Consider the following 72,089-nt stretch of genomic DNA (forward strand, 5'->3'; position numbering starts at 1 on the left):
AGAACGTGAGAGTTATCAGGGTGAATCAAAGGGAGTTGGCGTTTATAGTGAGGGAAGAGTGTAGCGGTGGTCTACAGTCAAGCCAACCTTCGCATTGAATTACTAGTGATTCGCCCCAGCGTTTTATCGGTCAGTACTCTGCAGTCATCGTCACGCTCATATTCAATTTGCATTGACGGGCGAATAACACCGCCCCGTAATCTCCAGCAAGTGCAAGGAAGCGCGGGGGGGGGGGAGAGGGTGAGTGTGGGTGGGTTGGGGGGGAAGGGGTGGGCGATGGTTCCACAATCGCTGACGTTCCCCCTTCCCCACACCTCGGGCGCCAAGGGCACCAAATGCTCTCCGTCGACGCCGTCCCACACCCCCCCTCACCCCCCCCACCCACCAACCACCCCCGCCCTCGACGTCCGACACGAAACATTTCCCCAACCCCCGCCTCCTTCGCTGTTATTTTTATCGACTGTGCCGCCGAGATAATCGGACAAGGTCGAGCAGGTCCAATGCCCTCTCGGCGCGCAATTATTCATTTCTCTGTCCCATACCGTGAGTGTGCGTCTACGGAGATCTTATTCGATTCGAGGATACTTGTTGAGAAATAAAAACAAGCGAGCAACTGCTGCCGCTTGCATTGGCGATTTCGCCAGCCGATCGAGAGACATCAAAATGAATTCGGTTGGTTTTGCACACATCTCCGAAGACAACGAAGGGGAGTGCGCGCTTGCATGTTTGGGCGATGTGCTGAGTGGAATTTTCGCGTTGATTTCATTTCCTCATCCAAACTGGACGAACAAAGCCACCCACGGCGGTCTTATCAGCAAAATACGTGCGGCAACGTCCTTGGTAAACTAATATCTCTCTCCTCTCTGTTCGCTTTAACCTGATAGCGAGACTCCGATTAAGGCGGAAGATTTATATATACCACTACGATTATTCCGAGACTCCCCGCGATATGATTATGACACGAAATGTCATATTCACGACTGTCACGGGTCATTTCGAGTGTGTTTGTCAAAATTATGATATTAGACTACTCGACGATAGGAGGCATATCGTAAGGATGGAGGTGAAAATTCTCTTGTGTCGGTATCGCATGACTATTATTTACTTATTATAAAGAGTGGCCCATCGGTCAAGCTAGGTAACTAACCACATATGGATTCGCTGCCCAACACCAACACACTTCGAAGTTCCAACTAATGGGACACTAAAGAAATGCCCTAAGGCCTGCGCTAGAGCATACTATTCTCCAACTCGACATGTGTCCTGCCTCCCTTCAGTCCGTCCAACATTCCTATTCTTTTCTAGTATCTACCAAGTTTGCCAATCATTCTCACCTGTTTATTCAAAATTCCATTGCCACTCATCCGCATATCATGATCTGCATTTCTTGCTTCCATTGAATGTCTCCCAAGCAATTTAACCCAAAATGACAAGCAACTTCTTTCTTAGGGTAGAGCTTGTTTCCTTCTCTATCCATTTTACTTTTTCCATTCTTCTCCAATCCCACATATTAAGTGTCCAATCGACGTCTATCCTCATGCTTCAATGACCATGCTTCCCAGACATGCAAAACTGCGTTCCATATTTAAGCGCTTACCAGCCTTTTCCTCACGTCCTCACTTATCGTAACGACCATTAATCCTCTCCGGGTGAAAGCAAATTTAATTAACGCGATTCTTATTTTAGTGTCCTTACTTCTTTGACCACAGCCATTCAAAACGCTTCCTAAATAGTCGTGAACGGTCGAACCTTTTCTTGTTTACTTCCACCTAATTAATTTTTAATCTTAGCCTTTTGATTTCTTGAGAACTTCCTTACTTTTGGTTTTTTTTATCTAATTGGTTCTCGTCTAAAAACCCATCACCGCTCTAATTACTATGTATCTGGCATGGCATAGCGGCGAAAGCAATTGTAGTAGCGAACGTGGAAACGTCCAAAATTTTGCATGTCTCGAGCCGCCACCTTGACGGGCAGGCAATGACAGTTGACGGCGCAGTAGAAAGGAGCGGGAGGGAAGGTGAATGACCGACGAAGATCGGTTGCGGGGGAGGATTGGGACGGACGGCCGTGGCGACACTGGAGGTTTGAAGAATTATGTGTGGTTTTGTGAGGAATTATCTTCTTTAAAGAGATGTTCTTAAATGAAACGCTTGTACAAACCACCGCACCCCTCCCTCCTAGCGAAAAAGTGATAAAGCCTTAATTTCCGTTAGAAGGATGAAAATATTTGGTTCCAGAGGATGAATGCAACATTTTACTCGAGACGCGACGAAGAGAATGGATGAAAAATTATGTGGTTTAGCACGGTTAAAAACCAGCGCATTTTTTTAACAACCTCACTAACAACAACCCAGTATTTTATGGCGAGAAAAATGGCCATGTTTCCGTACGTATTACATCCTGTTTTTGTTGTTCTCACATTGATAATTACCTCCAAGTTTTCTCTCGCTACGGGGCGACATTTCTTTTATTCTCCGAGAGAGCGAGCCTTTCTCATTTATCATCACCCTAACATTTTCAAAACTGAGGATGTCTTCGTCAATACGAACGCCTTCTTGGTTTTAAAACGGCAACCGCAAGAAAAAATTAAAGGCAAGCCCTGATCTCACTGACGCCTTAAACATGCCTTCATGCGAACCGGAAAAATTCATTAATATTCAAAGATAATTATCTTTCGAAGTCCTTCTTAAAATCGGAATTAGTCGGTCAATTCATTCATCCCTACGTCTTTCTTATGGCGCATATCTCTTCATTTGTCATTCTTTTGAATCCATTAACCAATCCATTCGGACTCTCAATACGTGTGTCCAAACATTCCGGTGTTTTCGTATGACCTCTTTCATTGTTCCATACATTTTGTCGTTTCGTATTCTTTTCCAGATTCAAGCATCGAAGGATGTCCTCTTCGGGGTCTGCTTTTTCGACGAAATCTTCCTTCTAATGCGTTTCCTTGACCGAGACGGCATTTTCTTCGGACACAATAGATTAGCTGTGATCATGGCGCCTCCTTGCCTCGACATCAACCTTCTCTTTGCTTGGTGCCGGTGAAGCACCTTTTCCATCGTGTCTTATCCTGTCTCAAGAGGGAGAGATATTCCTACTCGTCCTAATTTAACCTACTCACTGCGCAGCAACCGCTTTCAACTTTTCTTCCTCTTTTCTCTTACGCAAACTAGGATAGGAGTTCTTTTTTTCTCCCCCCCCCTCGGTGATCTTCGTAGTATCTCATTCGTGAAGAGATTAGGAGGAACACTTGAAAATCCTGCGAGCACAACGAGCTCACAAAGTGGGCATTGTTTCTCTTTGCGGATGTTTGGCTTAAGGGACTTTACGAACATTAAATCGCCCCTTCCAACGAACACTTCATTCCGACGCCCGAGATACCCACTGGAGGGCTGGAGGGAAGGTGCCCTCCTCTGATAACAAAGCAACCCCGAGGGGGGCGCGTGTGTGGTGCGAGGACACACACACACACACGATGATTCCCTCCCCCCCATCACTCTCTCCCCCCACGAATCTTCAAAGCCTTGCCATAAAAAGTTTGGAAATGGCCCCCTGGACCCCTCTCTTGATCCCACAAACCCTCCCAATCCGCCTTCATCGCCCGCCACTCGCGGCTGAAGCGCAAACAGGCAACGAACGACAGACCCGTCTTCCCTCGTGAAATGCTCCTTCATCGCCCCCCCTCTCCCCACCCACTCGCCCTTAAATCCTCCCGAAACACCACCCCCCAACCCCTTTGGAACGCCCTTTATATCTCTTTTCCGCACCATTAAATCACTTATCCACCCCCCCCCCTCATTCTCCCCCCTCCCAAACCCTCCTTTCCCTCACAAACCCAAACGAAAGCGATATGAGAGGTCGTTGAACTTCCGTGTGTAATCGCGTGTGGGGGGAGGGAAGGGAGGGAGGCAAATTCTCCTCCGCCGCTGCTGCTGAATGTCACCCCGCCCATCCTCCTCCCCCTCTCCTCGGCAGGTTGACTGGCTGGCATCCCCTAGGACGGGGAGGTCTGCCCCCCTCCCCCTTTCCCCCCTCTCTGGCTTGCGTGCATGCGTGTTGGTGTGTTCTATGAGCCAACGGCACGCTATCAACCCACTCCAAACCCTCCCCCCCCCCGGTCACCCTTACCATCTCCCCCACGTCGCAATCACCCCGCGTCTTTAAATACGTCGTATGCCTAAAATCTTTGAGAATGAAACGAGCATTTCACCAAGACGATCCACCGATAGAATTGCAATAGGGGAAGAGATACATATGGATGGACAAGGATGAATTCAAAGAGGGGAAGGGGGGGAGAGAGATAATTCGCCGACCGTTTAACGAGTCACTTGATAACCAAAATAAAAAGCGAAAGAAGGAAAAAGTGATGGGGACGAGGGGGAGAGTGAGGAGGGCGGATGCAGCGCTAAGCAACGGGAGCGAGTGCAGGCGGGGAGAGGGGGGGGCGGGAGGTGAGGTGAGGTGAGCTTTCGTCGGTATCCTTTCGCAAGGGTCCGCCGCACCCTCTTGACACAGCGGCAACAAGTGGGAGATTGTCGGAGGGCCAATGCACCCGACTCGGGTGACGTCAAAGAGTCGTCGGCACTTGGGAGGGGAACGGTGGGAACGAGAGAGGATGGCCAAACGTGAGATTTCTAATGCAGGCGACGGATAGGTATTAAATTCCTTTGTCGAACGAGCACGCACGTCCAGCGCGAACCAATGTTGCGAGTCCGTGAAAAAGATTCATGATATCTCGGAGGGAGCTGGGAATAAAAGCTGAAGTTTCCTATCAATTCATTCCGCGAATAAATAGCATGCTGGATATATCAATTTCGTGAATGGGCGCTGTCTGTCTATCTTCGAAAACAATAGAATTATATTTAATGTGCACGAAAGAGAGAGGCAGAATGAAGAAGCTTCATAGAAAGTAGGGAAAAAACCCCTTCTTAATGATAAAGGAAGGGGGATAAAAGAAAAATATACAACATGCATAAGCTCCTTCCTGTTTCTTTAGATGTTCATTGGCATGCTAGAATTTTAATTGAATATAAAAGCAGATCGATACTAGGAATAATTTAGATAAATATTCCGTTATAAGACACAGAATGCAGGATAATAGAATAGCTCATTTCATGCGGAAAAATTAACAGAAAACGCCGGCAACATAACTTTCTTTTCTAAATGTGTTTTACGTTTGAAAAAGGGAAGTTATGTTGCCGCACCCTGTATATGATATATATTTATATGTGTATATATATGTGTATATGTATATATGTATATATATATATATATATATATATATATATATATCGTGTATGCATATATCCAAACGGAGAACCGAGAATGTGCGAGCGAACAAGAACATAGAGAAACACATAAAAATTAAACTAACACGGTTTCCAATTTTCGGTGGCCAAAACCACCTTATCTGGGGAAAGAAGGGAGTTCCAGCAGGAAATAACACAATTCCTTCTTTCTCCATAGGAAGGTGGTTTTGGCCACCGAAAATTCGGTTTGAGTGAGTTTCATTTGTATGTTTTCCTCTGTGTTTTTGTTCGCTAGCGCTCTCTCTCTTCTCTGTTCCCATTATGTTTGTATATATATATACATATATATATATATATATATATATATATATATATATATATATATATATATATATATATATATATATGCATAGATATGCACGCGAGGAAACATCCCCATAGCATTCATAAGCCCATCTTTTCGCCTTTTTCTATCATTACGACAAGAAGCAGAAAAATAACAGTTTCGGGTTTAACTTTGTGGAATTCCTTCATTATGAGGGTAAAAAGAAACTTAACATTTCCACAGTGAAGGTTTAATATTTCATGATAATGGTTTCGATGCTTCGCATTAGTCATCAGGTGGAAATAAATTAAATCCTTTTGGTGTAAATATTAGGTTTCTCTTTACCCTCATAAAAAATAAGAAAATTGAAAGAGCAGGAGGATGCATTCATATCATAGTTTCAGTCACGTGTATTCGCAAAAATTGAGCCGATAATATCCGACATGCATATAAATCGGGCGCAAATGATACAAATTCGCATCCTCCAATTCTGTCGCAAAAACTCCTCACCTCACCGTCGACAGCAATCAATCCTATCCGAATGGAAATGCCGAGTGAATCTAGCTGGTCAACATAAAAGTTGGCTGGCCATAAAAAAAACATAAGCTTGGGCGCGTACATCACCGATCGTCAACAAAGCGGTAGTCAACGAGGAAGGTCAAACGCATCGCCGTTGGCAACAGCGCATCCCGCGGGAGGTCCCATCACGCCCCCCGGGTTCAACGACTGCTCTTGCCGATGTCATAGCTCGTGCGAGCGAGAGAGATGAAGGGAGGGCGGCGGTGGGTCGCCCGCTTCCTTGACTCGACTACGGCGAAGCGTTCAAAGCCTCGACATCATGTATCAATCGCTCCGACGAAATATTCGGAAGGCTTTCGGGGGTTGGGTGGAGGGAGGTGGGACGGAGAAGGGTACGTGCGGACACTGCTTGGTGCGAGAGAAGTGACACCGTGAGGTGGAGGGAAACGCTGTTGCCTGGAAAATATCAGACGAGGCAAACGATTTACAAATTCCTCGTCACTTCATACTCGATCAGATCTTATAGCCCGTCATTTTGTTACACATGCTAAACGAATTACGTAGACCGTTCAAAAAATTTACAAAGAAGATAATTTGTTAACTTAGATGTTAAAAACCGAATAACCGACCCTTAAAATATTTTCTTTTTTTCTTCTTCGTCCGGCTTTGTTTTAAAAGTGATTCTTCCGTGTTAGTTTGAGATGCGGGCGGGTAGAAGAATGGACAGGAAGCCAGAGGAAGGATTTCTAAGCCATGAGAGAGAAGTTACATAAATGTTTTTTTAGAAAAATCCTAAGACATCCAATGGCTGTCGATGAAACGCGCAAAACCGTGGCACGGAGGGTAGAATTTTGGGCATGCGATTCAATGGGAGGAAAATATTGTGCATATTGGTCGTAGCCAGGAACGGAATAAAACAAATATGCTGAGTTGAAGAGTTTTATTTTTTTCCAAAACACTTTTTACGTATTTTAAGACTTAGTTTTTTAGACTTAGACTTTTTATTATTTTTGTTTGCTGAAGACTTTTATTTTTTTATCGCAGTTAAAGGTATAACGTCGTTAGCATTGTGTTCATAATTATGAAAACAAAACGTCTTTAACTGGTGCGCAATTTTCCCTTCTTCCACCTAACCCCTTGCCATCTGCATGCGTGCGTAAATACGTCCACAATTAATACAACAAAGGGTGTAGAAATGTTAACAGTTATAATAGGAAAATTAAAGTTAATCAAAGTCCTATAATAATTATTTAACCATACATTTAATCATTAACTATAGCCAAACAAATTGGTTATTAATAAAAATAAATTAATGTTATTATTCGTGATTAATTAATGCATTATAGTGTAACGAGGGTCTTCGAGGCGATTTTGTATGTCTTATTCAAAATGAATCTGATTCGGTACACTAACATCAACAATAAATTTACAAATAATTGTAATTACTATTATTACTACATCCTCAAACATATATTACGTTGTTGTATCAGTCGCGCCCCGATAGTACTTAGGTCCGTTTTACATCTCTATGTATTTTATCTCTTGTGCTTGCGCCTTGATCTACCTAGTTGGGTCTATTCTCACTCTCAAATATTTCGCCGGAAAATCAGACGCGTCTGAAGTCAGTCCATCTGGTTCTTATCCTACGCTCGGCGACACGTAAGGCCCTCTCAGCAATCATTATTCTACCCCTCTGTGTGGCCGGCCTCCTCCCTCCCTATTTTATCTGCTCGTTTTATCTTCAGTAAACATTCCAGCTCCAGGTGTCGAAGACTTCCATTTTTCTCTTGTCCTCTTTTTCGTTTGTTCATGTCTCAAAGCCTCAGACTGACACATTCGTATTCACAGCGGTTTCATGCACTGCTACCCTGAATGTATTCGCACTATATGTATATTCTTTGAGTGTCGGAAATTTCATCACTGACGCCATCTAGCTTCGTACTCTTCTGTTTCCCCACATACACACACACGTACACACATACACATACATGCACATATATATATATATATATATATATATATATATATATATATATATATATATATATATATATATATATATATTATACATATATATACTATTATATATACTATACATACTATACTATACATATATATACTAGTATATATATATATATATATATAGAGAGAGAGAGAGAGGAGTATGAAGCAAGATGGCGTGTTGTGATGAAATTCAACAGTTACACTCAAAGTAGATAACAATACAATCAGGGGAAGCAGTACGTGAAAACGAATACGTCAGTCTAAGGCTGTGAGACATGAATTATATCCATATATATAATATATATATATATATATATATATATATATATATATATATATATATATATATATATATATATATATATATATATGCTTTCATAGACGTAACACGGAAGTGCCGAATAGTACAATACACAGTAACACATAATATAGAAACACAAAAAAAGAGAACACTCACACGTATTTTCTTGATATTTCGACGGAAACAATCCGTCTTCCTCTGAAGATATGCTATATATATATATATATATATATATATATATATATATATATATATATATATATATATATAGTACAATGTACAGTAACACACAATATAGAAACACAAAAAAAGAAGAACACTCACAAGTTGTTTCTTGAAATTTCGACGGAAACACTCCGTCTTCATCTGAAGATATATTTTCAGATGAAGACGGATATACAGGGTTCGTCCGGAAAATAAGTGTACTGAGCTCAGGGAAAAAAATTTATTACACTTTTACATATCTTAAGCTAATATTCCTCAAAATAGGACCCTTGTGAGTCGATACACTTGTTCCAGCGGCGTTCCCATTCCTGGAACGCTCCCGCGAAGGCATCATCGGGAATCTCTCGAAGACAGAGGCCGTGACCCTCTTTGACGGCGTCCAAAGTCCCGTATGGCGTTCCTTTCAAACTCCTCTTTATCTTCGGGAACAGAAAGAAGTCCGGTGGTGCCAAGTCCGGGCTGTAGGACGGGTGCGGCAGCGTTGCCACGCCGTGCTTGGCCAAGAAGTCCGACACGACAAGCGCGGTGTGAGACGGCGCATTGTCGTGATGCAGCCGCCAGATGTTTTTGATCGCTGGCCGGACGCGGGCGACTCATTTTCGAAGCCTGTCGAGCACTTGGATGTAAAATGCAGCATTTACAGTTTGTCGTTCAGGTACAAATTCGTAGTGGACGACTCCCCTTTTGTCAAAAAAGGCAATGAGCATCGCCTTGATCCGAGATTTGCTCTGGCGAGCTTTCTTTTGACGGAGTGATGATGGGGTGTGCCACTCCGCACTTTGTCTCTTCGACTCGGGGTCGTACTCAAAGATCCACGTCTCGTCACCCGAAACAACGTTCTCTAAAAAATGTGGATCATTTTTGCAGTGATCCGCAAGTTGTGTCGCGATTTCCAAACGATTGAGTCTTTGATCATCACTGAGCACTTTCGGCACCAACTTTGCACAAATTTTTCGCATCTGTAATTGGTGCCTTATAATCTCGTGCACTATTGTTTTTCGCACATTACACTGCTCTGCTAACATCCGAACACTAAGACGACGATCAGAGTTACAGTACATCGCGAACTTTTCGCACATTTTCGTCGGTGAGTGTCGTTGATGGGCGTCCAGGCCGTGGTTCGTCGTCGACCTCTTCTCAGCCCTCCACGAACATCTTGTGCCACCGAAAGATCATGTTTCTGGACATGGCTGACTCCCCGTAAGCCTGGTTAATCATACCGACAGTTTCGGTAGACGATTTCCCAAGCTTTACCGCAAATTTGATGGAATAACGCTGCTCCAAAAACTTCGGCATCCCGTTCCGTGACGTGGGTCGAGCGTGGAGGTTCGCGTTAACAGAGTTCCTCACTACACCACAGCTCAGAGCCGACTTCCTTTTTCAGCGTCGCTTGCCAACATACCCTTCTCCAATCGCAGCCCGTCAGAGCGGTGCTGGGCGCGCCTGGAGCGGCGGGAAAAAATCAGTACACTTATTTTCCGGACGAACCCTGTATATTCATCTCGAGAGAATCTTCTTTTTTTGTGTTTCTATACTGTGTGTTACTGTTTTTTGTACTATTCGGTACTTCCGTGTTACGTCTACGAGAGCATATATATATATATATATATATATATATATATATATATATATATATATATATATATATATCGATCATATAGAAACACTCACACGAGCAGTATAATATTTGGACGGCACAATTGAATACAAATAAAATAGTAACACTTAAAAGGACACTCACATTGTAAATTGTTTAAGCTTTCGGTTTTCTTTGAAGCCTTCTTCAAGTAAGACTCTTATTTGAAGAAGGTCTCGGAGAAGGCCGAAAGCTTAAACAATTTACAATGTCAGTCTCCTGTTAAGTGTTACTATTTTATTTGTGTCCTATTGTGCCGTACAAATATTAAATATATATACTATATATATATATATATATATATATATATATATATATATATATATATATATATATATATATATATATATATATATATATATATATATATATATACCTGTATGTATATATACCTGTGTGTATATATACGAGGGTCATCCGGAAAGTAGTACCCGTTCGTGCCGCATGAAGTGCTGACGACGCAAGTAGCCGCTGGACGAGGTCAGATAGCTTCAGTGGCTTGTCTGCCTTCTCTGAGCCAAGTTGCGTGACGCTAGCATTGCCTGTGTTGTTTCTGTGATTGTTTACAATGTTTAAAAAAATTGAGAACGCCGCCAGTTGTGAAGTGAGGGCAGTGATTAAATTCCTCAATGCAAGAAACGTTCGCCCATGTGATATTCATCGCCAATTAAAGGAGGTGTATGGAGACAATGTAATGGACGAGTCGTCTGTTCGGCGGTGGTGTCGCAACTTCAACATGGGGAGGGGGAACACACACGACGATGAGCGTTCGGGGAGACCGTCTGTCATTACAGACCAACTGGTGAGCTCAGTTGACGAATTCGTGAGGAACGATCGGCGCGTCACAATTGATGACATCTGTGAGCATTTTCCCAATGTTTCTCGAACAATTGTTCATGAAATTGTTAAACACCATCTGCATTATGCAAAAATTTGTGCAAGATGGGTCCCTCGCGTATCTCAATGAGCTGGCGGCGAAGGACTCTGCAGCAGGAATACAGAAACTTGTCACACGTTATGACAAATGCCTTAATTTGCTTGGAGATTATGTTGAGAAGTAGTTTAAAGTATCCTCTTTCAAATAAAATTTTTTATGTTTGTTAATATTTACTTTTGTGTCTTTATTTCACGAACGGGTACTACTTTCCGGATGACCCTCGTATGTATATATATATATATATATATATATATATATATATATATATATATATGTGTGTGTGTGTGTGCAATGGAAAGTTTCTCCTGCTGAAATGTTTATGAATGACTAAAACTAAGACTTTCCGAGTCATTCAGCCGAGTGGATAGCAAAGGAAGAGGCGTTCACCCGCAGCGGGATTGTGGTCAATACGAGTACGAGGAGGGAACGATGTAGAGAATGGAAGATAGACCGAAAGATGGAGAGGGAGGCAGAAGGGGCAATATATATATATATATATATATATATATATATATATATATATATATATATATATATATATATATATATATATATATATATAGGAGGATAGAAATGGAGAAGGAATGAGAGATATGTTTGGGGAAAGAGGTAGAGAGAGGGAGGGAGAGAGATTGGTGCCAGGAAGGGTCGTCTCGGTTAAATTTGAGGAAATTCTCCGCAGCGTATTTTTAGCAACGGAGAAAAATTTGCAAGCATTCAAGCTGCAGATTCGGAGGGGTTCTCGCGACGATGTAGTAAATACCCTGTGCGAAAAAACTCCAAGGGAACAAACACACTAAACGCTCCTGAGGCGAGAGAAATGAGGATATGAAGTTTACGATATGAGTTTGTTTGCCGTCGGAAGGTTGAATAAAAAATCATATCTGAATAAGCTCTACGTATCTAAATGGAAAAATACCAAACCATTGATATTGAATTTCTGATCAGGAGAATACTAATGATTGGTAGCTAATGATAATTTTGGAGAAAAATGGTGAAAATAGTCTGAAAAGGTGTTGTCTTCAACTTAAACACCTTCAGTAGGCTCGATGTTTCAATTGCAAATATCCTAATGGATTAAATTGTACTCTCGTGAGTGCCAATTTAAAAAAATACCACATCACCTAAGATCGGGACACAATAGGAAGTTCCGTTGGATAACGATAATCAATTGATATTTGATGATACTCAGCAAATTTTTGTCAAATTTTTACCTATTTAACACGTGGTATAATGAGGAAATTTTCTCCAAGTTGCATGGGAGCTAAGTTTTTCTGATGAATTAACAAATTCCTCTCATGATTCAAGCAATAATGATTTCCACCAAAGCACAAAAGTTCTTCACCATTCTTCATTCTCGTTTTAGGAAAGGATGGATGGTTGGCAAACAAAGGATCCTTCAACACTACCGTGGTTACGCGAGGAAGAGGAGCAAAATTATGAGTAGCTAACCGCGGTTGTAGCGGCGGTGTCGAGTGGTTTGAACACGTACGCCTTTTGCACATTTTTGCCCCCCCCCCCCTTCAAATTGCCCGATCGTCTTCGGCGGCCCTGATGCGAAAAAGAATTCCTGACGTTTAAATTTAGCATCCCGCAAAGGGAGAAGGGCAATAAAATTCCGAGGCCGATACGGATTCGAAATTTCACCCCCAAACCCTCCTCTACTCCTCCCTTTTTTCTATTTAACCACGGGAAAGGGGGTGGGGGAGAGAGAGAGAGAGATAGATAGTGGTTGGGAGGGAGGTGGGGGGTGTTAGGTAGGAGGGGCGAATGGGGGAGGGAGGGAGGGTCGTGAGCGAGCGAGCTGTTTTCACCCGAGGCGGTGAGGGTTGGGGAGGTGTGGGTGGGACGGGAGGGGGGTTGAATGGCTCCCCTTCGGTCGTCGTCGCCTCAAGGGGCAGTGACCTCCTGGCTGCCACCAATCACTCGCCTATAATCTCCCTCCACCCCTCTCATCGCCACTCCTCCCCCATCGTCCCCACCTCTCCTTGAAAGGATTCCCTTATTCGCGTGCGTGCGCGCGCGCGTATTTTTGCGTGCGTTTTAATAGGAGCTATTTTCAAATGCGGCCGCTGGTGAATTTTTAGTCCCCGCGGTGCCATCGGGAACCACCCTTCCACCCCGTTCTCCCGCCCCCTAACCGCTTCCCCCATCCTTCCATCCCTGAAGTCTATTCCACGGAGGAATGATCCCATTTCCGTCCCTTCCCTTGCCGACAAAATCACTGACATGTAACCAGTCAGTCATCCCTCCTCACTCGGTTGCTGATTAGAAAAGAGAGCTTTTGGCTGTCGCTCACAACGGAGATGAAGTGACGAGATCTTCACCCCCCCCCTTCCGAGCCTATGCCAAGCGTTTGCTGGACAGTAAGTCCCCCGTGGACATTGTTGAGGATGAGGGGTCTCTTTCGTTATTCAAGTACAATAATTTTTTCCCACGGAATCGGTCAAATTCGCGATCGACGAGAGAGCTTCATTCTCCTAGGGACTCCCCGAGAGCAGATATATGCGGGTTATAGTACAGTTACAGATTATACTCGTATACATATATATATATATATAATATAACACTGAAGTAACACTGAAGAGTTGAATAACAAACTTGGACTGCAACAAGCAATAAAAGAACACATAACACTAGCAACAAAGAGCACTCAGACGTTATTTCTTAATAATTTCGAGGGGGATCGAGATGGTGCGGGGGCTAGCGTACTGGCTTCCCACCCAGAGGGCCCGGGTTCAAATCCCGGCGGTGTTGAATATTTTTCAGAGGTATCTCGATCCCTGCTTGAGGTGCTTTGTGGAGGGCACTTTGAGTGAGTACGCCGTCCGTCGGATGGGACGTTAAGCTGCGGACCCCTTGGCGCCTTTCGTTAAGAGTAGGCTAATGCCGACGCCGGGTTTCTCTCCACCCTTCATCCTTTCCTATCCATCCCCTATGGCGCAAATGACCTCAGCTGTCGGTCGCCTCCCCTCAAAACTACTACTACTTAATAATTTCGATGGAATTTAGCTCCGTCTTCCTCAGAAGAAACAGTAGTACCTGAGTTTCGCAGTACTACTGTTTCATCTGAGGAAGACGGAGCTAAATTCCATCGAAATTATTAAGAAATAACGTGTGAGTGCTCTTTTTATGTGTTCTTTTATTGTTTTTTGCTGCCCAAGTTTATATATATATATATATATGGTATATTATATATATATATATATATATATATATATATATATATATATATATATATATATATATATAATATATACCATATATACGAGTGCATAGTCAAATGTCGATTTGCACGAACGAGATCTTGCACTTCCTCGATCTGGGGGTCATCAGTCGACGTTGATGATCTTCTGAAACGCTCGTCGTCTTCCACTGATTGCCGCCCCTTTTTGAACCACTTCAAGCATCTTCATCAGTTTGTAATCACCTCAAAAGTTTCTGAGAAAGGACTTCCAGAGTTTCGCAGAACAACACTGCTCCTTCAAATAGGTAATTTCCGCGTATCCGATTTTTCGCCGCACTCCAAGAATATCCCTCCACATAAACGGTCGTAACTAATCAACAAAACAAAATATCAACAAATTGGTTAAATGGCAGTTATTCGGGAAGTGCTCGCAGACACAACGCCTCCAAGCGCCTTAAAAAATAACCAACTGGAGTCGCCCTATTAAAAAACTTCGGGAACTTTTTGCACAGACCTCATGTACATTATAAAGAAAGCTGAATTCGAGGCATTATCTTGCGCATCTAATCCAGTGTATAAGCCGGTCTAAAACTCCTAGTTTTTTATCAAACCGGCGCTCGTCCATATGGAGAAATTAAAAATGTTGTATTTATTCAAAATAATTGTTGCTATTCAGAATGTTTGTCTTTAAAAGTATAACATATAGACCTGTTCGTTATAAAAATAGCATCGTCGTTTCGTGTTTATGTAGTCATACCCTAGAGTCATAATTGCTTTAGGAATCCTCGGATTCCGTCACAACTAGCGAAAAGCAGAGCTGCAAGTTTTTCAAAACCAAATTAAGATGTATCGATGGAAATATCTACGAAATGAAATAAATGAATTAATTTTTCACCTGGTAGATAACTCCTGAATCCAGCTCAATTATTAGCATAACCAAGGGTATAAGTTAGGAGGAGATGCCGGGACCGTTGAATCAATGGATATCCCTATTCCATTCGGACTTTGGCGTGAGAGAGGCCCCACACTTCCAAAGTCCAATCCCTCTAAATCCGTTTCCCATCCTCCAGCTGTTGGCATGGCGTCCCCAGCCAGACGCCGTTGCGTGGCCGATAGAAATAGGTTGAAGGTACAGATCGGTAGAGACCATGGGGGAGGCACGCAATCATTAACCGATTTCGATGGAGCAAGAACACGTTACTCGGGGGATTACTTGTCGATCAACGGGACGCCGAACGTCGTCATTATCACGTGCTGTTCAGCCGAATCACATTTTCAATGCCATTTCCAGTTTAAAATTAAATCAACAACGATAAAATGTATCCTAAAATCTGTCTAAAGAATCAATTCATATTCCAGAACATTTTTACGTTAACATTCTGAATTAAATAGCCCAAAGTGACTAAAAGTTCATTTTTGTAATGCCTTCTTAGCCCAAATAAAATTTTTTCATCACGAGGTTACGTATTCGAGAAGATTACCGCAACAAATATTGTTTTTTCCTGCAAGATTTGAATGTCCTACCTGTTCGGATTGGATATGGATTTGCGAATTTAATCGGAGATTTGAAAATATGAAAATATTTCTAGACGAGCTAACACAGACAAAAAATAAGCATGCCTTAAGACTTCACTGCAAGAGTTGAGACGGATGGCGGTGGAAGGGACGGAGACATGAATATTCGTATCGGCGGAAATGCGGTGATAACAGTGGATCATGAAATTGACGACGCTCAGTGGAGGCTGTTCGTGAAAAGTAGCGTGCAAAAGAAACCTCCCGAAAACGCCGAAATGGAAATCTCATTTGGCGTTAATAATGGTACGATATTTTATCTAAGTCAGTCTTGGAAGGCAATGTAAAAATTGCCCTGGGTAAGACAAAAGGAAGAGATAACTAGATTAAGAGATTAACCAATATTTTATTTAATATTATTATTATAAGGTAATCTACCAGTTAAGGTAGGTTTTTGGATGGACACAACTACCAAATAAATATTTTGTGACTCCTAACAAAACACAAAATCCAGTATCCTACTCTACATCAGACCCCTCTTCATCTCTGAGTACCTTTTTCCTCCCTTCATCCCGTCCAACATCCCTATCCCCTATTCCTGCCCTTTCCTCGTTTGCCCAACATTCTCCCCTCTATCACAGTCTTCAACATCCCACTGCCGGTCAATACTGCCTTCATCCACTTTTCCTGCCTTCATAGGATTTCTCCCAACAAACCCCTCTCTTCGCCCACCATACCAAGTACTTCCTCATTTGTTTTCTTCTCTGTCCATTTCACCTTCTCCATTCTTCTCCACACCCACATTTCAAAAGCCTCCAATCTACGTCTATCCTCCTGCTTATGTCACCACGTTTCCGCACCGTACATAGCTACGCACCATATCAAAGTTTTTACGAGTCTCTTCGTAATATCCTTACTCAACGTCCCTGTCATCAACTCCCTCCTCCTCGTGAAAGCCTCTTTGCCTAGCGCAATTCTTCTCCTTATGTCCCTACTACTTTGACCGTGTTGGTCCAAAAATTTTTCTAGATGCGTAAACTGTTTTACCTGCTCTAGTTGTTTCCCTCCTATTAAAACTTAAAAAAAAGTAAGTATAAGTTAAAGTATCCCCGAAACTACAAATTACATAACTTTAAAACTGTGCACACCGTATGTGTAGGTGCAACTTATGTAGTGGATTAGAGACCTGATTAAAGACATGACTAGGCTTGATGAATATTGATTATGGTGCGGTAGTTTATTACAGAAAAATCCACCTGAAAATTGCGTTTGGCGAGCGAGTAAAAAGAAAGATGATTTGATCTAGGACCACATAAAATTGAACTATTGACCTGCTCCCTTCCCCCAGATGACATTGCAGTATTCATTGAGAATGCAGGAGGCCTTCCAGCATCCTTCGATCGAACACATCATCACATTAGTATCACATTTTACATTAAGAAAACTAAAATGCTAGTATGCGGAAGAGAGAAAATTCAGGTGGACGTTATGCTAATAGGAAATAAATCAGAGCAAGTTGGATCATTCCCGTACATTGGAGTCAGCCGACGATAAGATGGAGGAGGCTACAAGGATATCGAGTCGAGAATAACTAAAGATACGAAGGAGTTTAGCACGAAGCAACAGCCGTGCTGACACGAGAGACGTGCGTTTCGATTCAAGGAAGCCTTGAGCTATAACATTCATGTGGCGCTACGTGGATCAGAGATATAGAGCAATGGAAAAGTAGACCAGAGAGAATGGATCAAATAGATGGATAAAGTAAGAAACGAAGAAGAGTACAGAAGAAAATGTGAAGGGGGATTGGGATGGTGTGGTGGCTAGCGAACAGGCTTCCCACCGAGAGGGCCCGGGTTCAAATCCTAGAGACAACAAATAATTTTCAGCGGTATCCCGATTCCTACTTGAGGTGCTTTGTGGAGAGCACTTAGTGTGAGTACGACGTCCGTCGGATGGGACGTTAAACTGCGGACCCCTCGGCGCCTTTCGACAAGAGAAGGCTAATGTCGACGACGGGTTTCTTTCCACCCTGCCTTTCATATTCATCCCTAATGACGCAAATGACCTTAGCAGTCGGTCGCCTCCCATAAAAGCTACTACTAGAAAATATGAAGCAGAGATTAAGTAAAGAAGAGCAAGATGAATTGGAATCGCATTGAAAAATAATTGGTTTGACGTGGACACGATAAGTCGGAAGTGAAAGTGAAGGTACCAAGGGACACAAATACGCAGGCAAAAGGGGAGAGGGATGTTGAATGGAAAAGGTGTAGAGGGCTGCAGTCGATAAGAATTCGCGTTGAAAAACCCAATGAGAATGGGTTTATTAAGATGGCTGGCGTAAAGGGTTTTTTTTCTGGGCGAAGACGTCGGTTCGATCAAAGGAGAAGGAGGAGGCCTTTCTCAAGTTCTCCCCTAGAGTATTCTACGAGGGACAATTCTACTAGGGTAACCCCCGCCCTCGGTCGGACATGCAGGGCAAAGGGGTCACCGATATTTAAAATGTTTTCCCTGATTAGTATTTGAGTTAGAAGACATTTGGATGAAAAATTTTGTAAGTGGAAGTCCTAGTTACGTTCACATTTTTCTAAGATTTCTTCATTGTTAGCGTACTTCTTGGGACTCGAGATATTATCCGCAGTTGAAGACGTCATGCTCTCATTTATCCCGACGAGAGTAGCTTCCTACATCTTAACCGATTTTTATTTTGTTTGCTGGATTTTCCGAGTATGTTTATGAACTGGTCAGTAAGTAAACCTGGTCACTTTCTTCCATTGAGATCCCACTGAAAAAAAACAAATGTTCTACTAATGGTATTAACTAACCAACAATTTTCCACAGGGACCTATGAAATTAAAAACTGTAATCCATTAAATTTAAGTGTGATCCGTTGAAAAAATGTGATTTCGATGCGTTTTCGATAAATTTTAAATCATTTGAATGTTGACTTTGAAAAATTTTCAATTATAAAAAACCAAAAAAATATCAGGTTAGCTTAAAACTAATAATGTTGCGATGAATTAATTAGTTGAAGTTAAGATATTCGTTTAAACGTTACCGTCACATTGAATACATATCTCTGCGAACCATTTTTACTCTTCAAACTTTGCATACAGCTCGATCCAGAGTAATGAAATCCTGGTGGCCGCAATGGTTTCCATATCAATTTTAACCGGGGTTCCCACGAACGTGCTGTAAAAGTTATATGGATGTCAGGTTACCAGTGTGTCGGGGTAAAACGAATTAATAGTTTGAATGGCATTTAGTCGTTGCCATTCGTGAATAGCAGCCATCGAATTGAAGCGGTCGCGTTCTCCGCATAAATGAAAATCAATTACCGTTCGACTGCGAGTGAACGAATAGCGATTGTGACTCTGAACTTATTCATGCACAAAAAATGAAAGCTCAAAAACAAGCAAGAATAAAAGAGTGAAATGAGAGAGATGTCCGAGGGTTGCGGGTCGAGTGTGGTACGAGAGAGCAGTCATTCGGATAATTTGGGAGAAGTAGCCGTTTGAGACTTAAGGAGGAGTGAATAGGTGATGGGGAGAGGGTGTCGGAAACTACTGTCTGAGAGAAATGTACCAGTGTGAGAAAAATTGACTTCCCTTCCCTCGGAAAACTTTTCAGCAGAACTTAAATGCGCATCAGCGATAACTCCAGAGAAATGCGCAGTGGGAAATTGTGTCCTAGGATTTCCAAACGGTCAAAGGTGACGATGACTGAATCACTCTCCAGGAAACGGCGGATTCATCCAAAAGCTTTTGTGAGTTTCATATCGCGAACTGTCATCAAGGGAGCGCTTTTTCATGGACGCTAATAAAACATGCATCGCACGAAAGATAAAAAGTAGTTTAAGCAAAGATGCAGATGATGACCTTAAACACTTGCTTGTGTTTCATATTGAGCAATCAACTGTCGGAGACGTGGAAAACAAAATTCAATGCACACTTAAATCGCGTTTAGAATAGCACTAAAACACGTCTGCATACTTCCGCTTCTCAAAATACACTGGATGAATGAAACGACTTCAAACCTCCGCATGCGTGTTGAGGGGGAATGTTACTTCCACATGCCAACAGGAATGCTTCTGAAGGTCATTTTGTTTTTGTTCTCCAATCACGTGTGCATTAGTTTTCAGCCAACCCTCGTAGTATCACCACGATGCCTGGAAATCAAAAATAATCTTTTGAATTGAACAAAAAATCACGAAAGACGGTAAAATAGCCGCTGCGTACTTCGATCACTGGAACTGAAGGTCATATGGGCAGAGGTGCAACGATCAATGCACTATTTATCGACGGAAGACGTTGCTCTCTTTAGACAAGAGATATATGATTATGGAGATGGACGTAGGCGTATAACTTCACCTCGTTCGCGCTTCTTGCTCTGGGACGCCTTAACCGTTGAATGTTCTTGAAACAACCTTGAATGGCCGACGTTCCGCGAAACTAACGTCATCAGTCGCCTCTCGAGAGCTGTAAGCACAGAGATTCGCATCCACCAAACATACACACATATGCGCACGTGGTTGTTTTGAGAGTATTGGGGAAAAAGATGACGCAAGTTTGTTTTTAAAACGTTCTCGTAAACATTGAAAAAGATTACAAAATATTTCACGTTCCAATTTTCCTGTTGATATCTATAAGGGATCGCTTTACCGCCGTCCGATACCAACATCGACCCTCTTCCCTCCCAGGGCCGGAGCAGTAAAATCTCTCTCCGAAAGGCGTAATTGCTCCTTGCGTCTTTGCCTGGGCGTGAACGGGGTTCCCCTCTCCACTCCCCGCTTCTCCCTCTCCCAACCCCCGCCTCGGATATGACGCCGGGGCCACGTCCCTTACACTGTCCTCCTCCCCGTCCCACCACCTGCATCAACCCTTGTACTAATCCATTTCCTTGACAACTCGAAGCGCACTCCCCATCGGAGATAATCCTATTTCCTGGTGTGCTTCAGCAAATCTTTCCCTTAACGATCATTCTAGGAACTCTCATTTTAAAGTGCTTCACATTATGGCAACCCAAAGAGTGGCTACCACATATATAAGAGTGCTGAAGAGTGTCGAAGAATGTCAGAAAGAGTGAAGTGGAAGTAGAAGAAGAAAGAGTGGGGTGTCCACAGCCATTCGCGGTAAATAGGGCGAATAGTTCCCGTCTAACTCTACCGATTTTGGAAGTTTTTCCCCAATATAAACAGCGGTAGGCAACATTTAAAGGTAATTTTAATACTATGATACGTTACTTTTACATATTATAAATTTTCTTCAGGCTAAAACTATTTTCCTACCACATTGTTTTCTTCATCAAAATTTTTTAGATAAAAAAATAGAGTGGAATAACATAAACTAATGTGATATTGATTGATCTTCGAATATTCTACTTCGAAAAAGCTGAGGGTAACATTGGAAAATGGGATTGAAATGCCACAGTACCTCACTTCTCTCGAAATAAATCTCGTGGATAATAGTAAGCCTAAATTAATATTGAGTTTGAATATGTTATTTTGCATCAGCCTATGGAATGCTTTCATCAAATGTTAATACAGATTGAGAGAATCTTCACAGCGATCATCGTGTGCAAAAAAAGAACAGAAACGTAGTTTTCTGTCGTCTTAACCAACAAAAATGCTGTTCATTCCACCTTTAAATGAATTGAGAAAGGTACGACTCGTATTTAGACGTATTTTAACATAATCAAATGCCATCCGATCCTTCATAAGAATCATATTTCTTGTGAATCCTTCCAGATTGAAATTGACAAGAAAATTCGCATTTGAGAAATAGGTCATAATTAATAAAATCTCCTCATAAATGAACTATAATGCAAAATAGACGGGGAATGAGAAAATATATGAGAATAAATTAAATGAGACATTTAATTAACAGGCTTTTTACGAAAAATATTCAATAACTTTTGTATAAAACTATATTTCTTTGGGATTATCGCGAACTACGCGTACGTAAATATCCAATTCATGTAGTTGCTCGATGCATTTTAACTGGCATATACGATGATTTATCAGGATTCAGAGGGCTTATCATGAAGAATTCATCGCCAAAGCTGAACTAGACTACTACGTCAGACGATATTAAGTAGATAAACAATGTATATTAAGGGTATAGTTATTTTCTGTCCGGAATGTGTAATATACTTACCGGTAATAAGTGTTTGAATTGCATTTGTGTCTGCCCTCTTTTAACGTATTTTCTTGTCCTCTTTGTATAGGCATAAGAATAGCTACTAACCATGTGATACTCGTAATATACAGGGGTATGTATACACGTGTATGTAGGCATGTCGCATGAGTGGTGTTCGGTCGTCCCCTTTCCACGCGATTTTTGCGTGGATCGCGGGGTGCCATGTGCATGAGGAAATAGAGGAAATATACGTATGTGGAATGAATTGGGACCTACCACCCCCTGCCACACGTACTTGCGACGTCTTGTGGGGTATAATGTAGATGTAGATGATATATGACTGTCTTCCCGCAAGGTCCACTTCATTTCATTAATCTCCCCTCAAAGATTTTCATCGGTCGTAAAAACGAAAAAGATTTGAAACGACTTCCTAATGGGCATTCTACGTATTTGATTCTCCAAAACACCATGTACCTTAGAAGTCCTCAGGTATTTACAGTGCAAGAGGAGATCTCCCTTTTAATGCAGAAAGCGTACGGCCAGCAGTCAAGGGATCTCGGTTCGAATTCCGGTGGAAACGAATGATTTTTGCACACTGAAATTCTGGCATATGTGAACAATGATAATAATAAGGAAAGGTGGTGAAGGAGTTTCCTCAATCACAACTTTCCTTTTTTATTGCGGAAGCAAATACAAAAAAAAATAGCATACAGAAAAATAGCATGATACGTTGAGGGGGTTCCTGCTCTCGCTTAATCCCCCTTTTGTGTTCTGATATAATTAACATCAATTACACAATATGAGAAAAAGAAATATCAAACAAGATGATACAGTAGCATTAAATTACAGAAGTAATGTACAACCCAAATTTAGTACAATTAGAGATAATAATTATTATAAGAAATAAATATATTATTCTATGATAACACTTCAGTTTACAGAGTCATACAAGATTTTTTTTTCCTTTGATCGTACACGAGGCAAAATAGTACACGTTAACTTAAAATAGCGATTACATACAATTTTATTTACACAATAAACGAGCAATACAATTACTAGTTTTATCAAACTTTTAACACAGAAATTAACATAACTGGCACCAAACGTACAGCTCGACGATCTGCCAAGCACAGACGGCTCATTGGCTCTCAGGCAACTAGCGCCGCTAGTGGGCGGGGCTATAGTCCGCGTCATGGCCACCGAATTGCACCAGTTCGCGTATTTATCGTATGTACCACGTATAGTCGATACCATCGATAATCATGTCCACGTCGATATTTTCTCGCTATCGTAGATATTTCCTTCATATTAACGCTCAATTTTGATAATGTTCCCAAACCTCACAAGCATCAGTTAACAATAAATTCGATGGCTGCTGCGCACTTCTTGTGTAGTTCTGCTCTTATCATCACCCAAGCGCCGATTGGGATAATCCTATCCTGCCAAGACAGTCAATTAATCGGTCATCCCACCAATTCGAGCTTCACGTATCTTAGAAAAAGTTTCACGACGTGGATTTCATACCCTTTAAGCCATTTAAGACCTGCTGGATAGAACTGTGGATTTCTCCTTCCGATATTTCCTCATTCATAACCCTCGCTTATCTGACGTTCTCCCAACAGTCATGCCAGTCAACAACCTATTCCTCAAGGATACCAGTAAACCTATTCCCCACCTTAGTGTTCCATTCTTATCCCAACTCACGATAAATAATGCCCCCCTCGTTTAATTTTCCTCTCCTTTTCAACTCAATTCCTCACCTCTCATCCTGGAACAGATCCCGAGACCTCCCTCTGCCGAATGTCATCCACGCCCCGGAGTTATGTAATTTGCCTCAACACACCCATTTGTTTTACACACCAAGAAGATGAAAACCAGATGGCCGAGACCGCAAACTTGATTGGCAGTAGGTTTGTAAAGGGAGGGAGGTAAGCAAGGTTACAAGTAAGGGGAAAGATAGGGAACGTACACTAGGTCACTTGGGTGTGTTTGGGAAACAGTGACCCACGTGTAACTCAATCACGCACAAGAAGGCAAAATTAATAAAAATAAACCAAACAAACTTACAACCACTCGATCCCTAGGGTGTGTTAAGGTATAACAGTCACTCTCGTGAATCGCAGTCACACACACACTCAGGGTTTGCAAGGATATCTCTTATGCCAGGGACACGTTGTACTTACAATTAAAAAATTAAAAAGAAAAAGGCCAAAGTGCCCGCTCGCATAAAGAAAGGGCACTCACATATCTAGTTGACGCTTCGACGGCTATCAATTTTTTATCTTTAAATCTTAAATTATTGCTAAAAAAATACCATTACACAAATAATTTATTTCCAACGCAATGTCATGATTATCCTTCCATCGTTTCTCATTGGATACTCAAAACTTCCACAAAGCAAAACATAGAGAGTAGCAGAGTTTATCTCTAAATAAATTCTTAAAAAGACTTTTCGTGAAGACATACTTCACGTTCTCCTTCATGTGACTCTTTCCCATTCCCCCTCGCATGCCTCCGACGCAGCGACGACCTGGAAAGACTGATAAATATTAGTTCAATGCGATGGAATTCTCGAAGAGGTACCAACTCTAGGGCGTAATCGAATAGTTCATATTATCCCTTCACAAGCGATGGGCCTGCCTAGCCGTATCGGGAAGACATTGAGTTGCCGCTGACCGAAAGAATACTTGACTGAAAACTTGAAATCGACGTCGGATTACGTGGGCAAGTCGAAAGTTCCGCATTGAGGGGAAGCCTCGGCGACCTGACGTTCGCTTTTATCGCTTCGAACCCCGCGAACGTCCTCTCTCCCTTTGCGCTCCACGTGGGGCCGTCTCCCCGCCCACACTCCTCTCTTTTCCCCACTTCCCCCCCCCCACACCCAAGGGTGTGGGGAAACATCCCCAAGACGTCCGAGGTTACCCCGGAGGAGCTAACTCAGTCTGCATGTGAGTTTGTCCACGCATGTTTGCGTGCGTGCGTGCACACATGCGTGCTCTCCTATTCATCCGGTGTTTCGATCGCCCGAGGAGGGGGAAGGGGAGGGGGCGACTGAGGGAGGTGCGGAGATGGGTCGGAGGAGGAAAATGGTGAGGAGGAGGGGTCTGGGTGGGGCGGGGTGGGGGGGAGAGTAAAGAGAACTGGGACGAGCGGCTGTGCCCGTCAGATGCGGAGTTCTGTTAATATGGCACAGGCAGGTGCGAGAGGGGGTGTCGAGGGGGGTGTTCAGGGGGGGTGAGAGCGAGGACGGAGGAGGGCGGAAGGAATGGGGCTAAGTCAGGGAGGGTTATTTCTGTGTTCTCTTGGTAACCTGTTTCAGAAAGGGTGTGGTAGCCCAGTGGTTAAAGCACACGTACGGCTGCTGACCGGACGTTCCTGGTTCAAGGTGATACCTTTGGAGACCCCGGAGCTTCGCTCATCAAAGCAATGTCTCTCCTTGAGAGCTATCCCTTTCCCTAGAAACTGTTGGAAGCATCAGGACAGGAAGTTTCCCACCCCACATCAATGTATATACGTCTATCCACACGTTATGTAGGCTTAGTACAAAGTGATCCGTACCCACACCTATCAAATCAAACTTCGGGGTTGATTAGTGCGGTCATTTCTAATATTTAAATCCTGGCTTTCCACCTTGGATATTGCTACCTTGAGTAAATAACATGTTTCAGCCTTTGGTAATCAATGCACCCCTAAAAACCTTAATATATATATCCATGGTAGTACCTGCAATCCGTTTCCGAAACTGTACATTTTACATTTGAAAAAAATTCTCCCATACGGTGGCCTCATATATGGCCTCTGATGTAAGTACTCGTATGTGGTATGAGACGTCATACAAAAGACATGGAAGATCGGCAAAACATGAAAAAAAGGAAAGGATAATAAACACTCTGGAAGTTATGCAGCTCAACCTATTAAAGTGCGAGGTAGAGTTAACTAGTAATACACTCATGACATACGAACTGCTAGTTGCCGAAATATTTGCCCCACACATTATAAGTGGGAGAATCGAGTTTCATTTTAAATTCCTCAATCATTTCACCGGAAGAAAACTTAATAGGAAGAAACTATAAGAAAGATAACAAGATTGAAGTGACAAGGAAACATGGTTTCTGGTGTATATAATGTACAATAATGAACCAAACATCATTTGAATAATTCGGCTGAAAACGCTCCATGGCAAAACTGTCCCTAATTGTGTGGTTAAAACAAGTTGAACCTGGGAGCAGTGAAAATAATCGCTAGAAAATAAAATAAATTTTACGTTTGTGACCCTTCTTGCATGGGAAGATTTCCTGGGGTACAGTTTTCTAATTGCACACACCCTAAAGATTCTCTGTTCGGTTGGTTAAACGATCTAAAAGGCACTAGAAAGAAGACGCAAAACCGGGCTCCTTTTTAATTGCAATCTTATCACTAATTGGATCATTAGCTTTACGTACACGAAAGGTAATCCATTGTTTTTTAGACAAACGGCTACGAAGGCATTTATGACAAGGGAATTCACAGTCAGGTTACTACAATGCAGACAAAACTACCTCGAGCTAGTTCACTTGGTATTAAATAAATAAATAACTATATATATATATATATATATATATATATATATATATATATATATATATATATATATATATATATATATATATATATATATATATATATGTGTGTGTGTGTGTGTGTGTGTGTGTGTGTGTACCACTGGGCACCCTCAGCTTCACCCAAACTACAGTATGTTAGTTTTCGGGTAACAAGATCTTCCTGGGAAACCATAATCGGCACAGGAAAAGAAACCGCCTACCGTGATGCTTGAATTTCAACCGTCGTCGGGCATAATATTGGGTAACAAATTTATCATCACCTATCAACCTACCAACCTATACGCATACACACACGCACATATATCTAAAACTTGGACATCAATAAACAATATAAGAACACATAAAAAGAACACTCACACGTTATTTCTTAATAATTTCGACGGAATTTATCTCCATCTTCTGAGGAAGGAGCTTTCGTCGAAGTAACACGGAAGTATTACTGTTTTATGTATGTATGTATATATATATATGTATATGTATATATATATATATATATATATATATATATATAATGTGTCTCATATCGTAGACGGGTTACCAACCTTTTGCCCCATCCTAGCTTTAGTTTTTTTTAATCTTCGATGTTCCGTGCTCATTTTCTGCGGTGCAACATAGCCTAGTCTTCAATTCGGGCGACCATTTGCTAAAAAAAACCCAAAAAGAGCATCCTTGTGAGAAACTCCATTAAGTGAGCACGGGAGACGGACTGGAGTGGCGTGTATAGACAGGAAATGCAAACTAGTAGAATAGCAAGAATTTTTTCCCGTATATCATTGAATGTACTTTATACATTATACCTTTGCAAAACAACCTTAGTTGGAAAGTTTCGATGAAAATATTTGTTGCCTTCTATTCAAAGAATTTTGCAAAATGCGATGAATACTTACAATGCTTATAAAATTGTTTGAAATACTTGAAAAATGTACAACAGCGTCCGGATTCTATTTAGTTATATTCCAAGTAAGCGAAATCATACTTTATATTACCAATTGTTCCCAAGAGTCTCTGACAACCGAAATACATTTCAAAAATGCTGCTGGTAAAATTGCATTAGCCGAAAAATGTTCTTTTTCTTGAATTTTGACGAGTTGCTGGCACCAAACATCGTGGCTTCAGCTTCACCAACCTAGTTTTTTGTTGAGTAATCTACCGGTTAAGGTAGGTTTTTGATGGACACAGCTACTAAATAAATATTTTGGATTCCTAACAAAATCCAGCATCCTACTCTATATCAGGTCCCTTTTCATCTCTTTTCATTTCCTTCCTCCCTTCATTCCGTCCAACATCCCTATCCTGTTCCTGTCCTTTCCTCGTTTACCTGACATTCTCCCCTCTATTACAGTCTTCAACATCCCACTATTGCCGATCAATACTCCCTTAAACCAGTTTTCTTGCCTCCATAGGATTGCTCCCAACAAACCCCTCTCTTCGCCCACCATACCAAGTACTTCCTCATTTGTTTTCTTCTCTGTCCATTTCACCCTCTCCATTCTTCTACACACCCGCATTTTTCAAAAGCCTCCAATCTACGTCTATCCTCTTGCTTCAATGACCACGTTTCCATCCACATCTAGATCTATTTAATACCCCGCAAGCCGCCGCAAGGGCGTGTGGCGGGGAATGTTAGGCCACCACCCGTTATTAAGAAAGAAAAAAAACGGGTGCAAAAGCCACAAATTTATACCAACCGCAAACAAAACATGGCATACACTCACGAAAGCACACATACGCCCCACACACATGCAAACACTCAACCACCAACTAGCATACACATTCACCTGCAAATACACCTAATATCCTTGCAATGTCTAATTTTTTTCCGATTTGTAAATTCAATGTTTTTAATATTTCTAAAGTGATTTCGATTCCTTACTATTTTGAATTTTGATTATTCGGGGAAATAATGAGTAGTTGTATCTAGCTGTACTGGAATAAATACGTCCCATACATAACTATGCTCCATATCAAAGTTTTTACGAGTCTTTTCTTAATATCCTTACTCAACGTCCCTGTCATCAACTCCCTCCTCCTTGTGAAAGCCTCTTTGCCTAGCGCAATTCTTTTGTTCGCAAAGTTACGTCCCTACTATTTTCCCCATTTGGGCCCAAAGCACTTCCGAGAGAAAAAAAACTGTTCCACCAATTCTAGTTTCTACTCACATGTTTTAATGTTAAGCTTAGCCTTTCTCTCTCTCGAAAATCGCGTAACCTTTCATTTATTTATATTTATTCTCATACCATATCTATCGCACTGGATTAATAAGTTGCTGTATAAACTGATGAAATTCGCATAGCACAAAAACATTATAATCGCTCCTAATTTTGCAAAAATAGCCTGAAAATCTATATAATATTTGTCCAATCTGACGAAAACGTGCGTTTTGACATACCAATAAACATCCAAACCGCACACTTGCTCTGTGATTTTCCGAGGAGCATATCTCCCGGGAAACCGCAGAGGCCCCAGGGGAAGGAACTGGTCCACCCTTTTTTTACTCTGATAATGCATGGACTTAACACGGCGGTCGTGGGTTTAACGCGCGAGGAGAGAGGGAGCCTCTTTCCTCCTCACCTATCAAACTGACCTTCGGGTGAAGGCTTGTGGTTTTACCTCTTTATCCTTAAAGGATAAGATAGCGGCCGCGCCCTAATCCGTGAGATAAGATATGGCGAACCGCGCACACAGAGGGAAAGGAGGAGGAGGTATAGGGACGTGTGCAACTGCCACGGCCCTGAGATTGTCCCCCCCCCTCCCCCCCCCCACCCTCTGCGACTCTTCAAAGATTACCAAGGTAACAACTTCACAACTCTACCATTCCGCTTTTCCATAATACCTAATGGAATACGAAGGCGTGTTTATAAGTACACCCGCAACATACCCTGCGTGCTGCAATTAGGTTTGTAAGTTGGTGGGAGGTACGTCATCAGCAATCGGATTGACCGTTGATTGAGAATCAACAAAAAAAGTTCAAATTGCCGATAGAAATGCTTTCTAATTTCATGGTCTCGAATTTCTCGAGAAAAAATGATCTCGTCGCCTCGGAAATGAATTTCCCCCTAACTTTTCACTAAGGTTTCACTGCTTAAAAGACGTTTGTAACGTTTAACTAAACTCACCATTCTATATGTATCCTCATTGAAATCGAATTACTTGTTTTTTTATCTAAACCTTAAGTAATACGCCTTCGTGGTCCCATTTTCTTCAAGCACAGGGTATTCGAATTTGTAAACACTATTAGCCCTCCAGCTAGGTCAGTAGTCGATGAAAATGGAATGGAAAAAAACATGGCGAGCAGAGCTGAGGTTGGTGTGATGAGAGAGGATAGCGTTGACCCCTTGTTTATACCTGAGGAAAGTATTCTGCATGTTTCTTTCTCATTCCGCCTGCAGTTTTACAGGATCATAAGGCTTTCTGGCTCCCTAAAAATTCACACAGATTATTTGAATCTGGGATGTCCAGTGGCGTGGCCCCGACTATGAACGCGAAAGACTGAAGTTTAGGAGAGATACGATTTAAGTTACACTGCCGACTTAATCAGCAATGAAAAGTACCAACTCCACCTTCGCACTCGCTATTTCTCTAGACAAGGACATTGAGAGGTATCAAAGGTGATTGTCTCCAGTGAGTAGGCGACTTCCTTCATCGCATCAAGGGCTGGGCTACTGGCGGAGGGTCAGGGTTCAATCCTCGGGGACGCCCCAGGACACTCTCAGCTTCCCCCCAAGCAGTGTGATTTTCTTGGGTATCTGATCTTCTTGGAAAACCATAGGCTGGGAGCTGGCTGCCACGCCCGGCCCGCCCCGTCAATTAAATAAAGAGAATAACATTCAGGAACAAAGATGCAGGATATCGACGAATATATACACTACCAATTCTAATGAACTCCTTCGCGATTGCTATCATATCTGTTTTATTCTTTAATGGTGCGAGATTTTAAATCTATCCGTTCGACAATAAATCTCCCTAATTATACGAGAGTGATCAGATCTACTATCTGTAAAGTCGTGGCCTGTAATATGTCTCTAACATCCTCAGATAAGTAGCCTGCCTCAAATTTACATAGTCAATTTAACCTGTATTTAAGCCTACGGTCAACTAGTGAGTGGCTCTCATCCTAATTCTTCCAATAGTGTCGTGACACTGTTACCTTGTTGATGACAACTTTTCACAAACCTAGCTGCTCTACTTTACCTACGTTATAATTATTGTGTGAGGTCATCACTCCCTTCCAAACCATCTATCGGGATGGATGCTGTGGTGGCGGTGGTTACCCAACACCCCTTGCCGACGCCTAGCCCGGCAACACGCCCTCGTGGCGGCTTGCCGAATAACATGTCGCCGTTCAATGCTTTAGTCGAGTTTTAGTGGATATTTTTGTGCAACTGATTTATTTCTGTAGCCTCCACAGAAAAGTATGTAATCACCCGAATGGTTTCAATTGAGTCTTTCATTAGAACCAAATATTCTATCGCGTCGTGCAGAATCTGCACACACCCGCCTGAAATAGCTTGAATGCTCTTTCTAACCGGGAAGGTTAGAATGAGTATTCAAACTTCTTTTAACGCATTAGGCATGTCATCTGGACCTTTGATTAATTTAGCACAGCACGTATATCACAGCACAGGTAACATATTTGTGGCGTTCACTAATGCTTGATACACCGGCATTTCATTTAAGTCAAAAGAAAAATTTAAAAAACTAACCAAGACAAAAGAAACTTACTTCAATATCTCGGCGGACCCAGCCAACTTCATTAAATGATCTTGTAGTTGCCTTTAATTTATTATGCAGGGGTTATGAGGAAGAAGGGACTGTAAAGTCTCAATCTTACCCCAATGAGGTCATTAAATAAGTAAATAAACAAGATCGGTTTCGCAGGTCACAAGTACAATTGTAATTAGTTCACTTCCAGCTGGCTATTGGGCGGAACGTTTCAAATGGTTGTTTTTACTGTAAACAATTGGTGAACAATTTAAAATTAATTTAGGCAAAATGTCCTTGTATATGGCATTTGATTATTTGGAAAGAAAACATATTGTTACAGTCGATATTTGTAATTAATTTATAATTTCGATTTTTTTCAAAGAAACGAAATATACCGTGAGTTAAACTAAAGTCAAGTTATCACCCTGATAAGAATATCACATAACAATGGTCAGTAGATGAACAATATCTATCGTGGTCTACCGTCATAGTGGCCTAATAACTGTTCCACATACTAAGGTATTCTACATTACAAATGAATTATCTTATTTTTATCGTTTAGGAAGTGGAGGGAAAAATTTGGTTGATTCACTCCAGACAGGCAAGCCAGAGAAATGAGAGGAGTTTTGGTCATCCCTGGCACTCTGACAACGTTTAGACACCTAATATTTGCCTCCAACAAAAACGTTATGAAAGTATGGTGGTTCTCAATGACATACGTGATGTCGGATGTCATAGAGGTTGATGGGCAAATGTCCTCCTATATATGTTCCCCCCGTGCCTATGACACTCACTAGACACACACACACACACACACAAGTGACCACCAGAGCGTCGACCGTCCGTAGATTGCGCAAGTCGAGTCCTCCACCGTGTGATGATTCTCCTCCGCGTTAACCGCGAAACATTTCCGCGCGCCCTTGGGCTTGACCACGTCCGCAGCGTGCCGAATAGCCAGAAGAGGTCGACCGAGCAAGGAAAGGTCATCGAGCGCTGGGGTCGCACTCGATGGACGCAGCAAAACCCGAAAAATAAAACGCATACACCTCGTTTAAGAAGTCCCCATTAACTCCCGACCTCCTGTGTGAGACCTCCCGACCAAGATGATCATTAACATGCGAGACATGTTCGACCGAGGACCACCATCAGGCATGTGGCGCGGGCCAGACGTCTCTGGTGGTGCGATTCCTCGCAGGGTACTCCCGCCTCCCTCCTATCCTCACGGACAATTTTACCACGACTGATTTTGCTATCAAAATCGGAAACTAACACAGAGAGAAAAAAACATGGTAAACCCCATATTATTAATGGATAAAAAAATTAACTAAAAATATTGTCCATAAATTTTCAAATAGGTCACTTAAAAAAATAATTTGCAGTGATTGGCAAATATTTTTCTTGCCAGGCGAAATGGGTCGTGACGTTAATTACCTACCCATTGTTTCATCTACATCTACGTCTACATAATACCCCGCAAACTGCCGCAAGGGCGTGTGGCGGGGGGTGTTAGGTCACCACCCGTAAATAGGATCAATATCACATGTAAAAACAACAGCATGGAAAACTACACCCACAGCAGCGCACACACTCATGTAAAATCCCTTCATCCAACACTCATGCAAATATATATACCATAAACCAACAAACAACTGCACCCCAGGATGCAGCACGAAATCCATCCAACAACACGCAAGCCAGGACACAACAAGCAAGAATGCGAAACTCCACCAGCACATGAACATGCAATACAAAACGCTCTCCTCCCCAAGAAGACTTTGAAAGGAAGGGAATGCGACTCAACGTTGCAGATAGCGGGCGGGTCCCTATGCGGAGAGAGACGAGGGATTGAAGGGGAGCCTTAAAAACAGAGTAACAGAGCACTAATGAGGTCATTCGGAAAGAATGGGTTTTGACAACAAAACACACGAGGTTAGTGAAAGTGCATGCGATTGAGTAGAACTAATTATTCCCTAGACGCTGAGGGTGGCAAGTTGAATGTTTGCTACCTACTATAACCCTGCAGTTGCTTGAATTTATTTAATAATTTTAATCTTGCATTGCATCGTCTCTCTTCTAATGATTCCCACCCCTGCATACAATTACTGCATACAGGTACCCTTTACTGTTCTTACCTGTAAAAAAATACATCAACTATTTATTAGGCTTAGTCTAATTAGTTTGGTTCCCACCCTTGCAGATGAGTGCAATCGCCTATGACCTTTTTCACGAGAACCTAGCTCTAGGATTAGTTTTCCAGTTTTCCCATCCGTTTGGGTAGGTGTATCACACAAGTGTAGACAAAATAATGTATTTTTAACCAGTTCTTCCAGTCCTTGAGGAAATTCATATTCGTCCCCGCTGTCAGTTCTTTCATGTTCGTCTTCACCTACACTGGTGGGAAACGTACACCGGTCCTTCACACGTTTTGCTGTAATTGTTCCCTCAGTGTTTACACCAATCATTACCACTCATGATAAGGACAATAATCTTACTTAAAAAGTGACTTCATTTTAAGCTCTCGAATCTAGTGATAGAATGATAGTCCTAACTCATTTCTGCCTGGTGGCTTAGAGGTTTCAATAGGAAAGGTTTCAGCGAATTGTGCCCGACTTCATCGCAATCATTTCCCAGGTCTTGAATGGAAGAGAGAATCGATTGGTATGTTTGCTAGCATACTGACTTCTGCCCTCGAAGGCACAAGCTCCAATCCCAGAAGTGACAGGGTTTTTCAGTGATATGATTAGCTCTACATAGAGGGATTGTGTTCAGAATACCAAGTGGAGTATATCGTCCGACAGATGAGGGGCTAAATTGTGGTCCCCTTGGCGTCTTTCCTTAAAGAGTAGGCTAACACCGAGGCCACGTTTCTCACCACCATTCCCTGAACATCCAAACCCTACCAAATTACCCACCCATCCCCTTATTACGCAAATGACCTCGTCTGTAGATCGCCTCACCTAATAAAAACAGCGTTTAGAAGAGAATTTTATAAGTTTACTATCGTAAATTTTCATAGCATATCGTTCAATAATTTAATTCAGCTATAAGAAATTTTTCTATCACACAAATAGTTTCGTTAAATAATAATTTTACTTGGAAAATTTTACCATAGAATTAGCCTAATTATTCTGAAAATAAGAGTATAATAAATAAATTGTCATATTCGTAACACATACTATGAGTGCCAAAGAAACTCCGGGAAACACCGCAAAAGTAAGTTTTTTAAAGGAGTCATCCGCTAATGTGCATTCCAATGCAACAATTTCAGGGTTTAAAAATCATTCGCCTTGACCGGGATCCCGGTCAAGGCGAATGATTGTTGCACTGATCTACTAAGTGGACAGGACGATGTTGCATTGAAATTGTTGCATTGCTCTACTAAGAGGACAGGGCGATGTTGCATTTATCTACTAAGAGGACAGGGAAATGAAGATTGGTCTTAATTATTTTTTTAACGATATAACCAACTTCACTCGTATTTTATATGTTATTCGCCGTCAAAATATGATAAAATAATAAAAAAACATGAAATACTCTATTTAATTTCCCTGAAAACAAATAATCAATAATGTCCCGTAATATCACGCGGAGCCGTCCCCTGGAAAATATTCCTTGGATTAATTATAGTATGGCACAGATAATTTCGTGCCTTACTGTACTGCGTCTTCCCCCTTGGGTCGCCAGGTACAGTAGCAGCCAGCCAACGGCCGAACCTCGGCCTTGGGAGAGCCGAGACGACGAACGGATCTGTTTTCCCGAGCAAACATGGCGACTGCGGGGGCGTCCCTGACGTCACGACGGTGGGCGGGTGGGTGGATTGGTTGGTTTGCGGATGGGAGGAGGAGGGGGAGGGGGAGACGTGAGGAGGGAGGGGAGAGGCACTTTGGAGGCCGATAGAGCGTGTGGATTGTGCATGTTTGTGTGTGTGTGTGTGTGCTACGCGCCCTTCAAAAGCCGCGAGATTGAAGAGAGTGGGTGGGTGGGGAGAGAGAGAGAGGAGAGAGGGCGGGGGGGAGGGAGGGGAAGGAAGGAAGGGAGTTGGAAGGACGTTTGAAGGAAGGGCGCCGCGACCCGACCCCGCGGACGGAGAGGAATAGGGGGGGAGGGAGGGGGGGGGGTTGACGTGTGGCGAACAAAAGCGATTATTATTAACTCAGCACACATTTCCAGGGAAACTCGCCCAAACACACTTTCAGCAATCAGTCTCTCTCTCTCTCGCTCGCGCCCTTGCCAGTTATAAACGTGAGCGTTGTTACGATTCCGGTGAATTCAAAACCCCTCCCCCAACCCTCGGGCCCTACCCCGCCCCTCAACCTAACCCCTTACTACCCTCCCCACTGGTTCCCCCTTTTTATATCCCCTCCCCCTCATCCCTTTATCGCTCCGCACCAAATAATCCCGAGTGGATTAAGTCGACCTTGTTCACGATTTTCCGCAGGGGTCAAACGGTCTAATGTCCCACCCCAAGGACGCTGCGGTGCAGGGGCACTCGAAATGTTTTTTCCTCCGAGCTGTGACCGTGATGCAATTGAGACACATCATGCCACCGAAGCCGCCTTGAGAAGCGAATGAGGCAGAGAGAGAGGATGAGAAATACATAAATGTCGAAACAACCAACAATTATTATTTCGTGCTGCGAAATGCGCTGACATTCACATCGGAAGCAAATTGAAGGATATCTCTCTGTCGACGTGTTGCCAATGGCGAGTTGACAAAAAGAGAATCGTCTCCGGAACATAAGCTTTGTAACACTTGTACGATATGATTGCTCGAAGATAAGAACCGCTTGGGTTGTTTCAGTAATACGCAGCTCTTGTTGCGTTCGATATCAGGTACTTGGGCGTTACACTAACATTAAACCATTCAAGGTGGCTAAGGGGGATCGGAATGATGCGGTGGCTATCGTACTGGCTTCTCACCGAGAGGGATCGGGTTCAAATCGTGGAGGAGGCAGATATTTTTCAGTGGTATCCCGATCCCTACTTGAGGTGCTTTTTGGAGGGAACTTTGAGGGAGAACACCGTCCGTCGGATGGGACGTTAAACTGCGGACCCCTTGGCGCCTTTCGTCAAGAGCAGGCTAATACCGACGCCGGGTTTCTCTCCACCCTTTATCCTTTCCCATGCATATCTAATGGTGAACATAACCTTAGCTGTAACGCCTCAAAGGTTTGCCTGCGATATCGAAGGAGTTATTACGTGGCTCCGAATTGCATGAGCAGATTCCACCACTTTGAATTAATTAAGAGAGAAACGGACACGGTCACTTGCTACTGCAAGTACTCGTTCTTCTCTCGGACGATGCACAGTCATGCGGAGCGAAATCGAACTCGAGCACCCGAGTAATTTGATTGAAAAATGAAAAACGAAATTTAGTGATTTAGTCAAACGCAGCAATTACTGCATGGTGCATATATAGGCGAGAGTGTGTGCGTGCGTGTACTTCCTTGTTTATATAAAGCAAATGCATTTCCAAATGTATATTTTTGGCATCCTTGGGAGAAAGAGTTGCCAAAAGAATTAGATAAAGTACAGAGAAAATCCGCCAGATTCGTCAAATATTGTTACGATAAGAAGATGAGTTTAACAGGCATTTTAGAGAAATCAGGCTAGCAGCCGTTAGGGTTGCGAAGAGAACAAGCAAGGCATACAGTATCCCTGTATTGTGAGGCGGCTGAGGTAATGGATTGCCCTCGAGAGGGCCCAGGTTTAAATCCTGGTGAAGATAAATATTTTTCACTGGCATCCCGATCCATACTTGAGGTGCTTTGTGGAGAGTACTTTAAGTGAGTACACCGTCCGTCGGATGGGACGTTAAACTGTGTTACCCCTTGTTGCGCCTTTCGCTAAGGGTAGGCTAATGCGGACGCCGGGTTTCTATCCACTCTTCCTCCTTTCCCATCCATCCCAAATGGTGCAAATAACCTCAGCTGTCGGTCGTCTTCCCTAAACACCTAATACTGCTACCAATATTTAGACTTTAAGCAAGGTTCAGAAAAAAGGTGTTTATTAATATCACAAAAGGAATTATTATGTCCCCACACAATTTGGGTAAGTAGGCCACTAAGATGAGACATACACAATAATTCGTTCTTTCCCCGGGCAATCAGGGATCATAACAGTGAGAAATAAAAGTCATTCTAGAAATAGTAAAGAAAATCGATTTACAAGTCAGGACAAGATAAAACGGTGCGTAGAAATGAGGTTTATTTGTGGGTGCATGTGTATGTTAGCTGATAGTATATGTATTTGAATGAGTGTAAGTTAAAATGGTTTTTGCATGAATATATTCGTCTACGTGAGTGTATATTGGCATGAATTTGTTGGAATTGCAGGTGACTTTATTCTTAATTACGGGTGGTGACCTAACACCCCCCGACTTACGCTCTTGAGGCGGCATGCGGGGTATTGTGTAGATGCAGATGATTGAACTTATATTTGTGCTTTGATGGCTGGTGCTCCAGCACCCTCCGTTACACACCCTCGTAAAGGGTTTTGGGGTAGTGTGTAGAAGCTGTGGATAAGAAAAACACCTTCCGGGTGAGAGGCGAGAACTCTTAAGCTATCGCGGCAGGTGCCTGGCCAACCGTGACCCAGGAATCGAATCCGCGTGACGTGAGCGCGTCGTCTTAGCCTCGGCCACGTACGTATACATGAGGTGTCTCTTTTAATTACGTCCTCGTGTGAAAGGCGTGCCCCGAGAAAAAATATTAAGGTGCTTCTACCTCGTCACTATCCGCTAAGCAACGGACCTCTTTCAAGTAATCACTCGCCACTTTCATCTCCGCTTCCCTCAATCATTATCGATTATTCCTTCGCATCATCCGTGTTTTATTTTATTTTTTCCAATCAGGGATTGACTCGGATCATGCTCAGGTGGAATTCGATTGTGACGAACGGGATTCAATTTGAAGAAAAAAAAAATGGCGAGGTTGGAAAAAAATTAACCGTAGGCGGTATTGTTAGGCAAGGAAAATGGCGTCCGAAAAAAATAAAAGCAGGTCACGCGTGAATAATGAAGCGGGTTAGCTAGCATATCGCTCGCGACACTAACGCGGAATATCCGCAAACTTTCGCGCTCTCGGAGAAAAGACCGCATTCGTGCGGCGGAGTAAGGGAATAAAGCATCCGGCCCGACTCGCATAGGGCAAAGGCGGAAAGGCTTCGTTGAACAAACAGGCACAACGCCACAAGGGAGTAGGGCGCGCGCCACGTAGGGTAAGGGGCCGTAGAAGGTGGGGTGTGGTGCTAGGGGGGGGGGGGAAGACTCGCTATTCGCCCGAGGGATAGGGGTGGGTGCTGAGCTGAGCAAAACGTCATCAGCGCCTCAAAAAAGGGTTCGGGCGGGAGGGATCGCGTGAAAAGGGTACACTACCCAGGCACCTCCAGTTGCGCTCGTGGCGAGAGACATGAAAAAACCCAATTGCGATATTCCACACTATTGATTGGAAAGTAAATATTCCCGATCCTGTCAGATCCACCAAGAAGCGATGAGGAATAATCAGACTTCTTTTCGCGTCTTGTTTAAATATTTCGCAATGGTAGGAAGGGGATGGATCATAGGGTTAAAGATAAGGGCGGAATGGGGATATTGATACTTATTGACCTTCATGTATGTAATTTATGGAGAGAAATTTCAATATACGAGGGTAGGCTGAAAAGTGATGAATCACACATGCTTGTAGACCAGAGGCAAAATCAAATAGCTAGATCGGGAAAAAGGTACATTTAGGTACAATTCTTGAGTTTCAAAATCATATATTTATTTTTCAATATAGTCACCGTTAAGGCTAACACATTTCTCCCCACGTGTAACAAGTTTTCTCATTCCGTCACTGAAAAATTCTTCCGACTTTTCTCGAATCCAGGACTTGACAGCTGCCTCTACCTTATCGTCCGAGTTGTAATGATTACCCTTGAGGTGTCTCTTGAGTTGAGGAAAGGAATTAGGAGGGTATGGAATCGGTTCAAATTTCAGGTTTCACAGAGCCTCTCCAGTTGCGCGCGAAGTGTGTGGACGAGTGTTGTCATGTTGCAAGATTATTGGCGCCAGGCTGCCTTTAGCAAGACAAGCTCGACCAATATGGTTTGCGATACGTTTTTGAGAGATTCGCCGATCATTTTGAATCAAATATTCGACGAGTTCGCGATGTTAATCGTCTGTGGCAGTGATCGGACGTCCGCTGCGTGTTTCATCAACAATTGTGGCTTTTCCAGGCTCGCAACCACTAAATGTTACTACCCATCGATTTAAGGCAGACCCATCAACGGCATCGTCACCATAAACAGCCTCGAAAAGACGATGAATCTCAGAATGGAGTGATCTTTCAATTCATGGTCTTTAACTCTCGTTGGCATAGCCCTGGAACACATCTCCATACTTCCCGCTTCTCGAAATACACCAGATGAAAGTAACGGCCTCAAACCTGCGCGTGTAAGTTGAGGGGGAATGTTACTTTCACATGCCAACGGGAGTGCTTCTGAAGAGGTCATTTTGTTTGTGGTCTACAAGCATGTGTGCGTTAGTTCTCAGCGCAGTTTTTGTTGTACTCTACATTGATTGTAGCATTATTACTCTCATTATGACCCTCTTAATGATCTGAAATTACATACATCAAATGGTTGCGGAAATATTTTATTTTATGCTATCCTCGAAATTTTGAACCAAATGTTCAAATTTCCTAATCTTCTGTTTTCATTCCTGTTTCGCGTGCCCTCTGGCCGCGCCAGACCTCTTTTTGTCGGCACAGTCATCAAATAAAGTATAAAACTCACTCACTCATTTATCTCTTGCATCAATTCCATAACACATTCCATTCAAAAATAAATTCACTTGATAATATCATTGGTACCACGAAACAAATGAAAATACGAGGGTAGTTTGAAAGGTTCTTGGAATCACTAACACCAGATGTCAGCGCAAGCGCAACGAGTTTCCAGTGCAGTAATAGGTGATCCTTTATGAGTACGCACGTGACGCGTCAGTGCTCTCTGTGAAGAGGTCTGTGTGGCGGACGCCTCTTTGCTGTTGTTTCTCCCGTGTACTGATTAGAAACTACTGCAAAAGACACCCAAAAAAATGCCAAGTTTGCCAAGGAAGAAAGTCGTCTTTCATCAAGATGATGCACGCCCGCTCGGAAGTGTCGTTGCCATGGCAAAGCTACGTCAACTAAGATACGAATTGTGGCCACACTTGTCTTATTCGCCTGAATTGGCTCCATCAGACTTCCATCTCTTCCCCAAGCTCTAAATAATCATCGGTGGACGGAGAGTCTCTACAGACAAAGAACTAACGGCCGAAGTAGACGAGTAATTTGCACACCCGAAGGAGCAGGGGATAGAGGTTGGGAGCCACTTGAGATACGAAGAGAACAAGCGAGACTTGGACTTTTAGAAAGGTTCAAAACACAGAACGAGTTTAACATTGACACTAAAGTAATTATTATTATGGCCCCACTCTACTTATGTAGAACAGACCACAAATATAAAATAAGGGAGATAGATACAAATACTCATTCTTTCCCCGAACAATCAGGAATCATATTAGTTAGAAACCGAAGCCATTTTTGAAATATTAAAAACATTTAATTTACCCGTCGGAACAAAATGAAACATTGCAAAGACATAAGGTATAGTTGTAGGTGCATGTGTATGTTAGTTGGTAGTTTGTGTGTTTTCATGTGCGTGGTTTGTAAGGGTTGTGGCATTAATGTAAACCATGTTTAGTTTGTGGATTGCATAAATTTGTGGCTTTTGCATGCGTTTTTTCTTAATTACGGGTGGTGCCCTAACATCTCCCGCCATACGCCCTTGGGGCGACTCACGGTGTATTAATAAGATGTAGAATCAAATATACCCTCGAATTAATACAGATGCGTTCTTCTATAAAGAACGCGATACTATTATATAAAATTTACATTATTTCTGTGCAATTTCTCAATGAATTACGTTAATTGTACAGTTTTCCTGTTAAAATTTAGCGCCTTTGCCTTATGTTGTAAATGTGCTTTTCGCGAGCAGCATTGTTAAATAGATGAAGCCTTCATATGGAGAGGTTTTTGAAGGAAAGCGTAATGTTACATATCTGGAACCAGGAAAAATACCTACTTCTGATTCTCCCTATGAAATAATTTGGAATAATACAAAACTTTTTTAATTTCTTATCATGCGAATACACTAAGTTACCAACCACCACACTACCACATCACTCAAATGGGGCCAATGAGTTCATTTGACCTCAGGAAATGAATGCAGAAAGGGGAAAATGAATCTCGCCGATGACGATTGAGTCGGGTGGATGAGTCGCCGGGTTTCAAATGCCCAAGCGTGCCCCTCGTCACGCCGGAAACTGGTGATGGCATGTCGCGGAAACTGATTCACGCGCCCCCCGCCCCCCCTCCGCCCGACCGCGGGTGGCGAAGGAGTAATCATCCCATCAGGGAGCTTTTTTGGGGCACCTTGGCCGGCGTCCATATTGCCAGGGCCGTCCATTTTTAAACAAAAGGCGCGACCCGCGTGCCACCCCAAGGTCTCTCTCTCTCTCTCTCTGTTCGCCTTTTGAAATGTGAGGCTTTTTGTACTCAGGAAGGAGAAGAGAGCTAGCTCCACTGAAAATTAGTCATGGGAAAGCCACTTAAGAGAGATGGGAGAAATTCCTTCTGCACGCCGATGAATCAGGCACTAACCTTTGATTGAGCACTCATTAAGTGATTAGCATTCCGCAACACGCTTCTGACAAAACAGTGAAGGGTAAGTAAACAAAATATTTTCGCTTGCACAAACGCGAGATGCTGCACATGATTCATTTCGGAAAATGCTTTTACGAAATATCAGAGAGTTTTGCCAAACAATTCCTAGTAAAACGGAGATAAGATAAGATAACTTTAGGAGGTCAAAACCATCAGCAGGCTTAGCCTCTATCAACACGTCAGTATTTTTATGGAGAGATAAGAGTGATATAAGACGCGAGTGGAAGGTTTTTAAGACACCACGCATCTTAAACAACCATTCCCCTTTCTTTGTTTACTTAGTTGACAATCTTTCTTCTTTCAGTTGAGCACGTTGAGGTGAGATTTGAGGCGGCTTCTTTTCCTGTTGACTTCTACACATGGCACCCTTCCAGTAACCTCAAGGGTAAGTGGCAGTGGGTGAATCCATACGCAATATGTGAGATCAGAATAACGCCAAGGCCACCAAGTATACGTAACCATACTCTGTGACCTTATGTTAGATTCACCTGAGAAATTACACCGGATGATAGAAAAATAGAACCGAAAAGATGGGCTGAGGTATTTACATTCAATTCAATTCTACGCATGTTAGATGTTATCCTAGATCTAGTAGATCATGTACATTTACACAACAGACTTAATGAAGTAATTTTACAATAAGAGAATAATTATGCGGAATTAATGCAGTATATGTATCCCGTAAACTGTCGCAAGGACGTGTGGCAGGGGGTGGTAGGTCTACATATTATTCCCTCTATTTCCTCATGCACCTGGCACCCCGCGGTCCACCAAAAACCGCGTGGGAAAGGGGCGACTGAACATGAATCACCTGGGAGTTTATATTGATAGTTATTCTGATCCCTTATCTTTGGAGGGAAATAATGAAAATTTAAATCTTTTCGTTCTAGAGTCGAAAACTCTCGGGAATTACAATATCCCCGCAAAGTTTACATGTCACTGAGTTACATATTTTATCGCCTGCGGCCCCGTGCAGCTGAGCAGCATTCCGATGACGTTATCATTCGCTTGGGTGTTTATTATTATTATTAGGTAATCTACCGGTTAAGGTACGTTTTTAGATGGACAGAGGTACTAAATAAATATTTTGTGACTCCTAACAAAAACAAAATCCAGCATCCTACTCTACATCAAGTCCCTCTTCATCTCTGAGTTCTTTCTTCCTCCCTTCATCCCGTCCAACATCCCTATCCCCTATTCCTGCCCTTTCCTCGTTTGCCCAACATTCTCCCCTCTATCACAGTCTTTAACATCCCACTGCCGATCAATACGTCCTTCATCCACTTTTCCTGCCTCCATAGGATTTCTCCCAACAAACCCCTCTCTTCGCCCACCATGCCAGGTACTTCCTCATTTGTTTTCTTCTCTGTCCATTCACCTTCTCCATTCTTCTCCACACCCACATTTCAAAACCATTTTTTAACTAAAAAAAATTCTTCGTCTACTCCGACAGAGTGTTACTGTGGAATCAATTTTCTTGGCTTTCAAGATGCGAAATCCTATTGGTAAAAAAAGCGTACCCAAGGGAAATTAATTTTTTTTTAATTTTTTTGGGCCCATTTGGCTAATGGTTTTCTGGGCCCACTTTTATTTTGCTTCACAGTTAGATGGGGATTCCTTTGAATCTTAGTTACCCTCTTTACAAACAATAATCAGACATGAGGAAACAACATAAGTTATTCTAAAATTTTAACATCTACAGGTGCTTATATATGTTAGGAGTTAAACTAATGATAAACAATTCAAGAAAAAAATCACTCAAAAGACAAATAGGAGAATACATTGCTACATTTTACACAAAATATTTTCCAGTTAGTTCACTTGTTGTGGCTCACTATTTGCCGGTTTTCTTATTGCAAATTTTTCAAGCAGCTTATTGTTGTTCTTTAGGCAGAATGTAATCATTTCTTTAATGCTTGTTAGCTTCTCTTCCATACAGTTCCATGAGAGTTGTCGCTCTGTCTCATAGTCTCTCGCTCTGTCACACAGTCCTCCACTCTATGTTCTGCTGTGTCTTCTTTTCCACAGTTACACAGAGGGGTAAAACATTTCCCTATGAAGAGTAAGTAGGAGTTGAAGTTCCCATGTCCAGTTCACACTTGTGTGCTTGCTGAGGAGTGTTTAATATTTAATTTTATCCGGTCATCTATGTTCGGAAATATACGGTGCGTTTTCCTTCTCTTTTCTGTTCTGTTCCACTCGTTGTTCCATTCTCTATGTGTTTTCTGTCTCAGTAGTCTTTTTAATTTTGATATTTGTACTGCATTTTCTGCATCTAATGAGAGGTTGAAATACTCTGTATTTAATTTTTTCCTCCATTTGTTTAGAGCAATTCTTTCCCAAATTCGGTATTTTAGAGGTGGAGTTGCAGCTCATGGTGGAATAGCTGTTGCACATCGCTATCAAGCAGGCACGCTGTGTCTCCTTTAGCTATCTCTCGAATCTTGCGAGATTGACTCTGTTGGACAAAATTTCGCACCCATAAGAGACTATGGGTTTTACTACTCCCTCATAATTGTTTTCCATCGGTTTGAGGCCATATGTACAACGGCGAAGCCTTCTTATGGCACCAAAGATAGTCTTAACCTTCGAGGAAGTGTAGTTCACGTGAGGTTGGAAGGTAAGTTTATCGTCTATATGTATGCCGAGGTATTTAAAGGTCTTCGTTCTCTTTAGCTGTTTCCCATTGATTTTACATGCCGGGTTTCTTAATATATTTGTTCCTAGGGTCATGTATTGGCTTTTTCCTATGGATAATTTCAGTTTGTTACTTTTTGCCCAGGTTTCTAGGATAAGTAGAGTTTTTCCGCCAACATTTCCAGCTCTTTTCTGCTGTTTCCAGGGATGGTTACTGCGATGTCATCCGCATATGCGATAATATCGCACCTATCCGGGAGTTATTCTCTTAAAAGCGAATTGGTTAAGAGGTTCCACAAGGATGGGCCAAGAACCGAACCCTGTGACCACCCGAAAGCAGGAAAACGTGGCAAGCTAACGGGAACCCACTCAATAGAATAATGAATTAAAACCAAAAAAGACTTGCGAAATGACAGATGGCCGATGCGGGAGCACGCATACGCCGTCTGTACAATAAATACGCGAACTGGCGCAATATGGTGGTTATAACGCAATACTAGAGTTTAGAACTAGCGGCGCTAATTACCTGGGACCCAATGAGCCGTCTGTGCTTGGCGGATCGTCGAGCTGTGCGTATAGGGCTAGTTATGTTAGTTTCTGTTGTCCTTGTTTTTACTGTTTGTCGAAAATGGAAATTGACGAAATCACGGAGCAACGAATCAACAGCAAGTTTTTTGGTGAAGTGCGGTAAAGGTTATCAAGAAATTACTGAAATGTTGACAGATGTTTACGGTGATAATGCTCTGAAAAAAACATCCGTTTTCAAGTGGATTCAGCGTTTTAAAGATGCAAGGCCGGGACGACCTTCAACCACCTGTGTTGACGACAAAATTGATCGTGTGCGGCCCCTTGTCCTTACCGATGGTCGAAAAACTATCCGAATGATAGCTGATGATCTGAATTTAGGAAAATCAACAGTCCACACTATTTTAACCGAACATGATTTTACTAAACTTTACATGACTAAATTTTGCAAAATTAAGTTTTAATGGCCTCAGTTCGCGTATTTATTTATTAGTTATTATTGCCCCAAGACAGAACACGTACCCTGGAGAACTCTGACCCGCCCAGTTTATTCCAACGCGAGTAGAATCGCGGGAAAATACGCCCCCGAAAGCGTTACTTCCTCCAAGAATTCACCGAAAGGGATTCGCCGAATCTTCACAATCTCCCGTCACTTATTCCGAGCACCCGCGACCCATTCATCCTCCCCCCTCCCTTCATTCCCCAAGCCACCGACGCCCACCAATTGCCCCAAGACCCCTACCCACCCCATGAATTGAAATTCCCTACGAGCGATTTTGTTTCCCGCAAACAACCTCCGCCGCGATAAAAGCGCTCCCTTTCGGGGGCACGACTCGGTGGAGTCACCGCCCCCCCGCAGCCGGCCTTCCCCACCCCCTGCCCCCCTCCCCCTCGTGCCCGCCGCCCCCACGGACGATTTTCACTCGACATTGAAAATCATTCTTACTTCAGAAAACGGCACGGTTAAACTTGAATATCACATTTCCTTGAAACTCATGATATTACCGCGCGCGAATAGCAAACCGTCGTCCACGCACACGATTTTTCCACCATGCACGAAATGGAAATCCCGAAGGAAACAAAAACCTAAGTAAGCGACGTGACGCATGCACGTTTAATAAAATTATCCCGGCCGACAAGTCCCTTAAAGGCAGTTCGGATGAAGTCGTTTGTGTTATTGTCCAATATACAAAGACGGCGAAGAACACTTACTTCCCTTTCCCCTTAACATAAGTAAAAGTGGCACCCATTTAAAATATCATATTTGTTTAAATATCACCTCGCTAATTTCATTTACATCAATGGCAAATATAATAGAATGTAGAAGAATGGTCGGCTGCAGCAAACCAACTCTCGGGTTGGAATACGGTTGGAATGATGTCACTCACTCTCACACACTTCATTTTCACATTCGTGTGCTTTTAAATGCTATATTTTAAACTGAATTAATACCATATTTGCACGGCAAAATTGAATATACCTTCACTTGTTTGCTATGGATTGTAAAAAAAAAAACAAAAATATATTGTCGTCGGCGAGGTCGACGCTTTCTTTTGCTGCACTCCACGCGGACATTTTTCTTCAACATCGCGGACATTGAAGGGATATTCATACCTGTATAAGTATATATTTTAAAACTCGGAATTAATATGCAATCGTCCAACAGCTGTGAGACTGGTTCTGAAATATTATTACGTAACTGAACCATGTGTGAATGTATTTGGCTCCAAGGTAGAAGATGAAGTGCCTTTGAACGTGTTTTATCCTCACGGGTTCTCTGAAACTAAAATCACGCATTTTTCACTGGGTCTACTCAGAAGGAGGACGGCGTGAAGGGAATGTGTCCAACCAAGATATTTTCAACGACCTGGGCATTTTCCAATGAAGAAAGCGCGGCTACTGGTGTGGCGGGGTTGAACGATGCCCGAATATAAGAAGGACACGTCCTACATGGTAATTGCTCCCGTACACACTCACTCATACAAACACATTACTCTCGCACACTAATAGTGCATGATAATCTTTTATTTACATCTACAAAACACCCCGCAAGCCGCCGCAAGGGCGTGTGGGGGGGGCGGGTGGTTGTTAGGTCACCAACCATGAATGTACAATCTCAATCATGACATCTCCACATGGTTTGTCCCAAAAATACCTCCTATGTCCTATTCAGTCTGAATAACTAATAAGTCCCACCTGGTCTGTCTGTCTGCAAGATCTGCCCCAAAAATAATTGGAATAAATCTGTAGAAAAAATTCATTGCAGATCAAAGTACAAATTACTAAAATTTCTCTTCATAAGAGCCCTTCATTGAGGCCCTCGTTCGGGCACCTCCTAATGGCCTCTTTGACATAATCCAATGGTCCAAAATGGTACTAATAGGGGTTATGCTTGAGTCGTGCTCAAAGAGCCATGTCTCGTCACCAGTAAACAACTACTATGAAAATTTCGTGATTCCCAAAGCTTAAAATAAAAAAAAACTATTTTCGGCAGTGTTTCATTGCATACTTCACGTATAGATATTTACAGGCCTAGTGCATTGACATAATCAGATGCAATGCCATTGCACGCCACTGTGGCGAAGCAAAAATTATTTTAGGCTAGTTATGTGGCGGCAATCCAAAAATCAGAAGTTTTGTGCACATTATATCAAATCGAGCGGTGAGATTTAAACGTGTGAAATTTCAGAGTGTTGGAATGGGAAGGGATGAAGTATTTTAAGAAGGGGGAGGGAAAGAGAGAGAGAGAGAGCGGAGAACCCTCTCTGATCCAACGGTCCGTCTCCACTAGTCGGAGTTTCTTCTGGAAGTGGAATTTCTTGGAATCTGGGAGAAAGGGTGCAAGTAGTACATCCCCGCATGTAATAAAAAGACCCTCGGCGCCACCATTTCCGACTTCTCACCCTTAGGAGGCAAGCCTCTTTAACTCAGGCTATCACGATGCGGGGAGATAAAGGCGTCTTCCTTGGAACGAACCTTCTCCCGAATCTCGGTCAGAAAATGCGAACAACTTCCCGTAACTCGGTCGCGTTGCGGTCCCATTGCAGGGGGCACAGTTTGCGAACTGAGCCTACGACCTAAGAGTGCGAAGCGCAATGATACCGTAGTCCGATAGCTTTCATCACCTACCTGCAAAAGGTAACTCGATCTTCAACTGATTTTTCCGATGGGGAAAGCTGATTAAACTCCTGGAGTAAGCACGTGAAATCATGGAGATTTATTGCGGAACGGATCGAGTTAAAATGTCGATTTTTCCTGGAGAGATAAAAAATTGGCGCGACAGCAATCGCGTAGGAGATCATTATAATTGATAGTGTATATCTTTTGTCGATATCCTGCATGCTTGTTCTTGCATGTTAATCTTTTTATTCAATAGATCCATCTACTATATTTAACAGTTCTACAGAATGATTTGGATATACGAGAGTAGTCTAAAAACTAATGAACACATGATTTCAGGAAACATACATAATGACCTTCAGGAGCACTTCTGGTGGCATGTGGAAGTAACATTACACCTCAACACATGCACGTGTAGGTTTGAAGTCGTTACATTCATCCAGTGTATTTTGAGAAGCAGCAGTATGGAGACTTGTTCTAGTGTTATGTCAACGCAAGTTAAACAGCATGCTATTATCGAATTTTTATCTGTTAAAAAATTGATTCCTACTGAGATTCATCGTTTTTTAAGGGCTGTTTATGGTGACGATGCTCTTGATAGGTCTACTGTAAATCAATAGGTAGTAAAATTTCATGATTGCGAGCTTGGAAAAGCCATTATTGTTGATGAAACCTCTGTTGACTGTGTTTTGGGATGCTCACCGAGTTTATGTGACCGATTCTCTGGAACGAGGGGCAACGGTAAATTCTTTTCAGGATATGCAGACTCTAAAACACCTCCGACGTCGATTTGGTCGTGTTAAAGGCAGCCTGGCGCAAATAATCTTGCAACATGACAACGCTCGTCCACACACATCGCGCGCAACTGGAGAGGCTCTGCGAAACCTGAAATTTGAACCGATTCCACACCCTCCTCATTCCCCCGATCTTGCACCTTGCAATTTTTATTTTTTTCTTCAACTCAAGAGACATCTCGAGGGTAATCATTACACCTCGGACGATGAGGCGAAGGCACCTGTCAAGTCTTGGATTCGAGAAAAGTCAAAAGAGTTTTTCAGTAACGGAATGAAAAATCTTGTCACAAGTTGGGAGAAATTTGTTAGCCTTAACGGTGACTATGTTGAAAAATAAATGTATTATTTTGAAACTTTAGAATTGTAATTTAATATACATGTTGTCCGATCTCGCTATTTGTTTTTGTTCGCGTTCTACAAGCATCACTTTTCAGCCTGCTCTCGTACGTATCCTGTTATTGAATGTTCTTGCATGTAAGTACTTTCTTTCATGTGATTAAAATTTTTCGAGTGCATGATCTAACTAATATTCGTGAAGAGGTAACATGATGACGATTGTGCATACCATGGCTGGTGACCCAACACACCCCCCGCCACACGCCCTTGCGGCGGTTTGCGGAGTATTGTGGTGATGAAGACGAAATAAGGGATGGTCAATGTATATTGCTCGCGTCAACGCTGAGATGGACATCGGCGTCCGCCTGCGCCAAACCAAGTGATTCAACTGTTCTGAATTGGTGAGGTCACACAGAAAAAAGCCAAAAACTGACGACGATACTCAACTCATGGCCGGAGGAAAAGGTTAAACCCTCCATTTTAACGGTGAATGTGAGTTTAAAGTCGCAGTTTACGGGTGCCATTGCGTGTCATTTGCCTGACGAATATTTTGTTGGACGTCAAAACGACGGTTATGTTGAACAAAAACAATGTTTATTGTTGGATCTCTAATTGAAATGAAATAAAATAATTGACTTTGTAACTCTACACATTTTATTTAAACCATCGATTGGCACCGAAAGATATAATCCTACCGGCTAAATTTTAACTTTTTTACCCCTCCACCCTCCCTTACCCTCTCTCTCTCTCCGACCAACCCCCCCCCTCCTTTTATCAGAAGGTATATATATACACCAAGTTTGCTTCTATGAGGGCCATCTGATGATGTTGATGACGTTCAACGTCAAAACCTGGGTCGTCTTTTTAAATTAAGTGTCTCGAATTGCAAAATCAATAATTTAATTTCATTTTAACAAAAACAATGCTGATTTTGTTCAACAGCAACGTTGTTTTCACAATGACAATATAAAATTTTTGTTAGACACTGTTAAGTAAGTAAAATTGGTAGATTCTTTCACTTCTGGAGAGGAGGAAATCATTAAGCCTTTTCCCAGGGAGACCCGACGATGGAGAAGTGGGTTTACCTGCCCGGAGACAGACGTACGTAGGAGTTCCGGTGCGTTGTTTCCGCATCACATCCACAGTTCAGCAGGAAACGTCGGCGGACCGCGGACGATGACATCTTTTTGTTCTTCCTCCTCTCATGCTGTATTCACGTAATTTAAAAACGGTCAGATTTTTTCTTTTGGAATGGTCGACCTACACGTTATGCAATCCGTATCGAGGAAGGGACCAAATCCCATTTACTCGGAAAATGAGAGATTTCTTAGGATTTAGATTTAAAATCAGCAGATCGCGAAACAGAAAATTTACATTTCCCCAAGACGCTTGAAGGTCACCGATCACGGTGACGAAAACGTTTCGCCCCGAGTATCTGATTTGAACTCGGGACGCGACTTCCCCTTGTGCCACCCCCCCCCCCCGGGTTCCATCGCATTTCGTCATCCGCCCTTCAGAGATTAGAGGGCGTTTAAATTCCATAGTTCGCCAGTTCCCCAAGTGAAGGCGTCAATTCTTCCGAGTCGAACGTTCATAACTAGCTGACCTCACCAAAGCATCTTCCCCGCCTCTCCTGCGCGTGCGCGGCTCTGGGAACGTGGCGGTCGCGAACGAAGCAGCACCTCGGATTGCGACCCGCTGACGGCGGACGCACTCCACCTCCATCTCACCCCTGCTTGCCCCACGCGGGTCAGTCGACGTGCCTTAGGAATCGATGCCACCTAACAATGGGCGCCTTCCGTTAGAGACTGATGATGGAAAACCCTTGGTTCTCAGAAAAGGAGTTTTTTTGGTGAATGGATTCCCAATTCCCCGCGCTTATCCTCAAGGGAAGAGAGAGAGAGAGTAGCAAGACAATTACGTGGTGCCCCAGTTTGGGATCAATTTGGGTGTTCGATTGGGGATCGAAGAGCTTGCCAGCATATTCCATTAATGGGTAGTCCTATAGCTGCAGCTAATGACGGACCAGTCGATGTTATGTTTGTCGTGTTATTGGAACTCATATTGATTCTTGTAATTTTCGTGGTTACGATACAAGCATAGAATTCTGGACTGAATGAAATTTTGATGTACAACTGGAAATATTTTTGTATTTATAACTTATGATTTTAATATTTTTTTAAATTGCACCCCCCTGCCACACACTTTTCTACACAACTTCTTTTTATTTGGAGACTCGCCCCCATCAAACGTCCTTGCAGCGGTTGCGAGGCATTGTGCCCTCTCTCTCACTCTTTGTAGGAGTGATGCCTCACGCCGTCCGCTGTAAACGGCAGACTTCACGGACGGAGACCTCATGGACATACATCAATAGAACGTTCCCCTTCTTGCTTTCCGTGTCTGCATGACCTGTCTTTGCATGTTGGAGGCCAATCGTATGAGTTTTTATGGTTCATTTTGATTTCCTTCTTTTTCGTGTAAAAAAGTACTATTTTATCGAGTGAAATATCCACTTGTTTTTTGTTAAATATGTTTTGCCAGCCAGCATGTATTTAAATATGCATTTCTTTGATTTTTTTTTACTGCTTGCTTTCTTTCCTTTTCCCTTCCTCTCGCTTATCCCTTCACCATCGCACGGAAATCCATCACAAATCTATTCATGTTACAGCATGCCGTCGGTGGAACTCTTTCGCGGATGACATAAAAAATTCTCCATCCACAGCAACATTTAAAAGAGCATTTCACAAGTTCATTTTCTCTTCATTTCAATTTCAACATGCATTCCTCTAATTAATAGGGTTTTCGCAGATTTTTCACACCCCCCCATTCTCTTCGTGGGTGTTTTCCTGTGTGGGTTTTTACTACGTGAGCAATTCCACGCTCTCCCTAGATTTTCCCACAAACGTTATTCTTTGCTTAGACTTTCCCTGTTTTATTGTGTTCTTTCTTCACTGTCATTTACATTAGCATGTGTTGTTGTATCCTTAATATATATATATATATATATATATATATATATATATATATATATATATATATATATATATATATATATATACATACATACATATATATATACATACATATATATATATATATATATATATATATATATATATTCCTTTTCTTTTCGATGTGCAAATCAGTGCATAATGCATTTGTGCTGCCTATATGTATTTATGTGTATACATGCATGTAATTATAAGTTTAAATCCTAATATAGTATGTATACGACGATGGGTTAAAGGGAAGGAGGGACCATTAGGTCTCAATTTCGCCCAAATAAAGACCCATATCTATCTATCCCTTAACCATCCCACCTGGTGCCTGCAACCCCTGCCGTTCACCTTTTTGGAGGCCCACGGGGTATTGATGTCGATGCAGATGTAGAGTGGCTCCTAGAGAATGCTTTATACAGAGTGATAATGCATTCATTATGCTGCAGTTCATTGAGATTATTATTAGAAACGTACATCGTACTGCAAGGCATAACGATACCTTATCCTCCCACAACTTCCCATTTTCTATTCTTTTTCAAGACCTTTCGTCGCACAATTATGGAATGCAAAATCCTCCGTCAAACGGCTAAGCAACTTACTAGCCACTGGTGTTGACTCATTACTCATCAGCCCAAGGAGTTCAGGATGTACTCTAGGCTCGACACGGCCTTCCACTTAATTTTACTGGCGTCTGGCCTATTCGTGCATGTCGAAACTTTTTATTTCCCTCGAGGTCTGCTGTCATTTGTTTCATAACCGCAGTCATCTTCGCCTCTCATTTCCCCCGGCGACTATATATATTCCTCGGATCCTTCACACATAATTGTGAATTTTGACAAAGTTTGTTTTACCCCCCAGTGTAATGAACTGTTTCTCAGGCTGAAAGAATTTCGGAGCAGTGAACAAAATGTGTTTTTCTTTGTCGTGAACGAACACTGCCAGTTTTCCTTGATAGATTAGCGCAGTGGTGGTCGAAGGTAATCAGATAGCACGGAGGATGGCCGCCTGAAAGAGGGCGTGGCGGACTGATACGCCGAAAGCCATCGAGAGAGAAAGAGAGAGATGGATTTCACTCGAGATAAACAATCATCAAGCGTTACATCCCTATTTGGACAGCACTGAGCATTTAAAAAATAAGACTCAAATGCTTTTTCGACAGCATTTGCGCAGACTCACGCGAATGACGCAAGCACGCGAAAAAGAAACACTTCGCTCCACCACTGCACATTCGAGTAGTGCAGTACACGTATGCGTAGTCTGTGCAACAAATACTCGAACTGATGCAATCTGGCGGCTATGACGCGGACTACAGCACCGCCCACTAGCGGCGCTAGTTGCCTGAGACCGAATGAGCCGTCTGTGCTTGGCGGATCGTCAAGCTGTGCGTATGGTGCCAGTTATGTTAGTTACTGTTGTCCTTGTTTTTACTGTTTGTCGGAAATGGAAATTGACGAAATCACGGAGCAACGAATCAACATCAAGTTTTTTGGTGCAGTTCGGTAAAAGTTATCTAAAAGTTACTGAAATGTTGACAGCTGTTTACGGTGATAATTCTCTGAAGAAAACTCGCCACGGATGATGCAAGGCTGGGACGACCTTCAACCACCTGTGCTGAATACAACATTGATCGTGTGCGGTTCCTTGTCCTTACCGATCGTCGAAAAACTGCCCGAATGGTAGCCGATGAACTGAATTTAGGAAAATCAACACTGAACACTATTTTAACCGAACATGAGGGATGGATCCTTCACCATAACACTAAACCTGCACATTCACCATTGATTGTTCTCCAGTTTCTGGCAAATAATTCAATCGCCATTCTTTATAATCCTCCTCATTCGCCAGATCTTTCCCCCCGCGACTTTTTCCTATTCCCAAAATGCAAAAATGTGATCATCACTAGGAAGATTTAGGCACAACAAAAGAAGAAACGGCGAGACAACTAATAAACCTAACTGCCGAGAACTTCCAAGTGTGTTTGAAATAGTGGAAAAGAAGATGGAATGAGTGCATAGCAACGAATGGAGAGTACTTTGAAGGGGACAAAAGTGACTTAGACTAAATTTGGCAAAATAAAGGTTTTCTGGCCTAGTTCGCGTATTTACTGGACAATCCTCGCATGCATTTACGTTTTCCCACCCTTTTCACCACCTTCCCCGCACTCCCCACTTTCGACCTCTCCGCCATTCTGTCCTTAACTCCCGCTTCCAAAACAACAGTCCCCCCCCCTCTCTTGTTGTTGCGGTGATGATGGTGATAAAAAGAGTCGAAAGCAAAGGGCCAACCCCCGCTCCTCCTCCAATACTAACACCCCTCCCCACCTCCGAAAGTCGGAGGATTGGGCGCAACAGCCGTGGGCGGGGTCTGTAATTAGGCGCCATGGGGTAAGGTCGCAGGGTGGCGAGGTTGAGATTGTTATCGCCTCGCGCGCGATATATCGATTAATATATTCGTGGACCTCATCTCCCGGGGGAGGGGGCGTTGGGGAATGGCGGAAGGGACGAGGGGAGAGAAGGGAGTGTTCAGCCCGAGTCTTTACGGAGTTGGAGGAGATCCTGTGACAACGGCGAGGGAAATCCTGCGGCCTCCCCCTGCCCGTCCCCACCCGGGGAATCCCGCGGAGCGATAACAGCATCGGCATAAGCTTTTTGGCGACCGAATGAGAGCTGGGCTGGGGGTCCACGTGGGATCACGATGATCTAGGAGACGACTGGATGACCAAAGTCCACGCTAATGACCAAGGGGACAACTTCCCGCATCCGTGATAACTCGTTCTACATCATCATCAACGTGATGGTTTGGTGTTGGAAGTTTCAGTGAAACTATTCCATAGTTTATGTTCCCTGTGGACATTTTTGGGGATTTTCTTCAACTAAAAATGCACCGAAACCCGCAAGGCACCGCGGAGGGCGTGTGGAGGTGGATGTTAGGTCACCACCCGTAATTAAGAATAAAACTGAAAGCAAACCCCAAAATATTCATGCCAATCTACATCCACAAAGACTATATATATCCATGCCAAAACTATAACAACTTACAAACATATAAATGCATCTCATATCAACCTACATACTCATGCGCCTACGAATATAACTTATGTCTCACGCAACTATTAATCTTGTCCTGAGTTGTAAATTGAATCTCTTCAAATATATCTACTTCGGTTTCTTACTATTATGATTCCTGATTGTCCGGGGAAAGGATGAGCATTTTTATCCGCCTTTTTAATGGAATACTATATAGCTCCCTTATCTCATCTTTGTGTTCTCATTCACCTAAATAGTGTGGGGCCATTATAATTCCTTTATTGTCATTGTTAAACTTAACTTAATTTATTTGTTCTGAACCTTTCTAAAAGTCCAAGTCTCGCTTGTTCTCTTCGAGTCTCAAGTGGTTCCAAACCTAATTTCTCTGAAAAGCCTGGTACACTCCTCTTCCTAGTACAACAATTTTTCACGAAACTGGAGAATTTTCTCTGGACTTGGCCAATTCTTCCTCAGTTCTTTGTATTCATTTCTTCTTCCGTTCTGCCTGCCTTGCAGCCGGCCAACATCCATCCCACGATCATGACCTTCAACATGCCACTGCTCACTTTCCTGAACTCTTTGGATTTAACCAAGAGACATCCTCTCTTCTCCCACCATGTTTAAATGCTGGCAGTTGATGTTGGTTTACGTGAGAGATTTTTATCTCAATTCCTCCCAGAGCATATTCTCAAAATATTCAATCTACGCTCAACCTCTTCCCTAAATTAAAAATTTAACTCCGGTTTAAAAAAATTGATAATTTTCTAATATCGACTTGAAATTATGATCTTCTGGAGGGAAGTTAAGTGAAAATATTCATACGCATTCACTATTTATTCATCTGTTATAAATATACATACATACATATATATATATATATATATATATATATATATATATATATATATATATATATATATATATATATATATATATATATATATATTTTTTCTTTGTTTCTAGGTTATTATTATTTTTTTTTAATCTATGATCATGTGATTGGGAAAATATCGACATGTATATAATACGCCGCAAGGGCGTGTGGCGGAGGGTGGTAGGTCACCACCCGCAAAAAGTAACAAAACCACATACGTACAAAATCAATACATACATGCAAAACCATACTCACAGTGGCGCATACATTCATGCAGAACTCCTTTCATTCTACACGAATGCAAAAACATATATTATCATCAAACAAATAATTGAACCTTAGGATGCAGTAAGAAAATTATCCAATAGAGTGCAGGCTAGAATTTGAAATGTTGGAAGGCGAAATGCCACTACCACATGGACATGCAACGGTCCTGGAAACTCAAGGACATATTTAGGGGATGTGACCGAACGGTACATGTAGCGGGAGGTTCCCCACCCCCCACAGAGAAAGACGAGGGATGGAAGGGGAAACTCAAAAACAGAAAAGGCAGAGCAAACAATACTATTAACAGCATTGAATAATTTAAACGCATTCCAATGAGGTCATTTAGAAATAATGGGTTTTGATGAAAAATCACACGAGGTTTCTGAAAGTGCATGCAATTGAGTACAACTAATTATTCCCTAGCCGCTGAGGTTGGCAAGTGGAATTTTTGCTATCCTGTATAACCCTGCAGTTGCTATCCCGTATTGTCCGTGGGAAGGAGTCCTTGAGTCTGCTAGTTCTGGTATCTATAACCCCGAATTTTGTATACATGATGCAAGCGACCATTTTATGTTGGAGTGTGAATTATTTGCAAACAATATTTTTTAAATATCTCCCAAATAGACAGTTTCATTTGGTAAAGAAGAAACTATGCAAATTTAGTAATTAATTGTAATCCCCTAATCGGACTTATTTTTTTATAATGTTTATCCTTTAGGAGACACTAGGAGTTCAATTGAAATTTTAATTTAGATCAATAAAATTTTAAAAAATACCCGAATATATCTCTTTTGCGAGAAAAATATACAAATAAGTTTCAATTGGCTCCACATCTCACGTTAGGGTATTTCGAGGAGACTCCCTCTGCGCTCTGAACCCTCGCCACTAATGTGCGCTAAAGGGTGCAGCGAAGCCTGAAACACAGGGAGAAGAAAGCCGGAAGCAGCACAAGATCCACTCCGTCAAATTCATTAGTGTCAAGGAGAAAATGTAAGATTTCCAAGACTTGCAGCAGGATGGAACTGATGATTAAACACAGGAAACATTTCAATCTTAAGACTTTAAAACATTTCAGAAATTTTCACATGAACTAAATTCCCAATTAAGGCTAACAGATGGCAATGAAGTAGGATACGCCGAAATGATCAGAGTATCATAACTTCCGACTGTCTCTCTTTATATAGCTTTCAATAGCAAATAAACATTCTGGACTGGGTGCCATTTGGGAACTTTCCGTCCTTTACCTACGATACAGGCATCTAATGAAGTAGCGCCCACTCTTGTAATCAAACCATCGAACTTTTTCGCTATCCAAATACCACGAAGAAGGGCATCTACATCTATACAATGCCTTGCAAGCCAACGCAAGGGCGTGTGGTGGGGGGTGTCGAGTACACCAGCAATGCATGCACTGTCGCAATCATGTTACCTCAACGCACATATTAGTTGGACCATGGACTCAATAAATTTTAATCATTCGAAAGAAAGTACTTGCATGAAACAATATTCAATAAGTAAAGGATATGTATATTCAAATCATGGTGTAAGATTGTTAAAAATATGCGTCTATAAAATAAAAAGAATAACAGGCAGGATATCCACTACCAATTGTAATTAGCTCCTTCGCGATTTTTGTCATATCTGTTATGGTCCCAAACAGATCAAGGAAATAACGACATTTTAAATCTGATGAACTGAGTTTAGGAAAATCAACAGTGCACACCACTATTTTAACCGAATATGATGGGTGTATCCATCACCATGACAATGCACCTGCACATTCAGCATTGATTGTTCGCCAGTTTCTGGCAAAAAAATGCAATCACCTTGATCCTTGATCATCCTCCTCATTCGCTAGATCTCGCCCCTTGCGACTTTTTCCTATTCCCAAAATGCAAAGATGTGATCATCACTGGGAATATTTGAACATAAAAAAACAAGAAATGACGAGACAACTAATAAATCTAACTGCCGGAGAGGACTTCCAAGGGTGCTTAAAACATTTTAATAAAAGAAAATGGAATAAGTGCATAGCCTGCAAATGGAGAGTACCTTGAAGGGGACAAATCCGTGTGGACTAAATTTTGCAAAATAAAGTTTTTAATGGCCTGAGTTTGCGTATTTATTGGACAGACCTCGGGTGTATAAATAAATAAATATGTATATATGTATATTTATGTATATATATGGATATAAATATATATATATATATATACATATATATATATATATATATATATATATTTATTTATGTATTTCTCCCTTGGTGGGTGAAACAGCCCCCTGTCGCCGTCTTTTGGCGAAAGAATCGGGGCGCTAGGCGACATATTAGACCCACGGGTCTCAGGGTATATTACGTTTCCTCAATAGCTCAAGTGTTTAAAAGCATCCGCTCGGCAAGTGGAAAAATCCGGTGCTCGTGTGTCGGTCAAGGGAATTTTTTTACTCTTGTGATCCGTACGATTCCGCCTTCCCCACCTCTATTGTGTTCGTCCTTTACATGTGTTCCCATCCGTTTTCCTTATATCTATTTCCATGTGAATGAATATTTGTTCGCCGTATGGCGGGATTTTGTGTTGTATATATATACATATATATATATATATATATATATATATATATATATATATATATATATATATTTATTTATTTATTTATTTATTTATTTATTTATATAAACCTTAAACGCAGTAATTAACCCGAAGGTCAGTTTGGTAGGTGATGGCAGAGTTCACCCAGTACTAAGCTCAATGGCGTGTGAAATTCGCACATCAGGGTAGGGGGGCCAGTTCCTTTCCCTGTGCCGGTTATGGTTTCCCAGGAAGACCTGGTACCCGAAAAATCACATAGCTATATATATATAAATATATATATATATATATATATATATATATATATATATATATATATATATATATATATATAGTATATATGCAAACCAATCCTGCTACGCTCGATGAATCCGCCTCTGTCAATTCCATACACCCTGCCATTGGAATTTCGATTACCTCAAAACTCCCTTCAGTCACAGATAAGGAAGCCTCCTTGATATCTCCATCTTTAGGGTGAAAATGAGGTTAATACGAGCGGGCAAGATAAGAGGACATCGGCATCTCTTAAGGAAGAGAAATTCCCAATTTTTCTTGCTGCGTAAGACCAACGTAGGACGTAGTCCTCACACTCTCTGGCCAGTTGAATGTGCGAATGGATAGTAGAGAAATATCATATTCGAGAAATATCAAAACGATTCCAGGAAACTCAGAATATTGTCGAAGGAAATAAATCGATTTGGAAATAGCTCGAAAGCTGCAAAACAAACACGTAAACTACAAAATATAACCCAGAATAGTTCTATTTTCCCGGGTCGTATTTAGCAAGGGGCACGCACACACCTACTCGTATATATGAAATGTGCACACCTATAGGAAATAAGCAATCGCCTGAACGAATTTCACACTCATATGCCTAACTTTATGTCATCTAAACATCATTAGATGGAGAAATAAAGTAAATATTTGTGATTAATTTATATACAGGTATACATTCTCAGATCTGAAGATTACATAATTTAAATTTAATAAAATGAGGCGTTAATTTGTCAAAAATTGTAACGCATAGGTAAAAAATAATAAATGTTTTATTGGCACGAAACAAAACAGGTTTGCTACACTGTAGCATATTCATGTGTATGGATATGTCAGGGTGAAACTACATTAATATGCTATATTATAGCGGAACGCAATATGTCACGTACACAATGAACACGTATATATAAAATACAAAGTTATTATTCATTCTGCACGGGACAGTTTGTTGAAATTTAGGTTATGAGATTTGAAATATTTAGTGGAAACGCAAGAGTTCTCTTTTCCTTCCCTGATGAAAGCAATCACCTTGCGAAACGCCACGCGAAACATGTGCGCATGATAGATTTCATTATTTTGAATACGGGAGCATGAAATTGTTTTCAACTTATTATTATTATTCAAAATTAACTCAATTCAACTCAACTTACAAAATTCAAAATATTTCAACTTGAAATCATTAAAAATAGTGTAGCTACCTCATGCAATTTCCAACTCATGTAACGGACTTGAAGTAAGATCTTATGCTTTTCCGGCGTGTTTGCTTGATGAAGATTTCTCGGGTCTTCCACCGGGTCAGGGTTTCCATATTGGCCGATGCTCGACTAGATCTACCCTGAGGATGATGCACTAGTCGGGCATAGAAACGTTGACCCGGTGGAAGACACAAGAAAACTTCATCATGCAAAGGACATTCAATTATTTCCATTTTACGCGATTTTACATTTCTGTATTATTTCATCTACATCTGCGTAATACCCCGCAAGCCACCGCCGAGGCGTGTGTTGGGGAATAAAAATTAACCGCAACCATTAATACGACAGGCCTCCACCATAATAAGACAGGACATGCAGGATTGAAAATTAAGAACGGGGAAATTCTGCTGTCACGTGAACATGGAACTCTTCTTTTCACTTCTTTGTCAATAAAATAATAACACGCTCTTGTTTTTTCGTCTTCTGAAAAGGAAGCAAAACATACAGCAAAGTGCCATTTAGCTTAGCCAGAACAAGAAAGTGTCAGGGAGAGCAGTAATGTCAAATTCAACCATTCAAAGTGGACAAGAATCAGAATACAGTAAATATTCGAAAACTGATTAATGTGAAAGTAAGGTTTTTGAAAAAAATACCAAGAAGAATACATTTCGGATTTAAAAATTTCATTTTTTTCCCGAATCATTCTACTGTTTAATTAAAATTCGAAATCATAATAGATTGGCGTTTTAGAGTTGATTTAGGAGATTTAGGAGACTTAAAGCTTTGTATTTGATTCCTATTACGTGACTGAAAAGCAAGTGGTGTGGTAACGGATATTGTTGGGGTCCAAGAACCACTTGCTGGAGTGACTTTTATCGCCGGATGTGACGTTACTTCGCAGTAGGATAACATTAATTATTCCGATCGGTTTAAAAAACAACCACCCTCCCTCCTTCCACCCTCCAACACACCCATGTGTGGTGAAATATAGGAGCTAACCCCTAGTGGAAAGTTCCCTCCCATTCCCATTCCCTTCCAACCGCATACTAGTACTCCACATAGTATTTTCCCTCGAGAGAACTCACGATAATCTCTCCCCGCTAATCCGCACAAACACACACACACACACGAGCGCACACACGCACCCCAGGAAGTTTCCAGATCTGTCCTTGCCGAGAAAAGCGTGAAACCTCAATACATGCGTGGATTCAGAAATTGCGCTCTCGAGGGAAATGGGGATGTTGTCACAGGTGTTTTTCCCTCAGCGACCTCTCTCTCTCTCTCTCTCTCTCCTCTGCAGCTGGGGAACAGGCATGCAACTGTGGAGACACGCACTCCATACATTTTTACGTCAGCGAAACGGGGACAACGATCCTCTGTGACCTTTTCAGGTCAAGCTTCTCCCAATATTTATAATATACTTATTTTCAAATCCACACTTCATGCGATGATTTTTGAATTTATAACTTCTTCACTCGAATAGCTCAAGTGGTTAGAGCATCCGCCCGGCGGGTGGAAAGATTCGGAGTTCAAGTCCCGGTCAAGGAAATGTTTTTGCGCTATACACATTTATTATTTTTAAATTATACATATATGTTTACACATACATTATAATATATACAATGCGTGTATATATATTTATATAACATTAATATATAATCATAGAACTAAACTATTAGATGGAAAAACGATACAATAGTACAATGTTAAAAGCAGCCACTAAGCGATGCGAATGATTACTGGAGGAAAGGACACATGGCAAGAACACCAAGAAAGAAAAAACAGAACGAAACAGATTCACATGCAAGTGTTTTTAGTCTCTCGTTTTGCTTTTTCGTCGTGATTCTGCCAGAAATATATGTATTGAAATATTAGATGGAAGAATGAATTGAAAATTTGCAATATTTTTAATGTTTAGTTAATTATGATATTCCAACATATCACGCCTGAAACGTCTCTTAGATGGAAGACCACCAGATGTCAGACTAATGCCCAAACATTTATAAGACGATTCTACTTTCCAAATCAGAGGAAGCCTCAGAATTGAATTTGTTGGACATATATACAAGTACATTAAACCAGCTGTAAACAAATAAAACTCTTCCGGTATAAGTCATTTGAATACTCTGTATATTTCCCAGCACAGAATTTATAAGCGTAAAAAAAGCTACTCGTAGGTGGGTCTCTCTTGGGCTCAAATTACAGTAATAGGCTAATGCGCAATATATTCGTCCTACGTACAGAACTTAATGGCAGTCAACTGCGGCCAAGTTGGCGTTTTCCTCGAAGCAATGTAACTTGCATTCTACTCATATTTAACATTTAGCGGCAGAAAATAAAACTTATTTTAAATATCTTTCTCATTATTTAACCCTCGGCATATTATTCCTTTGGATATTTTATTAAATGTCCATAAATGCTCCAAAAACTAATTCAAAAATCATACCTGCTGTATGGTCAACTATCAAAAGCAAGACAACAAAGATCTGTGATTCCAGGGCGTCCTCCACTTCGTGGATTTCCTCTTCCGCCGGGCGCCTTTCATTTATTCATTATGCCTCGCGCGTGTGCCGCCTGGGGGCAACCTGGAGCTGGAAACGTTTTAACGCCAATCGGGATATGTGGGTAAGTAGGAAAATGGGGGTAGCTCGGAGAAAGGAGAGAAACCCGGCGTTCAGTTAACCCACTCTCTCTCTCCGTGAGAGACCTTGGAGGCTGGCTGCCCACACAGGCGGCGGGCGCCCTTGTTGAGGTCATCCATCCGTCGCCCCCTGATCCCCGATGAGGCGTTCCACCTTTGAAATGTGGGCACCAAAGGGGATTTCGCGAAATTCGGCAGGAGGGCAAGATGCATCATCCGCCACGATCATTTAAGAAGACCAGAGGGCTTTATACGTGGCGTCACCTCCACTTCCCCTTAAGAACTGACTTTCACAATTCCAAATGACCGCAAATGTAACCTGGAAAATCTTCTTTCACGGTCCTGTGCTGAGGTGAAAAACTTGAAGGAAAAAAATATGCAATTTATTGCTTCGAAAATGCTACTCAGGCTAATATTTGCTCTGACAAAAGGTGACATAATACTTTACCTATCGCTTTGTGCTAAAATATGCCAAATAATAATTTTTATCTTTTCCCTATTTCGTTCGTTTATTTACAGTTTATTACACGTCTGTGCATTGAATCCTTCTTGTTTGCACGCACATTTTGACAGCATCATTTTTTTTCCTCAATCGTCTTTGCATCAGATGAATTATGATATAATTACTCAATTAATTAACACTGGGATACGATGACGGTGGCTCTCTGAAGTGCGGCAAATTTCATGATGCAAAATTCGTCGTATTCGTTTTAACAGAGGAGTGATGTATTTGTATTTTTATTCATAAACGAGAGTGGAATTTGGAGTAACCTCTCCAAAGATTAAAAGAGATTACTCCAAAATGTGGTAATCTACTGGACTGAATTGACTGGATTGATGACATTTTAACAGGCCGCGAGCAAAGGGTCGTAATAGACTGATTATCACCGGAACCATCTTTTAAACTGATGTTACACACAACTGTCAGTGTTGTTGTTTCAAAATAAGTCCATATTGGTTCCTGAGCACTCCAAAATAATTTTTGTTTCGAGTAACGCTACCCGTGGTGAGTCATTAATACGTTAACTCAGTAATTCAAGGTTTAATATATTTTTAAAATATCATAACGGCAAAATAACTCTGATTTTCCGTTCACCAGGGGGTAGTGTTTTTCAGAGATTTTCCCAATCTTTTTTGATTTTCCTCTAAGTTGGTACACAAAAAAGTAGTTCATATTGGGTTATATGGCAGGGTACTGTCAAAACAAATGCATGCGGATAGGTGAAATATCTTAAAGCCGCTCAGTGAAGTATCCTTTTATTGAATGGCGTTGCATGTTGTAAGAACTTTCTTTCGTGTGATAAATATTTTTCTAGTGCATGATCAAACTGAAATGTTTGTAGAGGTGACAAGATGATAACATTGCATGTATGGCTTGTGACCTAACACCCCCCGCCACACGTCCTAGCGGTGGATTACGGAATATTGTGTAGATTAAGTAAACATGATCAATAAAAATGAATATTAAAACGGCCACGCGGGATATTCTGTAACAGCGGCGTTCATTGCTTATTATTAGGGAGACAAAACCACTTAGGCTAACTTAAAATATTTTCTTTAATAATCCCCTAGTGCTAGCAGAAGTATGAGTCCCTTAGTTCTATATTTCACTGTAGTTCCGTTATTCACTGCAATCCATTTCAACGTGATCCTTCCGTGGTATCATTCTCTGGTGTTTTGGCCGAATGTTTTCCATTAAATACAATTTATTTATCAATGCCCTTAGACTTTGATTTTTTGCACCCATCGTGCTTAGCTCATGGTTGAATATTTCTGATAAACCATTTATTTTCTTAATGCATTTAATACTATCAGCAAAAGCGATATTAAGATTTAAGACAATATCATCATTATCTCCTGACTCTTCCCGAGTAACTTATGTACGTGTGCTACGAAATTTTCGTGATCATTAACATTCTCAGTAAGGTTCGAAGGCATTGACATACTTCAACACTTTGTCTTACACTGATAAATAACGAATATCGAATGAATAACGAATATCAAAGAAGTGTGCCAAGAAGTTGAGAAATGTTAAATAGGGGAATCGAGATGGTGCGGTGGCTATCGTACTGGCTTCCCACACAGAAGGCCCGGGTTCGAATCCCGGCGGTATCGAATATTTTTCATAGGTATCTCGATCCCTACATGAGGTACTTTGTGGAGGGCACTTTGAGTGAGCACGCCATCATCTGTCGAATGGGACGTTAAGCTGTGGACCCCTCGGCGCCTTTCGTAAAGAGTAGTGGGCTAATGCCGACGCCGGGTTTCTCTCCACCCTTATCCTTTCCTGTCCATCCCTAATGGCGCAAATGACCTCAGCTATCGGTCGCCTCCCCTAAATACTACCACAATGTTAAATAATTAGGGTGTTTTATATTTGAAATTTATCTAAAATTTACATTTTAGCTTACTTGATAGACAATTTGCCAGCGTGCCTCTAACATTTTTCTGAGACCTCAAATATAAGCGCTCTTTCATTTGATGTATTTTATTTTAATGGTAAAAAAGCTCTGAATTTGAAGTTTCAATTATTTTAATGTATTATGATTTCGCCCTTCATTACGTACCATAACATTTCATTAATTGGTGGACATCAATCTCGCAATTAACTCTGAATGCTGTTTTTATTAACTATCCAGTAACCATTGGCAACGGAGAGGAGGCATTATCACTATTCGTCATTGATTGCGCGTTCGCATCTCACTCCTTGGAGTTTCACACCATGATTTCACATCCGAGCGCGAACGGAGGAGCAGCTAGTGAATTTGATTCCCCTTATTGTGATCACAAAACGTCTTTTCCCCGGAAAGTTCCGCCACGGAACGTGAGGACGGTCGACGCGTCCGAATGTCGTCGAAGGGATCCTCCCCCTCCATTCACTCTAGCCCTTCAATCGTCAAAGCCGTCCGCAAAGACGATTTTTCATTCCCATCGAATTTCAAAGAGCAAGACCAACGTCCGACGGAGGAAACGAAATCCCTCTTATCAATTTTTTGTACACACGTGCTCGATCTTCGATGTCAAATTAAACAATACCAGCACCTCTTCAAGAAAAACCGAAAATGTCTTCACCCTGATAAGGAATAAGAAATTCCCATTTGAACAGCATCAAAACTAATGCAACTTAAAAATTTTCATTATAACAATAATAATAATAATTATTATTATTATTAAAACTCACACGTGCAGATAGACAATGTCTCAGGTGGCACACAAGTCCCAAGTATTAAAATGAAACTTGTCTCGGAAAAAATAACATGACATCTCAAATCCAATCAATATCGCAAAAGATAATAAATAAAATCAGTCAGAAAAAATTACACTTGAAGGAAACTTCCAAGCACCAATCTCTAACACCCAAAAAAAAAAGGAAAATCCCCATCTCATTAACATAAGTTAACCAAATCAACAAGAAAAATATCAAAACCAAGCTGTTACATACAATGTTACACAACACATCAATCAAATTATTTCATAAATCGTTAGCATCTTTTCTTAAAATTATTAACCCTATCAAGAAAGGGCTCTAATAGTTTTGCAGGTAAACTGTTCCAATCAAGAATTGCTTTATAAAGGAATGAATTTTTTTATTTTTTCTTTGTGCCCGGCATTTTACCTTGAATTTGTGATCATTCCACCCCGCATAAAAATTGGATTTCTGTAGTTCTGCCCAAAGGACTTGATACGATTATTATTTTTACACCATTAAAACCTCCTTGAGTCGTTCGCTTCAAGATCGCAAGGCCCATACAAATGCCGCGTAATCGCAAAGCAGATCGGCACTCAAATGTGGGACACGGAATTTTAATCATCGGTGACCGCATTATTTCTCAGAAAAAATTAATCAAACGTTAATTTCAGGCAAAATAACACTCTCAGTGCAGGAGAATACAAAACAGCGAGTGTTTTGCTCTTTTCTGCATCGAGTTCGGATGGCTCCGATTCAAACTTAGGCCACGTCAAGTAACGCGGGTGGTTAAATCAAAATACAAAAACAGAATTCTCTTTGCATCATGCCGCTAACCAATTCATACATCTCGCATATTTACATGATAATATGATACATATACAAACCAACGGAAGCTCTACAATCTAATAAAACATAAAATGTAGATGCATAACATATATTGTTGCATATACATAAATGTTGATACATAACATATATACAGGATACCAACTCGATCCACCCGCACCCATTCCCTACTCCATCTGCCTACTATTCCTTGGATATCTCTCACCAAGCGCTCGCCTTTATTTCGCCTCTCCTTCCTTCTAAATTCACTCCCTCACACTCTCCATTCTTTTTATTTATCATACAACAATTTCACCACCCAAGCTTCATCCCACCTTTCAACAAATCAAATATTTCCCCTCTCCATGTTCGGTTCTCGTTGTTTATTGTTATGCTGTTATTGTCTTTTGCCCTTTTTCATGTTTGTTATATTTTTCACTGTAAATTGGCGCCACTGCTGTATGTAAATAATATTTTAAAATAAAAAATATTTAAATTTTCCTAAAGAAAAAGAATTTTCTTTCCTTTTTAAATCAGTAAGAGAGGGAGTTCCAAAGGTTTTGAGGAGGATGCCGTGGTGAAAGGACTTCTGAAACCCGATGGTCCCATGAATTGACGGGGAGCCTTGCAGGGGAAAATAGGGTTGGCAAAAAGGTGGTGGGGGAATAAAAGGTGGGTGACATGGGGCAAGTGTCCGCGGGTAATGCCGAGCGAAGCAAGGTCAAGATCATCGAAAGGCTGCTCGGTCAGGCTGGTGGGAGGGACGGAAATGAATCCGAGCGGCCGGTTTGAGGGAAGTCGCGCGCGGAGGAGGATGAATGGGGGAGGGAGGGGTGTGGGCTAGCAGCGGTGGGAGAATGGACGGAGAGACGAGAGGGGAACTGCAGAGACGTCGCGGAGGCCTCGCGTCGGACTTGAGGAGGAAGGAAGGAGGGGCCGAGCCTCGGGAGGAGGGCGTCGGGACCTTGACGAAAACGAGGAAACGTCCCGTGAATCGGCGGTGTCCGTGCTACTACTACTGATCGAAGCGAAAGAAGCATGCATCGCGGAGTGAGTGAAGGAATTGGGTCAGTCCTGACCGAGGGAAGGCTGATCAATGGGAGAATAGAACCGAGTACTCATGTCTACGCATGCGTGCGTTTGAAATGATGTTTTCCGTTGACCTATCCCTGACACCTACATCTACATCTACATCTACATAATACCCCGCAAGCCGCCGCAAGGGCGTGTGGCGGGGGGTGTTAGGTCACCAACCGTAAAAAAGAAAAATACCACATGCAAAAAAACAACACGGAAAATTACACCCACAGCAGCGCACACACTCATGCAAAAATCCCTTCATCCAATACTCATGCAAACACATATACCGCAAAACAACTAAAAAACTGCACCCCATGATGCAGCACGAAAGCCATCCTACGACACGGAAGCCAGGACACAACAAGCAAGAAATTGAAACACCACATGAAAATGCACCACGAAACACTCTGCCCCCAAAGAGTCTTTAAAAGGCAGGGAATGTGACCCAACGTTGCAGGTAGCAGGAATTTCCCCCCGCGGAGAGGGACGAGGGATTGAAAGGGAAACTTAAAAACAGATGAACAGAACATGAATGAGGTCATTCGGGAAGAATGTGTTATTATAACAAAACATATAAGGTTAGTGGAAGAGAAGACACCTCTCACAAAATGTTATGGGTGAAGGTTTAAAAGAACCAAGGACTCTCCTCTGAGACTCTCATGAGTACACAGTTTAAATTAAAGATGATTCGTCGAAAAAATTCGACAGAAAATTCATTTAAAATCTGACTAGCCACTACTCGTCTTATATATCAGGTATCTCAAAGGGGAGATTGAAATGAAGTCAGTGGCACATGGCACATTGGCCATAGTTCACATACTTTTGCGTGACTCAAATTAATTACCGTCCACGAGTTCAAAAGAAAAGGAGAAGAATAGACGAGGAGGAACTCAGAATTCTACATCTACATCTACATCTACATAACACCCCGCAAGCCGCCGCAAGGGCGTGTGGCGGGGGGTGTTAGGTCACCAACCGTAAAAAAGAAAAATACCACATGCAAAAAAAACAACACGGAAAATCACACCCACAGCAGCGCACACACTCATGCAAAAATCCCTTCATCCAACACTCATGCAAACACATACACCGCAAAACAACTAAAAATCTGCACCCCATGATGCAGCACGAAAGACATTCTACAACACCCTAAACCAACACGGAAGCCAGGACACAACAAGCAAGAAATTGAAACATCACTACCACATGAAAATGCACCACGAAACACTCTATCCCCAAAGAGTCTCTAATTGGCAGGGAATACGACCCAACGTTGCAGGTAGCAGGAATTTGCCCCCGCGGAGAGGGACGAGGGATTGAAAGGGAAACCCAAAAACAGATGAACAGAACATGAATGAGGTCATTCGGAAAGAATGGGTTATTATAGCAAAACACATAAGGTTAGTGGAAGAGCATGCATTTAAATACAACTAATTATTTTTTAGACGCTGAGGGTGGCAAGTGGAATTTTTGCTATCTATAACCCTGCAGTTGCTATCCCGTATTGTCCGTGGGAAGAAGGAGTCCTTGAGTCGGCTAGTTCTGGCATCTATTTCCCGAATTTTATATGCATGATCCAAGCGACTAATGTATGTAGGAGTACGAATAATTTGCGAGACCTCGGTGCTGAAACATGCGGATCTAAATTTATTTAATAATTTCAATCTTGCATTGAATCGTCTCTCAGCCAATGATTCCCACCCCAAATCCATGAGCATTTCGGTGACGCTTTGCGTTTTATCGTAGGAATTTTTTACAAAACGGGCTGCCCGGCGTTGAACCTTGTCAATTTCCCGAATGAGACCTTTTTCACTCGGATCCCACACGCTGCATGCGTATTCTAAATGAGGCCTTACAAGAGCGTGGTAACAACGTTCCTTGACCTTCGAGTCACTTTTGCCGACAATGCGTCTAATGAATCCCAATTTTTTATATGCTTGACCGCAGACTTTACGTATGTGAGTCCCCCAAGTTAAGTCTTTTGTGAATGTGACACCTAGGTATTTCACCGTATCAACTACTGCTAGGTCACCTCCAGCTAATTTGTAAGCAAATCCCGTTGATCTTTTAAAGAAATTTACCACTGAACATTTATTATAATTTAGAGTCAATCCCCAGTTAGAACACCATTTAGTAATGCAATCTAAATCCTGCGCTAGAATAAAACGATCCTCATCCCCAGATATCTCCCGATAGATCACCGTGTCATCCGCAAACATCCTAATGTTACTTTTCACTTCGCGGTTCAAATCGTTAACAAAAATCAAGAAAAGCAACGGCCCGATCACACTTCCCTGAGGTACCCCCGACGTGACTCGAACGCTGTCGGAACTAGCGCCATCAAGGACTACCCTCTGTTCCCGCTCCGAAAGAAAATCTTTAACCCAACTTATGGCGCCCTTATTTATACCCGCGACCTTTAATTTATGAATGAGTTTACCATGTGGGACCTTATCAAATGCCTTTTGAAAATCTAAGAAGATGGCATCCACTTGCCTCCCTCTCTCACCCGATAAAAGTAAATCATGTGTAAATAATCCTAATTGGGTTTCGCAGGAGCGAGTTTTCCTGAATCCGTGTTGATTGTCACTTAAAAAGTTAATATTGTCAAGGTGTCTCATTATTGAACTGACAATTATGTGCTCTAAGATTTTGCAACAGATAGAAGTGAGAGATATAGGTCTGTAATTACTGGGATCCTCCCTGTCACCACCTTTAAAAATAGGCGTTATTTGCGCGGTTTTCCAAATCTTAGGTACTTTGCACTCTGTGAGGGATTTGTTAAATATAAATTCAAGGTACGGGGCAATGTTTGGAGCTAAATGTTTTATCACCCTAGCTGGTATATTTTCGGGACCCGGGGATTTGTTGGGTTTAATCTCGTTAAGAATTCCCTTAATCCTGCGCATGCGATGTTCTTAGGTATCCACATCGTACTCGCGCCTTGCGAAATCGGCCGGGGTTTTCATCCCGAGGGAGCAAGAGTGGTTTCCGCGAGCTGTGTCCTACGAGCACGCATTCCCTCCTTGCACCGGGGACAGCCACGCCCCCCGACAAGAGATATGGCCCCCAAGGCGACAGGCGAGTCCACAGCTCCCAACCAATTCATCTCACTTGGACCTTTATTCACATGACACTTAATGACAGTAAAAACCACTTCTGATTCCTCCGGAACGGAAAGGATACTTGGCGTGTGGAACCACAGTGCCGCGGTTGTGATAGTAATTGGTGTAGGTGGGGTAATGAACATATGTGACCAAAAATAATGCATTGTAACAATATTCGCAATTTGCAATCATCTTCAAACTAGGTTAGGAATATAATTCACATAGCGAAGACTAAATTAGAGATTAAATCTTTTGCATGAATTGGAAGCTGGTCTCTTTGGTAATGATTTTAAAAATGTATTATTAACCCCGTTGTGCTCGTATTATGGCAGAGGAGATGATGAAAATAAGATTAAAGAGATTTAATGTAGAACCGACAGGTTTGACATTTCATTTCCCTGCGAACGACAGGGGATCAGAATAACTACAATTGACCGCGTCAGGGGAGGGAGTATTTTTTTTATTTCGAGTAGTCTAGCATGTTTCCATTATTCTATATAACCCTTACTTTATTGTTCTTCCTGTCA

This window comes from Hetaerina americana, unplaced genomic scaffold, assembly GCF_022747635.1.
Source record: "Hetaerina americana unplaced genomic scaffold, ioHetAmer1.1.p SCAF_3, whole genome shotgun sequence".
Taxonomy (NCBI): Eukaryota; Metazoa; Arthropoda; class Insecta; order Odonata; family Calopterygidae; genus Hetaerina; species Hetaerina americana.